Genomic DNA, 54,326 nt, shown 5'->3' with positions numbered 1-54,326 from the left:
AGAATTCTACACAACATTGTGTTGACTTCCAAATCAATTGTGACTGACTTTTCACTAACTTCTCCATCCAATTTACTATTTTGGGGATAAGTTACCAATCCACATCAGGCTCACATCCGACCAAAACTCACATAAAATTCAGCTCTGGCACTCCCTGGGGAGTGGGAACATATCTCCCCTGGTGATTGAATATTAAGTAAGTCTTATTTGTCAAGTTTTTGCATTCAATTACTGGCTCACCAATATTGCCCATGCCTAGATCTGTGGGATAGTAAGCAATAATGCAACCAACAATGAGTTGATGGTCAGGGAGCTCAAGAAGTTGAAGTGGCCTCACTTCAAAGGCAAGACACAATGGATCCAATGTTTTGCCAATATTATCAACTTGATAGCCCAGTCAATTCTCCGCCCGTTTGGAAATTGGAAGAAGAATAAATATTCTGGTACCAGTGTGGCCAAATCCAAAGCAGAAGGGGATTCTGAAGAGGAAAACCCTCCTGCGCAAATACAAGTGTCCATTCAACTTGCTTGTTTTCATACCACATGTTTGTGAGGCTGATTACATTTTCATTAGGCTTGCCCATGGGGAAAAAGGCAGTACCTCATCAGATGAAGAAGAGGAATACCCCTATGGAAAAGAAGAAACTCTGCAACTGCTAAATGAACATGATGAAACCCTCAGCAAGGCAGATATCAAAAATCTTAGTGATGAAGAAAAAAAACAATAGGTATACGAGTGAATCATGCAGGGAAACTTCAAGTTCCCCTCCAAACGTATAACAATTGCCGACCTCCATAAACGCTCCAAAAATCTTTCTTCAAAAAGTTCAGATTGAATCGTCTGATCAAGAGAAACGCAACAAACTTGTTGCCAAAAGTCTCAGCTGTAAACTCAGCCAACCAACCCTCCTCCTGTAGATTTTTTTGCTACCGTTCAATCCGTTGTCAGCCCCAAAACTCTGGAAATCGTTGCCGATCTATCTGGACAATTGTACCATCGGTAATTGACATTCAAGCAAAATTAGCTTTTCCTGGTCCATTTTTTTTAGGGAGTTGAAAAATTGACTCCCAAGAATTAATAAATTGACTCCCAAAAGTCGTTTACGTCGGGCGGACCGTCTCGGGACGTCCCCCCTGGGTATTCGGGACCTTGCGCGGCCCCAAAATCATCTTGGGAGTTGATTAATTAATTCCCCTCTCGAGAATGGGAGTCAATATATTAATTTAACAAAAAAACAACGAACATGCAAAAAAAAATTATTTCTTGCCACTGTTGTACCCAAAAACCCTACAAATTTTACAGCAATCTAAATAAACTCTTTAGAGAATACTGTGAGCTTCACGGCATTGGTACTCCTCAGGGAGACCCTGTGTAGCCGGGGGGCAGATTTGGCGGATTTCCTACTAAGGCAAACCCCCAAAACTTTATCTACAGTGCTCCAAATGGCCCTAAATTTTTTCTGCTATAAGAATACACTCTCTAGAAGACATTATAAGCTCCAATGAGGTATTACACATCAGGCACACCTTCTATCAACCGTGGTGCAGCGTAGCGCAGCGCAAACGCAGTATTTTTTAGTGTAGCGTTAGCGCAATCACACGCATCTGCGCTAAAGCTACGCGCACAGGTTTCAAAGCTATTTTAGCTTTCAGTGTAGTGTTAGCGCAGATACGCGCGATTGCGCTAATGCTACGCTAAAAAATAGTGTGTTTGCGCTGTGCTACACTGCACCACGGTTGATAGAAGGTGTGCCTAATGTGTAATACCTCATTGGAGCTTATAATGTCTTCTAGAGAGTTTATTCTTATAGCAGAAAAAATTTGGGGCCATTCGGAGCACCTTAGATAAGGTTTTGGGGGTTTGCCTTAGTAGGAAATCCGCCAAATCCGCCCCCCAGCTACACAGGGTCTCCCTGAGGAGGGCTAATGACGTGCAGATTAACATATGTTTTAAACAGTTTATTCTTATAGCAGAAAAAATCTGGGGCTGTTTGGAGCACCGTAGATAATGTTTCGGGGGTTTGCCTTAGTAGGAAATCCGCCAAATCCGCCCCCCGGCTACCAACAGTGGCAAGATATTTTTTTTTTTGTATATTCCGTCATTTTTCACTAAATTAATATATTGACTCCCATTCTCAAGAGGGGAATTAATTAATCAACTCCCAAGATGATTTTGGGGCCGCGCAAGGTCCCGAATACCCAGGGGGGACGTCCCGAGACGGTCCGCCCGACGTAAACGACTTTTGGGAGTCGATTTATTAATTCTTGGGAGTCAATTTTTCAACTCCCTTTTTTTATCTGATATATGTATCTTTTTTTTCAAAAAAGAAACTATTTAGATTCAAACTTAATCAGTCCCTCCCCCCCTCTCACACAAAACAGACTTTGAACAAAGCAGCAAATTTTGGCGTGGATTCGTGGGGACTGCTATCGCCCATGTAGCCGGTGTGGAATTGAGACCGTAATTTATTCTCAAGGGTATTTTGGACGTGTGTTTGTTTTTTTAGTCCCAAATACGAATTCATGTCGTTTTGAACAATTTTTGGAACGCGATCTTTTGTTGGTTGCAAGGGTAGTCTTTATGTTATTTTGGCTGCCCATCAGAGGAAAACCAGCCTGTATGTAACGTTTAGCAACAAAACATTTATGCGCATCTAAAGCAATACAGGGACAGGCTAAACCACATCCTGCAAGTATGTAACAAAAACTTGCCCTCAACTCTGTAGGGAGCAAGAGAGTCAGATCTGCAGCCATTGGGATTAGATTTCCCCGCAAAAATATGCGTTACAGGCTGATGATCTGGCTCTGTTGGGGGCTACAGCTGGCTACAGAACCAAAGGAGAGTCGCTATACAAACTCCACGCGTTGTGCAGACCCGGTTCACAACTTTGAAACCTTTTCACAACTGGAAATATTCTTTCCCAGTACATGTTTACTTAACTGGAAACCTTTCTTCAAACTGTAGAGACTGTAAAATGAAGATGTGTCTGGTGAGAGTCAAACTCACAACCTCAGCTATGCTGAGACACATACTAGCACCAGGAAAAAAAAGTAGTCAGTTGATGACAACTGACATAACACAGCTCTGGTTTCAGCTCCAAAGCTACTCCATCTGCTAGTTCAGGGCTGGCTGGCACACAGCTCAGTGCCCATTTTGGCACAGCTGAAGCCTCTAGCTTGCAATTTTCACAAGCTGCTCCTCAGCTTTGTCCCAGGCAAAGCTGCTGCTCAGCCTTGGCCCAGGCCCAGCTGCCCCTCAGTCTTGGCACAGGACAAGCCACTGCTCAGCCTTTGCCTGAGCAAGAACGGGTGTTGATAGACACACACCCGTCCCCCGGAGGCAAGCCCTCGCCCACGCCCTTTGAAAAGGGCGTGTGGGACCGCACACCCTTGATAAAGGGCGAAAGGGCATGCACACCCCTGTATGGGCGTACGAGGGCGTGCACGCCCCCACATGGGCGTTCACGGGCGTGCACCATGGCTCGTCGGGAGCTCCTCGGCGGGCAGATGCAAGTATACCTGCTCGCCGAGAGCCCCTCGGCGGGCAGTTACAGATACCACCTCGCCGAGAGCCTCTCGGAGAGCAGGTATACATGCACCTGCTCGCCGAGAGCCTTGCCTGCTCGCCGAGAAGGATAACTCTCGGCGAGCAGGTATACAAACACCTACCCGCCGAGCCTGCTCACCGAGAGCCCCTCGGCGGGCAGGTGCATGTATACCTGCTCGCGCAGAGAAATCCTCGGCGAGCAGGCATACAGATCCCACCTCGCCGAGAGCCTCTCGGCGAGCAGGTATACATACACCTGCCCACCGAGCCTGCTCACCGAGAGCCCCTCGGCGGGCAGGTGCATTTATACCTGCTCGCCGAGAGAAATCCTCGGCGAGCAGGCATACATATCCCACCTCGCCAAGAGCCTCTCGGCGAGCAGGTATACTTGCACCTGCCCGCGGAGAGGCTCTTGGTGAGCAGGCTCGGCGGGCAGGTGCATGTATACCTGCTCGCCGAGAGAAATCCTCGGCGAGCAGGCATACACCTCTCGGCGAGCAGGCATACACCTCTCGGCGAGCAGGCATACATATCCCCGCTCGCCGAGAGCCTTGCCTGCTCGCCGAGAAGGATAACTCTCGGCGAGCAGGTATACAAACACCTGCCCGCCGAGCCTGGTCGCCAAGAGCCCCTCGGCGGGCAGGTTCAAGTATACCTTCTCGCCAAGAGCCCCTCGGCGGGCAGGTTCAACTATACCTGCTCGCCGAGAGGCTCTTGGCGAGGTGGGATATGTATGCCTGCTCGCCGAGGATTTCTCTCGGCGAGCAGGTATAAATGCACCTGCCCGCCGAGGGGCTCTTGGTGAGCAGGCTTGGTGGGCAGGTATATGTATACCTGCTCGCCGAGAGGCTCTCGGCGAGGTGGGATCTGTATGCCTGCTCGCCGAGGATTTCTCTCGGCGAGCAGGTATAGATGCACCTGCCCGCCGAGGGGCTCTCCGTGAGCAGGCTCGGCGGGCAGGTGTTTGTATACCTGCTCGCCGAGAGTTATCCTTGTCGGCGAGCAGGGATACATACACCATACCCGCCGAGGGGCTCTCGGCGAGCAGGTATATGTACTTGCGCCTGCCCACCGAGGGGCTCTCGGCGAGCAGGCACGGTGCACGCTTGTGCACGCCTATGTGGGGGCGTGCACGCCCTTGATAAAGGGTGCGCGGTCCCACACGCCCTGTTCGAAGGGCGTGGTCGTGGGCGTGCCCCCGGAGGACAGGTGTGCATTTATCAATGCCCGTTCTTGCTCAGGCAAAGGCTGAGCAGTGGCTTGTCCTGTGCCAAGACTGGAGGCAGCTGTGCCTGGGACAAAGCTGAGGATCAGCTCATGAAAATTGCACTAGAGGCTGGATAGCCAGCTGGAGCAGGTGTCATGTCAGTTGTCATCTAGTGACTACTGATTTTTCCTGGTGTAGAGGGCTGCCTTTACCAACTAGGCTACAGACGCTTGTGGCTGCCAGCTGGGTGGTTGGTTGGTAGTGCTCATGGGTCGATCCAACAGCCCTCCATACTGTGGTGATACATCATGGTAGCAGACTAACAGACAACTCAACACAATTGATCTCACATCCAAAAATGTTTCACTTCGGCACCAAGAAGCTAAGCCACAATGTTCATAAAACAGACGAGGTCTCGTCCACAGACATTTCAAACTGACACCTAGCTCACTTCTACATTCACAGCGCCGGGGCGTGCTTTCTGTTCTCACTACACATAATAAATACTCATCCAACCAAGACCCCTCTCCAATCCATAGTTTCTCCTGTTCTTAACTGAGACAATAACATGATCTTCACCAAGATATCATTATTTTGCATTTTCCTCCACATGCTAGCACCAGGAAAAAAAAAATAGTCACTTGATGACAAGTGACATCATGCCAGCTCCAGCGGGCTACCCACCATCTACCCACCATCTACCCATCATCTACCCACCATCTACCCACCATCTAACCAGTTTATGAATTTCCACAGGAGATCCTCAGTTTTTGCTGGGCACCACTGATCCCCATTTCTGGTCAGCTGATACTCAGCTTTAGCTCCCAGCTTATGCTCAGCTTTGGTGCCCAGCTCATGCTCAGCTTTGTTGCCCAGATCAGAACCAGTCCTGGCCCAGCTTATTTTCAGCTTTATTCCAGTCATGGCTCAGCTTAGACTCAGATTAGGACTATCATTGGCCCAGCCAATGCTCAGCTTTGGACCAGTATTGGCTCAGCTGATTTTCAGCTTTGGATAAATCTCGGCCCAGCCAATGCTCAGATTCTGAGTCTGACCACTCCTGTAAAAGCTTATGCTCATCTGTGGACCAGCCTTGGCTCAGCTGATGCTCAGCTGTGGACCAACCTTGGCTAAGAAAATGCTCAGCTGTGGACCAGCCTTGGCTCAGCTGATGCTCAGCTGTGGACCAGCCTTGGCTCAGCTGATGCTCAGCTGTGGACCAGCCTTGGCTCAGCTGATGCTCAGCTGTGGACCAGCCTTGGCTCAGCTGATGCTCAGCTGTGGACCAGCCTTGGCTCAGCTGATGCTCAGCTGCGGACCAGCCTTGGCTCAGCTGATGCTCAGCTGTGGACCAGCCTTGGCTCAGCTGATGCTCAGCTGTGGACCAGCCTTGGCTCAGCTGATGCTCAGCTGTGGACCAGCCTTGGCTCAGCTGATGCTCAGCTGTGGACCAGCCTTGGCTCAGCAGATGCTCAGCTGGGGAACGGCCTTGGCTCAGGTGATATTAATCTTTTGAATAGTCTCAAAAATTCTGATACTCAGCTTTGGAACAGCCTTGGCTCAGCCAATGCTCAGCTTTGTACCAGCATTGGCTCAGCCGATGCTCAGCTTTTGAAATATTTTGGCCCAGCTGGTGTTAATCTTTGGAACAGTATTGTCCCAGCTGATCCTAAGCTCTGCACAAGCCTTTTCCAAGATGATGCTCAGCTTTGGACCATTGTTGGCTAAGCTGATGCTCAGATTTGGAATATTCTTGGTCCAGCTGACACTTGGATTTGTTTCAGGCTTGGAATATCCAATGCTCAGCTGTGGCCCAGGCTCAGCCAATGCTCAGCTTTGGCCCAGGCTCAGTCAATGCCTACTGCTCAGCTTATGATGAGCATCAGCTGTTCCTGGGAAAAAATTAGGATCAGCTGACTGTGCCACATTGAGTGCTCTGGTGCAGTCCTGCAAGCTCTACAAGTGCTGGTGGAGCAGACTTGGAGCAGCGCTGGAGTAGCTCTGGAGCAGAAACCAAAGCTGCATCATGTCACTTGCCATCAAGTGACTATTTTTTCTTTCCTGGTGTAGGGGCTGTTCAATGGTTACTATGCACTTGTATGGAGGACTTCAGTAAGATATTTGCTCACTTATCTTGCTAGATTGAGTTAAGCCAAATTTCAGTTCTCTATCTCATGAGAAATGTGTTTGACTGATTTGCATAATTTTGCCAAGTTTTGTGCAATTGCAAAGAAACTGAGATTCTCCTCAAATTCAAAAGCCAAATTCATCAATATCTGTCAGGAAAAAGGGTGTGCCACCTTGCACAACATTGAAAGGGATTTACGTACTCAATGGAATTCAACCAGTGCTCAACTCAAAAGTGTAATCAGATGTGAAGCTGCAGTGCAATTTAAGTATATTTTTCCCTTGGATTAATTAATCAAACAATGTTAATTGGCTAACCAAGCCATCTCTTTGCAAGTCTGGTATGGCAGCGCGATAAAAGATATGGTGTTGATTGCAAGTATTACGTGGACCAATCCAACTTTGCCTTGGCTTGCAATTTTCTCAATATACTCAATCTTTTCTACAGAATCACCTTGCAAATATTGGTTGCAGGTAGAGATGGCCCCTGTGAACCCGGGTACCTGCCAGCTTTTTTGCCAAAATTTTGACACCCGCACCCGCACACGCACCGCCTGGGGCAGTCAGAGCGGGTACCTGCAGGTACCCATTTAGGTACCGGCGGGTACCTGCCCCTCAAAATTGACCGGAAGGATTCCTTCCTATTGAAGAGGTTGCAAAACCTCTTTGACTGGAAGGGATCCTTCCGCTTGAAGAGGTTTTGTAACCTCTTTGACTGAAAGGACTTTGAAGAGGTTACAAAACCTCTTTGACTGGAAAGGCCTTCCAGTCAAAGAGGTTCTGTAACCCCTTTGACCGGAAGGATTCCTTCCAGTCGAAGAGGTTTTGCCTCCTTCCAGTCAAAGAGGTTACAAAACCTCTTCGACCGGAAGTATTCCTTCAAGTTCCGGTCAAAAGGATTACAGAACCCCTTCAACCGGAAGGAAGGCCTTCCCAGTCCTTCCGGTCGTTGTGGCAGCCGCCACCTGCCTAAACAAGAGCGGGTACCCGCTAGAATACCCGGGTAACCGCTTGATTTCTCCCAGAAATCCAGCATCCGCACCCAAACACGCACACGCTGGCGGGTACCCGCCAGCGGATAGCAGGTACCCGCGACGTGTTTTTCGGGGCCATCTCTAGTTGCAGGCTTGGCTTGATTGTTGAACATAGTCTTATTCATCAATCAAATCATCAAACATTTATCCAGAGCCATCACAAACATCAAATATCCTCCGGCATTGAGGAATGCTTGTTGAGTTGGCTTGAAGAAGATGAACAAATATTACAGCTTGACTGATTCCTCTCTGCTTTACAGGATTGCCATTTTTAGGGTTTTTCCCGTTCATTTTTTCTCGTCCTGATTACTGAATTTATGTTCAATCCCAGTGCTCCACCAATCCTTTAGGGAAAAGTACTTCAAGCTCACCAACTGGGAACCAGAGTGGATAGCTGAAGCTATCCAACTTGCACGCAACATGTGGGTCTTGCATTACAAGCCCCAAGTGATGCCTACCACTACTACACCAACTCCAAGCTCCAAGGTAAGTTATCTGATCCAACTTTTTTTTGTTTAAAAACTGAAAAATATGACCATGCATTTGACATCCCAGGACTTCAATGCTTGCTGGCCTGGAATCTGCTGCTGCTGCCCAAGACAGCAAAAACTTGTGTGACCCATTTGATATGTGGCTCAACAGAGCACTTATCCTTGAAAATGGCAATCCGGTTAATCCTTTGGAGTGGTGAATGAAACACAAGTGCTGGTGGAACAGACTTGGAGAAGCGCTGGAGCAGAAACCAAAGCTGCATCATGTCACTTGCCATCAAGTTACTATATTGTTTTCCTGGTGATGCACAGCCCCCTCAAGGGGCTCTTGGCAAGCAGGTACGTACACCTGCCCGCCAAGGGGCTCTCGGCGAGCAGGGATTTATATGCCTGCTCGCCAAGAGGTGTTTAACTGCTCGCCACGTACACCTGCTCGCCAAGGGGCTTTCGTGGAGTAGGCTCGGCAGGCAGATGTGAATCCTTGCAGGTATGATTGGGGTTTCAGTGGCCTGCGGAGCAAGCATGCCAAGCAACCCGCTTCACATATGGCTTGCAGGAGGGTTGTTGCTGACACTGTGGATGAAGAAGGAAGGCCAGTCAACCCCCACAAATGGTGGATACAATAGCTACGTGCTGGATCATGGGGGCCTTCTTCAGATGGCGCTTGATGTTTTGATCTGCCCTGGTACAAATTTTTTCTCTTCTTTTTGATTCAATTGTTGTACTAACAAACAACCCTGCTGGTAAAACAGCAAAAACCCTGGATGTGGAGCAAGCTTTCAGCTTCAGAAGGGATTACTTTTCCCTCCAAAAACACCGGCTCAGTGAGTCATTGGTCACTCATGGGATGGCGGTGGCTTTCTCCTAAACAAATGGCAAGACCCAAAAGGGCTCATTACATAAGTAAAAATTGAACAGGAAAAAAAGAGAAGGATACACTGCAAAAAAAACCGTGTCAACTGTGAGCAGTTGACATGTGGTAACTCTGAGAAAGCTTGTGGTGTTACACCAGCCTTACTCAAGGTTTGACTCAACCCAAGCTTCAATGCACAGTCACTGGGCACCTTGCACAGTGACTGTGCCAACAAAGGCACTTGTGCATCCAGGTGGAGTTACAATGGCAGCTTGACTCAAGTATCCTGCGTGTCAACTGCAAGCAGTTGACCAAGTTTTTTTTGCAGTGATAAGTAGTTGGTAGCCAATACATGGTTAGTTGTTTTTGCGTACTCTGAGCATGCCAGTCTGAAATGCAGTTTGTGCCTCCTGCCACCAAAAAAAGGGTGCACACTTGCGGGTACCCGCCTGCTATGGCCCTGAAGATTCTTGCATATTTCACTGTGAAAAAAAACTCAAGAAACTGCTGCCAGTTGACATGCAATATTACAAACGCGCATTTGTAATATTGCATGTCAACTGGCAGCAGTTTCTTGAGTTTTTTTCATGGTGTTTATCACAGGTACCTGCACCTGTTGAAAGGTAACTGGGTGTGAAGTGCCACCTTTAATCAGGGGTGACAGCCCATAAAATATAAAATTACAAAAGATATTGTTTGATTTCTATTTACTTGGAATAGTGAATTAAAGTGGTGGAAATCCTCATATTTGGTGGACCAGGCCCAAGAATGGCCGGGGAACTTGCCCCACAACAACAGAGGAGCTTCTCCTTTTCATTTTTGGGCCCAATCTAACTCATATGTGCCAATAAATATCAGTCTCTGCCAAACACCACGGACGTTTGCTCAGCACCTGTTTGCGAGTGCCTTTGCACAATTCATGCCGACATTTGGTCCGATTCTGGTTAGATACTGGTTCGAAGTTGGTTTGATTTTGGTCTGATCTTGGTTCAAAGAATGGTTAATGTCAGGTGCAATCTAACCGGATGCTAACTGGAATTATATGAGATGTATTGTGGAAGGTACATGTAGAACATACACCATTCCTATACTGAAACTAAGCCCAACCATGATCAGGTGGACTCAATTCACGATGTTGACCAAATATATGAATGTTTTGACCTGATTTTTTACCTCTGTGTATACCCATACCCTGTAGATTGCTCTGATGCATGTTTTTATTTTATTTTTGGTCAGCCTAAATGCACTCCAAAAAAATCCCAAAAGCACTCCAAAAATGAGTGTATGGAGTGTGCACTTCAACAATTGTTGGAGTACAGAGTGGAATACTCCAAGTCCGCTAGAGTGCAGAACCGGGGACTCAGTCTTTCAAGTGCACCATGAAGAACTCCAGTGGCCGGCAAATGTAATGAGTGCCCGTGAGTCTCACTCCATAAGATTGGAGTGCATATCCCCAGTCCATTCATGATATTTTTCCTCCCCAAAAGGGGAGTGCAGAGCTGGGAACTCCAGCCAGAGCTGGAGTACATATACTTGAACCCCAGTCAAGCAGGGTATACATACCACACACCCTGTCTGGCCATCCCGTGGGCTATGTACACACCCACTGGATGCCAGCTGACACCTCTTGATCACTGGTACACCAAGGGTGCAAAAATACATCTCAATTTGAGTGGATCCACATAATCCACATCTCCTCTTGATGACTGGTCCGTGCCAGTCATTGGGGGAAATACTCCTCTCAATGACCTTACACACCGGTCATTGAGAGGTGTGATTCCCCCAAATGACCGGTACAGACCACTCATTGATGGGACTCACCACCTCTCAATGATCGGTCTGTACCGGTCATTGAGGGGACTCACACCTCTTGATGACTGGTCTGTACCGGTCATCAAGAGGTGGAAGTGCCCTTGATGACCAGTCAGTGCCGGTCATTGAGAGGTGGAAGTCCCCTTGATGACCGGTCTGTTCCGGTCATCGAGAGGTGGAAGTCCCCTTGATGACCGGTCTGTTCCGGTCATTGAGAGGTGGAAGTCCCCTCAATGACTGGTCTGTGCCGTTCATTGAGAGGAATAATTCCCCCCAATGACCGGTCTGTACGGGTCATTGAGTGGAGTACATCTCCCCTCAATGACCGGTCTGTACCGGTCATCAAGAGGAATAACACCTCCCCTGACCGGTACAGACCGGTCATCAGGAGGAGGTGTTACTCCTCTCTCCCCTTGATGACCAATCTGTCCAGGTCATCGAGAGGAGTAAAACCTACCCTCAATGACCAGTCTGTGCCGGTCATTAAGGAGACTTCCACCTCTCGATGACCGGTACAGACCGGTCATCGAGAGGAGTAACACCTCCCCTCGATGACCGGCACTGACTGGTCATCAAGGGGACTTCCACCTCTTGATGACCGGTACAGACCGGTCATCAAGGGGAGGTGTGACTCCTGTGTGTCACACCAACGTACGCCCGTACGTTTGTGTGACAACGGGGATCACCGGGGGGCACTACGGCGCATCATGCCCCCTCAGAACACTCCAATCAATGGCCGACCACTGGGTGGAGTACACACTCTGCTTGATGAATGGCAATCAAGCGGAGTATGTATCCCACCCAATGACAGGCGATCAACTGGGGTGTGTACTCCACAAATGATGATCAGCCATTGAGTCCTCCGCAGGCCACTCGATGACCAGCCATTGAGTGGCATACTGGGGTTTAATGCCACTCAATGGCTATCAAGTGGAGTACATGTGTACCCCACTCAATGACCAAGTGCTCCCCCCTCAATGACCGGTACAGACTGGTCATTGAGATCAATTCAACTCAGAAGATTCAAAACCAAAAGAAGCCAAAAATTTAATTCAAAAATGAATTCAATCACTCTATTTTTAAAATAGAAAGAAGTATGAAGGGGAAAAAAATAGTAACACAACTTGGGAAGACAGAAATTCCCAAATTCCAGACCAATCAACAGTAGTTTAGAATCAAATATTTGGATCAATGTTGATTGTAAATCAGAATGTTACTTTTTTTATTTATTTGAAAAATCTTTCTTGAACCAGGGAGACAAAAATGGTGCAGTAAACCAGAAAAAATGTGAACAAAATGTGATCCTTCCAGAAAGACAGTTATTTTATAAACTTGGCATCTAATTCACTACACAACAACTTAAGGATTCCAAATTTACGCCTTCAGTATCTCAAAAATCATGAATTCTCATTCTGAATTGAATTGATCCACATTCTCCTTCAGAGAGCTCCATGTGCAGTGGAAGTTGGAATTCAGGGTGATTCAACATGCCCCAATTCACTCGTGCATGGCTTGCCCTTAAATCCCTACCAAAAAAAAGAAAATTTGGAAAATTTACTTCAGGGAGCCAGTTACAGAGCACAAATACAATTCACAACTATATTCCAAGGTGGCTACGCCACCAGTTTCCAAGGGTGTAATTTTCTACATTGTCATTTCAACAATCAGCCAGCCAATGGGACAGCCACTCCACCTCATATCCAAGGCTGATTTTTGCCAATAAATTAGAAGAGGAATCTCACATCCCAGATAATTTCAAATGGGTTGAATTGGGGATTGGAAATACACAAATTCACAACTTCTACATCATTCTCAAATAACTACTCTTTGGAACTTAACTATTGAAATTTTCAAATGGTCTGCTTCAATTTGAACATGGGCTCAGCCACTACCAGCCAGATAATAAAAGATACTATACACCAGGAAAAAAAATTAGTCACCTGATGGCAAGTGACATGACACAGCTTTGTTTTCAGCTCCAACACTACTCCAATGCTGCTCCTCTCCACCAGCACATCTACAGGACTAGGAGAAGGTTGAGCAAGGACTGGTACAAAGCTGAGCATCAGCTGCGCCAGGACTAGTACAAAGCTGAGGATCACCTGGGCAAGTACTGATCAAAAGTCTTTATTGCAATTCTGAGAGTGAGCTGCGTGAAAAAGTTGAGTATGAGCTGGGCAGAAAAGCTGAGTATGAGCTGGGTACCAAAGCTGAGTATCAGCTGGACAGAACTGAGGATCAGTTGGGCTCATCAAAAACTCAACAGGACCTCCTTGGTAAATTTTGGAAGGTGAGGAGATGGTTGGGAGATGGGGGTAGATAGTGGATAGATATGGATAGATGGTTAGTAGCTGGCTGGAGCTGGTGTAATGTCATGTTGAGTTGTCTGTTAGTCTGCTACCATGATGTATCACCACAGTATGGAGGGCTGTCGGATTGACCCATGAGCACTACCAACCAACCACCCAGCTGGCAGCCACAAGCGTCTGTAGCCTAGTTGGTAAAGGCAGCACTCTAGTATGTGTCTCAGCATAGCTGAGGTCGTGAGTTCGACTCTCACCAGACACATCTTCATTTTACAGTCTCTACAGGTTATGAGCCCAGAGCTACCTGAGCGCTACTTGCTTACAATAGAGACTTGATGAATTTGTGAATGCTTACTTGTAAGACCACACAAACCCCTATAAGCCTACATCTAGATCACGGGTTCAATCCCTACACTGATCATCTTTCCTGGGTCTCATTCCCACTCTCTCTTGGGGTCAATCCCCACTTCCCATCATGTAGCAAGGGGGGGTGTTGAGTTGTCTGTTAGTCTGCTACCATGATGTATCACCACAGTATGGAGGGCTATCGGATTGACCCATGAGCACTACCAACCAACCACCCAGCTGGCAGCCACAAGCGTCTGTAGCCTAGCTGGTAAAGGCAGCACTCTAGTATGTGTCTCAGCATAGCTGAGGTCGTGAGTTCGACTCTCACCAGACACATCTTCATTTTACAGTCTCTACATGTCACTTGTCATCAACTGACTATTTTATTTTCCTGGTGCTATCTTGAAACATCATCACCATTCAACAACCCCATTCCGCCAGACACAATCAAAGGAGAAATTGGAATTTGAAATCAACTTGCACGTAAACTCCCTCTTCTACCTAACATATAAATCAATCACAACCAGATTTTTGAGTCCTAGATCATAAATTATTTCCTCAAATCCAAGTGAACATCATGACGTATACAGTTCTTCTTCCTATAGGTTTGCAGAGACAAGTCATGCCCTATGTTGATTCAGACCTTGAAAATCTCACAAATGCTGAACTAGATCACTTCTGGCAGGTTGCTTTTTGAAACTGAATCACAGCTTGTTTCCTTGCATAGATTTTGGTGCCAAGTTTTCAGTCGCCTTATTATCATCCTTGAAACATTTTGCCCAATTAGATCTAAGCCTTGTGATATTTTTGCTATGATCTGTTCACGTAACAGCTGACCTTGAAGAATCAGGCATTCACCTTGCAAGAAAAAAATATCATGGGGATACCTTGTTAACCAAGGTGATCTTTTGTTCTTCTTGAATTCCCTTGAGTAATAAAGCATGCTGAATGTTTGCAACCTGATGGTAATCTTTTTGCTTGCACCTCTTTCATTTGTTCTTTCTACCAAGCTCCTGAAAAACCGTGCAATCTTCTGTGTTTTTTTGGAAAGGCTCCTTCACATGTTCAATTTCTCAAGGTTTGGATTTTGGCCAAAGAAAACTACAGTTGAGGCTCTTGAAATTCTTGCAGAGCTGATTGCTTGCAGGCCATTGACTCAATATTTCAAGCAGACCCAATATAGCATCTGCCGGTGGGAAAGTTCAGCCATAACCTCCACTGGACGGCATAGTCAAAAGAACGTTCTCCCAAGTGTCAAACAGGGCGGAAGCGGCGGCGGACAACGCGAGCGGAGTTCATGCGCTCGGCGGGCTGACTCGGTCTCAGGCTCCATTCAGTTCTATGCAGCTCCCCTGGCGTCGTCGGCTACGCTTGCCCCACCCTTGACCCCATTGATATAAGATCTGCGTCATCATTCTATATAAGGGTGGCATGCAGGGGGTTTGATGGCCGCTATGAGTCCTTGTGTTGACCACCGTCGGCGTTGCCAAGTCTGCAGTTGGATATCAGTTGGTTCCTCTTTCCCCCCAAACCTCTCCCTATCAATGTGAACCCAACATACCTGACCATTCCCTCAGACAGGGTGGCGGAGGCTTGTGGTTGTTCTTGAGAAACGGACTGTTTGCCACCGGGCCCAAGAGCGCAGGCAAGTCGCCCGCAAAGAGAGAAAAAAAGTAAATGGGAAGGAATTATCTGAAAAGATCGTTCATAGCTGGCAGTTATAAACCCGTACCGAGTGGATTCATTTGTTTGGCACAAGACTATTGAAATCAGCCTTCAAAACAATGGCCAAAGCGTTCAAGGCTTCCCAAAAACCACGAGCTAAGGTAGATGGAGTGGGCTTTAGAGTTCCAGCCGACCTCGGTGTTGGTCCGGCCACGTTGCCCGCCACAGGGGCCCCGTAACCCAAAGAAGTCATTGTGTCACCAACGCGTATGGTCTCTAAACCTCCACTGAATTGTCTCCCTCCGGCCGATCATCATAGATTGCTTTTTGCCACTTCCTCGACTTCAAACTCCCAGGCCCGGCCTGCTTGCCAAAGGGAGGTTTGCTAGCAGTCACCATTGCTATAGCTCTTGGGCAATCCTGGGCCACTTACCCAAAGAGCTCAAGGAGGCCCGGGAGCTAGGCATCAGTGCCTTGGGCCGTCTACTGGAACACCCCCCACACAATTTTTTGTGCGTAAGCTCATCAAGGTTGCTAAGACCAATGTGTACTGGCTGGTTTTTGCCTTGACATGAGCGCGCGGCTACGCATCTGTGGAGAACATCCTTAGTGTGTTTGGGGGCTGGGGGGCCATCATGCGGGTTGGTTGCTTTGTCCCTCACCATAACCCACATTGCCCCCCAGAGACACACCTCCATCCTCAGCGCCAGTGGCATGGCCCTTGAAGAGCAGATTCTGGAGGCCCAGGCCACACACACAGCTTTCTTTAATTTTCCTTTCTTCTCTCTAATTATTGCAATGAACATCTGTACTTGAGCTGTAGTATTAAACTTCCATTGTATCAATGTGTGGAGATGTTTCATGTTCAACAGGAAGACTCTTTTTCATATTTTTCTTCCTCTCATGTATATTCCTGCTCAGTTGTAATGGAAATCTCCCAGTTTGGCATGACTGATTCAACAAACCAAATCTGCAGTTTTTGTGCAAATTTGGATAAATGTTTCAAAAAAATTGAGCCCAGAGAGAACAGGGTCCTGCTTTACTGAAAACTTTCTTTTTGAAAATAAAAATCCAACCTGGTTTGAATAATGCAGTCTAAACCAAGGGAGAAAATTCAATGCTGATTGATTTTGATAGGCATATGTTTTGCCCCATATGAAATATTGTTGAAATACACTATTTCATTTCATGTCCTCTTCTAATCCATCACTGTGCATTGTTGAGTTGCTCATCCTTTGACAGCCATACATTTTTAAATCTGGGTTTATTTATTACTTCTTCTGCCATGAACATATATATGGATAATGGGGTGGAGAATGAGCTGAGTTTGCCCATGGAAATTTAAAAACCAACTATGGGCCCTTTTTCCACCAGTTAAGTTTTGATTATCTGGGGGCACAGCTTTGCTGATGTTGGAAGGCTGGTAGAGATTTACTTGTCAATAAAATCCGATTTTTCTTATGTAAAATCCCCCTTTTTTTGTATCCTGGTTTTTGTAGTGGGAAAACCCAACCTGTTTTTTTTTTTTTTTTGAACTTTTGTTGATGGGGAAACCCATGATGTTTTTTTTTTCTCATTTTGTATGATTGTAAGGGGGAACCCTTGATATTATTTTTTTTTGATTTTGGAAAAACTGTGTCTTTAATAAACTTGGATAACAGGGAAGTTTGAAGACATGCTTTGGGTGTCCATATTATTGGTCATTTAAAAATTTGTCAAATACCCCACCAGGGTGACAGTGGGCCTGTCACTTCTCCACCCTAATGCATGATTTATGTACAAACACAGCTCAAAATTTATTTATTTACTATATATATCAGCTTTTTTTGTACTTACAAGCAATACATGATCAGTTATCAACTAAAATGGTCCTTGAGTGTGACACATTAGTCTTTATCTCAAGTATTCTTTCTGCAAACACTTGCTAATGAATAATAATGTTTAAGATTTATCAGAATCTGTTTAATCTTGAAATTCTGAGTCTCCAGACTCTCCCGTCTCTGGTTGGTATGTAATCCTTCAATTCTCCCTCCTGATTCAGGCCTTCTTTATAAGGATCTCTTACAATCTGAAGCCAGAGTTAGTTTCTTAAGTTTGAAGAACTCAAGTCTCAAATCTATTTGTGGAAACATAATCTGCAATGTGCTGCTAGACCAAAACCCTTCAGCTTGCAGCGGCGAAGCCGCCTTGGCCTCTAGTGAAGATTTAATCCAAAAGAACTGTTAGAGAGGAATTTAATTTTAGATAAGACACACCAAAAAGTCACTGTTAAATATTTAATACATCCAAATGTTTCAAATTTACTACCAAATCTTTGTGTTCAGACTTGAATTTATTTTAGAAAACAGATCCATCAGGAATTTTGCTGAAGAGGTTTTTATCAGAATCCTCTTTTCCAAGATCATATATCAAGTTGATCTACATGCTTGATGTATTTCTTATGGAATTAGGGAACACACCCCTGTGCTGTGCTCCCAATCAGGAAATGATCACTGGCACCCCATACACCACCTTTACCAGGCTCAGCACCATCAGCGGGTAGGTATCCAAACACCAGATCTGTATCACCGGGGACCAACACCCTCAAATGAACCAACGCAACACAACTTTGTTTTAATTGCAAACCAAGTGCCACACAACAAACACAATGGAACCACATAAACAATTAACCAAAATCTATGCTCCACTGCATCAAGCAAGCCTTGAAATGCCATCCTTGATAATGTCCAAATTCACAACATTCACTGTCTCCTTAGTAGGGTTCCGCCAGGAAATTTAAAAGGTAAAAGAAATCATTGAATAATTAAAATTGCATGCAAGTGCTGAGAAAGCTCCCCTGGTATAAACCCATGATTAATCAAAATATATTATATAGTTTCAATAGAAGAAACCATTGTTTCTGCCAAGCAGTTGACAATTCATTGCAGTGTGGTTGTACATATGTTTTTAAAGAGTTAAAGTAATATATACGGTCAAGTTGCAGTTGGTATCAATATGATATCAGACCCTTTCCAACATGACTTCATAAACATTCAGCATAACTTCAGCAAAAATTCAGCACAAAATTACACATCACTTGGAGCCAAGTCCTTAAAGAGATCTTAAAGGGTTCCTAAAGAGAGGGGTGATGGCACTTGCACGCAAGTGCTGAGCAAACATCCGTGGTGAAAGTTGGAGGATCTGTGTATGTGATACACAGATCCTCCAATTTGGTGTATTGTATCTATGTAGTGACCCAAAGGGGAACCAGTTATTGCATCAGCTAATTGCCAATATAATCCTGGTACAAAATATCAGTCAAACAAATTGATACAAGTGGGACTCAAAGTGGAGGGCAAGCAACTTGCATGAATTTTGGCAAGTCCCTCTGCACACAAAACTATACACACTGAGTTTCCAATATTCACAGCAAGGCTTCATGTGAATAACATACATAGGCTACAGGCATGAATTTTGGCAACTCAATATGCATAGTTTTTTGTGCAGAGCAGATTGAAAAAATGAATGCACTCTGCTTGCCCTCAACCTTGACACCCAATACACACCCAACGGAGGACTTCCCACCAATCTGGAAACCCAGATTTTCCCAGATTTTGCAGGGAAATCTAGGCAGATTTCCCCAGATTTTGCAGGGAAATCTAGGCAGATTGAGCCCAGATTTCCCCACAAAATCTGCAAAAATCTGAGTTCCTGATGATTTCGCGGGGAAATCTGGGTGTGATTGTCCCAAATCCTAGGTCTGCCTAGATTTCCCTGCAAAATCTGGGAAAATTGAACTTATCTAAGTCCCTCAATCGGAGGCGTGGGAGCGCTGTTGCAAAGTGACCCTCCAAAGGAGGGACTTACACCCTACCTTGCAAAACAGTAGGCAGCAGAAATCCCATTTGGCTGGGGAAAATATTCAAAGTTTTCAACTCTTTATATCTTGACTCACCTATAGGTTATCAAAATTCCGAGTAGACAGTTTTGTCCGCCTACATCAGCACTTGCACCAGCCACCTTCCTGAGGTCAGATCACTCCAAAATTTCTCTTGAATCCCAAATGAAATAAAAAGTAGTTCATGAGTTTTGGGAGGGCATTGTTCAAAGCCATACTTTTGACGCCTGTCAAAACTTAGCAGCTCTTACATTTCTTTTAAAAAATCAAGTTCAAGTGTTACATACAAAAGAAAAATACCAGCAGAGAGCCATGCTTTTTGGCTACCTCTTGGAGCAGTTGACTTGGCCCCAGCTGTCCTTGCGTAGCTTCTACGTAGGGAAAAGCAAAAAAGGCTGAAAACAGAAATCTGCCGCCTACTGTTTTGCAAGGTAGGGTGTAAAGATTGAAATTGGTACCCGGGTACCGCCTGTTTTTTGGACTCAGATGAACACCAGGTACCACACCCGGCACGCCCGGCGGGTGCCAGCGGGTGTGGGCAGTACTTGAGGGGGGTACCAGCGGTACCCGGGAGTGTGCAGTGAAGCCAATGTGTCTCATCCCAGCCATCCTCATCCTCTTCTCTCCCCCTCTACCATGCCCCACCTCCCTTGCTACCGGCGGCTTCTCCGCCAGCTCGCAACCACCCGGCTTGCCAGAGGACAACCAGCGCTGCAGGGTGTGCCCGGCAGCAGTCCAGCCGGCGCTTGGCTTGGCTTGTAAGACTTGTGTCGCTTGCGGGTGGATCCCATGGTCAAGGAGTGGGCTGGTGAGCTGGTGATTGGAAGGGCCCGGAGGGCAGTGATTGGATATGAGTGAGCAAAGAAGGGGAAAATTCAAAACCCCCGGCTTGAGGCCCCCTAGCTCCCTGGGTATAAGGCGGGTACCCGCCGGTTTTGGAGACAAAACAGACACCGGACACCGCACCCGGCACCGCCCGGCGGGTGTCTGGCTGGTGCGAGTGGTACCCGCCCACAGGTGCCGGGTACCAAATGCCAATATCTTTAGTAGGGTGTAAGTCCCTCCTTCGGAGGGTTGCTTTGCAACAGCGCTCCCGCGCCTCCGATCAAGGGAATTAGCTAAGTTTATGGGAAAATCTGGGTAGCCAGATTGGCAAGAAGTCCTCAATAAGATCAATCTTTAGGTAGCCAGCAAGTCCCGCGAGGCTCGTTTGCTTAGCTAAAGAAAAAAGCCTCCCTTGTTGCTAGGTATTGGCTTAGTAAGCAGCGCATGTTTAGATAAAGACACCATCACCACCCTCGTGTCCATCAGGACCTGGACTGCTCTGTAGTAAACATAAAACACAGCACTCTACTTCATGTATGTACAACACACATATCTCATACATATTCCGGTTCATCAAAAGACCAATGGACAGGTCTTTCATGAAAGAATCTTCATCAATAGAACGGTCATTGAAAGACCGGTCATCAATAGGTGGTCTTTTGATTCTATGACCGTTCTATTGATGATCAATGGGTCTTTCAATGTGACTGTTCTATTGATGACCAACCCGTCAAAAGACCGGTCATCAATAGGGCGGTCTTTTGATCCTACAATTGTTCTATTGATGACCAACCGGTCAAAAGACTGGTAATTGACAGAGCAGTCTTTTGATTCTATGACCGTTCTATTGATGACCATCCGGTCTTTCAATGTGACCATTCTATTGATGATCAACTGGTCTTTTGATGTGACCGACCAACCGGCCATTGATAGAGCGATCATTTGATTCTACGCCCAATTCTATGACCGACTGGTCAAAAGACCGGCCATCAATAGAGCGGTCTTTTGATTCAATGAACTTTCTATCAATGACTGGTCTTCACAAGTCATCAAATGGGGCACAACCTCAAGGAGGTGTAGCTGGGATGATGACGAGATTGGTGCCGGAGGGATGTATGGGGTACATATGAAAAAGACATATGGCCCATGGGCGTGCGGGGGGCAGTCGGTAGACTTGTTAAAATTTCCATTACAGAGGCTCTGTAGCAATGGTTAAGGGCCTGTACCATAAGGCATGGAAATTGAAATTTCCAAAATTTATTTGCCTCAAAATTTCTTGGGACAAAAACTGAGCCTGGCCAAAGTGTAGGCTTGAGCCCAAATGTGAAGAATTTCAACATTTGAACCCTCTGCTAGTTTTCAATTTTTGTGTATAGGGCAAAAAAAGTTGAAATTTTTCAAAATTGAGGCCCATGGTACAGGCCCTAAATCTAGCAAGCCCTAAAGATTTACCAAACATTAAGGCCCCGTTTGGCACCGATATAATTATAGGTGATATAATCGCTGATTAATTCAATAAAAAATACAAAATTCAACATAAAGCCTCCAAATTTTTTTTGTAGGCAACCTACAGTGCTGGTCTCTTCAACTGTGAGCCCAGAATCAACTTATCCAGCCATCTTCAGCACCATAATACCATTATATCACTTCATATTGGTCAAAAGTGATATAATGGTATTATGGTGCTGAAGATGGCTGAATCAGTTGAATCTGATTTCAAAGTTGAAGAGGCCAGCACTTTAGGTTGCCTACAAAAAAAATTTGGAGGCTTTATGTTGAATTTTCTATTTTTTATTGAATTAATCAGCGATTGGAGGACTTCCCGTCATTTTTGAATAAATCTGGAATTTCAGATTTCGCAGGGAAATCTGGAATTTGGGACTCTGGATTGCTTTGGGGATCTTCGGGGACCTAGATTTCCCTGCGAAATCTGAAATCTGGCGGCTCAGATCTGACTTTCCAGATTGACGGGAAGTCCTCCATTGGAGGACTTCCCGTCAATCTGGAAGGCCTTCCAGAGTCAGATCTGGATCTCCAGATTCCAGAGTTCCAAATCTCGCCAGATCTCCTTTCCCGTCGCCCGCACCCCTCAGATTTATTCTACATCCCCATATATGTATGTATCCTGCCCGGGCCGCTGGTGCATCACCAGGGGCCAACCATATCACTTCGTCATAAGATCAACTCCGGCTTTTCGACTCCGGAGACAACTCAATCAACGTGTACTTGGATTTTTGATGGATAACTCCAAATCCGACCAAAACTCCCTCCTGATATATCATCAACAGAACCAACGATGTCTGATTTGGCGTCAATTCCAGCAGTTACGGGTTTGTGAAAACCGGGAAGCAGAGGAAGCCATTCTTCTCTACATGGCCTTGGGGTGCGGGGGTGGTCCAATGCGACGCTTAAGGACATACCTCACTCGTGGTGATCTAGCGGGGGACCCACTCGTGGACAGCGCGTGGGCGTGGATGTACCCCCGGCAAAACAACCGAGCTTTTATAACAAAAATGGGCCTTGACGTCAGGACCTTTTGCTAGATCCTGGGACCTTTCTCATTCCGCTGGACTGCAAAAACAATTCCAAGAGCGGACGTGAATCCAAACGGTTAGCCTCAGGTTGGGTGGTGTGTGCTCGATGCTGCTGGGTGCCTGGGATTGGTTTTGCATTGGTTGAGCTTGACAATGGCGGCGTACACCCTCCAGCAAATCTTCTCCTTAACCCCGGCTGTCTGCTCTCGTTATCTCTCGTGTGGTATTCAAATTTTGCTTGAGGTACTCAAGAGTCTCCAAAATGCACGGATCACCTGGCCATCAACCTTGGATACCATCCAGCCTTTTGCAGAAGCTATTGAGAAGAAATTTCCACTTCTCAAAGGCTGTTTTGGATTTGTTGATGGCTTGAACTTGCCGGTGCTAGTGTCTGATAATGATGAGTAAGTGAGAGTTTCTGCTTCAGGCCTCTATTGATCTGATTTCTTTTTTTTTTTTTTTGGACAAAGTGTTCAGAATGCATACTATTACTACAATGGGTGGACATGTTCACACTTTTGCAGTTGCATCCTAGCGTTTGCTCCAGATGGAACCATAATGTACGCTATCCCCAACGCACCCGGATTGTGGCATGATTCGGCTATCACAGGCCCTCTTTATGACGAGCTCCTCCGCAATACGCCAACAGGATTTCAGATCTTGAGTGATATGGTGTTCCCTCGCAAGTCCAAACGGCTCCAAAGCCGCATACTGGCTCCAGCAAAAAGAGGTGATTGCCTTCCTTCGACACCACAATTGTACGCACGACTCAAGCTTCTGAAAAAACAGGTGGTTTCAGCTCGCCAGGCCGCGGAGTGGGGAATGAATTCACTCCAAGGCTCATTTGCACGACTGAAGCTCCCTTTACCGGCATCTGATCATTGGTTCCGCGCTGATGTCCTTCAAGTAGTGTGCCGTTTGCACCAGCTCCGTTGTTGGATGGTTAAGCTCAATCAAACCCAGACGGTTTACAACTTGGTGTGGGACGAACTGCATGTAGTATCAAGGGAATTCCATAAAATGCTTTTTAAGATACTGAAAAACAATGTCACATTAGCCGTTGTACTACGGTGACTGGTTATGACTTCCAATATTTATATTTTTTCAAACTTTTTTTTGTTTGTTCATGTCTTTTTGATGCATCTGAAGATCTCACTTGAAAAAAGAATTGTGCTTGAGTCAAACAAATGAATCAGAAATTGATTATTCATATTTGCCTTGACATATTTGATCATTTTTGATCATACACTTTCATACATTGTGAGCACTTTCACAAGGACAAAATAAGACTTATTTACTCAAGAGCATCATGAGAACAAGATAGGACAAACAGAAAATTTTATCGCTTCAGGTATTTTATCAACCCTCTGAACTTCGTTTTCAAAGATTCAACCTTTAGTCGTAATGATCGTCGGTTCGAAGATGCGTACGAGTTATATATTGATTGGACCTTTGTCCACTCATTAGCTCCCAAGGGTAAGATTTGTTGGACCGCATCCACCAGCGCGATCTGATCGGCGTTGCTATAGCCCTGAGATCCGGGAGTGCGTTCACCAGTTCGCCTTTGGCCGCTTGGATTCGAGCCTCTTTGAATTTGGCAGACAGTGGTGGATGCTCTTAAATAGCAGTTTCAACGTTGCTAGTGGGCAGTATGTAGTATTTCATGCCGAGCAATGAAAAAGATAGTCCCCAACGTGATTTGAACACGTGACCTGCCGCTGTGCCAGCGAGCTGCAGGCGGCCGCTCTAAACCACTGAGCTATGGAGACTTCCTTGGTAGGTACATGGAATTAGTTAGTAAAAATCCAAAACATGACGTCATACATCCCATTCGCCAAACTCCGCTGCTCCGATGATTACGCTCTCATTCTGTTATTGACCATCGAAAGTTCCCAACGAGTTGGCTGTAGTCACCTCAAGCTTAAAACACTGGTGATTGCCAGACGTTCCATCTCCTTGGTCCAATCATGCAGCGACCGGGTGAACCTCTACAGTCAATCCCCAAAAGACGAAAACCGGTGTTGATCCCTCCACATAGTAAAGATCGCGTTGAATCGAGTGTCATCCTGAATCGTCCTTCGCAGACACATGCCACGGCTAAATTTTTGTCGCAAAGCTCTCAACGACCGGAATATGTAGTTCCGTTGGTTTCCTCCGGGACCTTCAACCCTCGTCAATTGCCGGGCAGTTTCACTAGTATTCGGGAGCTTACTGTATCTTGTATCAGCAAGATGAGCCCGACGCCACCACCGCAGCCTGAAGAAGCCGGCCGACTGCTGACGACAGATAGCTCTGGGGTAACCCAAAGTGAATGGATTTCTGATCCTGATGTCAAGGTCACACAAGAAAAAAATCCAGCTCACGCTATTTCTTTCAATTGAAGTTTTGATCATAAAACTCAACGAGCACCCCTGGAGCCTGGGTAGAAATCAGCAGGCCGATTTGACAATCGATAAACCAACGGTTTCAAACTGGCACTGTAAACTATATGCAGTCAGTAAACTGCCTTCGATCTCTAACAGTAACGAGTGAAGCTGTTGACCACATCATTCTGCGCGAAAACAAAGATCGAGTGTGATACTGGAGAAAGGATAGTCTGCCTTGAAGTCAGGACATTCCGTTGCGCGTTGATTTTTAATTTAAATTAGCTGATCTTTGAATATGACGTTTATACCCAGGATCTATCCACCAACGGGATTCGTTACAATCAACGATTGGTTCGTAAGAAAGCAGTGATCCTCAACAATGGTGATGAAGTCGAAATTGCTGGCCAAGGTTTGCAGTTCTTCTTGCTCTTTTTCTGAAATGCTTGATTCTCACGTGAAACTGTGAACTTCAGTTTTCTCTTACACTCATTCCTGTCCACCTGGTCAAGGACTCGCCAGCACTGTGAGCCGACCATTTCATTTCCTTCGCTGGTAGGAGTCGTTTTTGAGCAAGATTGATTACTTCTTCTGCCAACCTTGCTAAACCAGACCGTGGGCAAGTATCGCATAACGGAGCGTGTGCTAGGGTCAGGATTTTTTAGCGTAGTTCATCTGGCCATCGACGAAGAAACAGGCAGCCAGTTAGCCTGCAAAATTATTAGACGCCAGGTTGGTTATAGGCAATCAGCGAGGGAAGCTAAGAAATTCCAGCAGGTTGTTCAGCAAGAAGTTAAGCTAAACGCTAGCCTGGATCATGTGAGTTTAGGAACAAAACTCCGACTGTTGTCAAAAAATCGAAAGTCTGAAACTGATATCATGAAATATTAATGAACCAGCCAAATATCAACAAAATTCTCGGTCTTAAACAAGTTGAAGAGAACATGTAGGACTTCAACCTCAGATTTAGCCTGCTTCGTTTCATAGATCTAACAGGATTCACTGACCCCTCAAACTAAACAGTTATATTTTTCTAGAGCTAGTTACTGGAGGGGATCTATTCGGTTATGTCAACCGGAATAAGAGGCTTGAAGAAAACGAAGCAAAGTTCATCTCCTACCAACTGACTGTCGCGCTTGAGGTGAGCACGCAGAATGATTCCGTTTTGACAATATGGGACCATTTTACCTGATAAATTGCTTGTATTCTTGCCGATAGTATATGCACGACCAAAAGCAAATCTCACATAGAGGTATGTGAATTCAGTAGTCTGGTCAACTGGTAGATCGATGGTCTGTTCATTTGATACTTTCCTTTTAGATATCAAACCAGAAAATATTCTATTGGCCCATCATGGGCCTTATCCGAGGGTGCTACTCGCAGACTTTGGAGCCGCCCGTTTAGCAGATAAAGCATTTTGTAGCATGCAGGGAACAATGTCTTACGCAGCTCCGGTAAGTCGCCGCAAATTTGATACCAGCTCAATGCAAATCCGCCAAGCTAAACGATATCAATTTTTCTCTCTACCCCCTGAAGGAAGTCTTGACGGTATACACGCGACCCCAAGGTCTGCGAAGTGCCATATCATTTTTCAAGAAGTGTAGTCACTTATTTTGCGCTGCCAATGATTAAAATATAGGCTACGACGGAAAAAAGGCCGACGTGTGGTCCCTTGGGGTATGCGTCTACACAATGATATGGTGAGAGAGCCAATGACCTTAATAGGATTCCTTCGGAGTAAACTCATTGGTCAAATCAATGCTCCAGTGGTTTTCACCCGTTCGATAATGGTAAATTTGAGAGTGCGGAGACAGAAAGAAGGGACATTTGTAAAATCCTCAAGTATAACATCGAGCCTAGCGAAGTCCAGTTTGTGAAGAGTGTTCTCAAGCCGGCATTTACAGACGAGGCCGTTAAATGTATGTCGGGCGGGGGCTATAAAGAAGGTGAAAAATTGACCTGATCTTGAACCTCAAAAGCACTGTCGATTGATGATGATGACGAATTCTTTTTTTGTTCGGGCAGTTCGAGATTTATTGAGGCAGATGTTGGAATCCGATCCGCGTCGGAGGATTTCAGCGCACGACATTTTAATTCATCCATGGATTGTACAATCAAGAAGTGAAGTAGAGACCAGATACCGGAAGCATGTTCTTTGCCAGAAATAATGGTGGAGAAATAAGATTAACTGCCACTGATTAGAAAAGAACTAGAGCCCAAGGCGGCTACGCCGCTGCACTTTTAGGGGGAGAAGGCAGCTACAGTAACCCACAACCCAACCCCACCTCTTCTATGAGATGAACTGGATACCCCACCTGCAGATTTGCTGCAAGAAAGCTGGTTCAAAAAAGGAGCCTCAAAAGTGAATGGACCTATCTGACTTTCAAGCACATTTGTCAATTGCATTGTTCAAACATGTTTCTTCCATCTTATTATGCATTATATTTTTCTTGTTTGTTCCTTAATTCTATAAGGGACACAGTATATACTTTCTTCAGAGTGCCAAAATCATATTTATAGTTTCTTCTCCACACAAACCAAACACAGTTGTAATCTGAAATTCATACAATCCAAGTGTTGGCAAGAAAGGTGATCATTTAAATTCTGATTTCTATTATAACCAACTTTTTTTTGTCTGAGGCAGATTAAGATGCATGTGGAATCAGCTAGGAGAGAGACTCTGGACGCAGTTGAATGTCAGTGTGAGGCTTCCCGGAGCGGATACATCAGCCAATTCTTTTTATCAGAACAAAGTTAAAGTGATCATGCCTTGAGAGGCCAAAGTCAAAGGGAATCTACCACAGACGGAATGAGCGCCTGTTAGTGGTTCATCAAGAGCCCCAAAAGTCACAGGGCTTGACTGGGGCCAGCATCCAGCCGGGCGCGCCCTCTGCATCCTTAACAGTCCCATCGATGTGCGCGGGTGAGGCTGCTGAGAGAGCAAGTCAAGGCGGATGAGATTGAAAATCCGCTTGTCATGGACAAAGGGCCAGTAAGCATTCTTGATCTCTTCCTTGCCGGGACGACGCCAGAGCAGGCCGAGCTCGACGGCGCAGAGGAAGCAGTGTTGATGGATGAATGAAAGAGGGAAAGACTCGATGAGTTTCTCTTTCTGGATCTACAAACTCAGGCTGTAAATAGTAAAAACAATATGCTACAAAACAGGTAAAAACAATATAAAGCTATTCTAATTTAGACTGGTGAAAAAAAACTGAGAGCTAGAATACATGAATACTAACACCCCCCTAGCGAACTGTTTTTTAGAAGAGATACATATAGATATAAATTTAAGATATGAAGAGGTAGATAATTGTCTTCAATAATAACATGAAAGTCAGCAATGCTGATAGTGTTGAGTTCAAGATGAGATGAGGGTCATGATGTGATACAGGGTTGATGAAGAAAGTTTGAGTGGATGGATTCAGGAGACCGAGCCAAGTTGCTTCGGGAACAAAGGGATCCAATTTAGCATGTCAGGAATTGCGTCCACATAAATGATATCAATTTTCGGGCAAGATTGAGCTGAGCTGGGGAAAATCAGTTGAGACCGGGAGGCTTCTATAGAGACAAAGATGCTTCGGCGACTGCGAGAATGCTTCCGAAGTTCAGCGGCAACAAGGTTGCTGTACTGTTGATTTCATCAATCATTGATCACAGCTGATGTGGCAGCGAGGAGAATCCGTTCCAATGACCAACAAGCAGGTGCCGAGATCAGAGAAATGGTCCGACCACGAAAGAGAGGTAACTATGAAGCCAGTCAATTAAAAACTGCGTCTAATCCTATCCAATCAAGGGGAACCAGGAGTGCTTGACGAGTTCAAATGTGATCGACGAGCTTTCAGAGGCGGCAAGAAGACGCGCGGGTGATTCAGTAACGGCAATGAAGCAAATGTGAAAAGAAGTGGGCGGTTGGTGTGCTGTACCACGACTGGAGGATGATCCAGGCGAGCATGGGAAGTACCGGCAATATAGTGGTTGAATCCAACAACGAAAGGATTATAACGACGACCAGAGAGAGATTCCAACGATCGAGCCTGTACAGATTGGTGAGCGAGTGAGTGAATGTAATTGTTTGTAGGAGGCTCGGCCCAGACGATAAGACGGAAACCGGGGGTGATGTTCAAGAGCGATCCAAGAGATTGACATTGAATGCAGTAGAGTTGATGAGGGCATGGTCAGGGACCAAAGACAACGAGTTCTCGGACCAAACGGGTCAAGGTCAAGAGGAGATGACACAGTCCATTACAACAAAGAGGATCCACTTTGATGATGAAGAGTTCAATAATCGACTCCAATCCAACAACGACGAGTCCAATTCTCCGGCAACAAGTCCGATCCAAGACAACAATGAGTCCACATTTGGACGGCTAACAAGGGGTTTGAGAGGTCGAGAGATCGCGATGAAGATGATTTGATCGTACACCCCGTAGGAATTCAAGGCAGATCGTACACCCCGTAGGAATCCAAGGCAGATGATCAAGACGGGTGATACATATGATATACCGTCATTGCTGGATGTGGTGGGCTGCTTGTTGCTAGTCTGATGTGATTGCCTTCGTAATTCAAACGACCGAGGTGGAAAGAAGATATTGGTGGGTGTTCCGGAGACAATATAACGGTTGGATGTTCCGATAATGCCAGTAAGAAATTTGGTCGACTATGTAAGAGACCGTAATGAGAAATGGTGGATGTTCTGATAATGAGATTGGTACAGTAATCTAAATGCTAATGACACCATGAATGAGTCGAAGAGTAAACCAAATAGTATGTTAACCAACAAAGGACCATGAACTATGTAAGAGGGTCAACGAAGGACCATTACAATATGAAGATGAATGTATGAGGTTGACAAAGGACCATGAAATATCTAAGAAGGATGATATGCAGCCAACGAAGGGCCTTCAGCTAAAATGAAGAAGAACGATATCCGGCCAACAAAGGACCATTATTTAAAAGATAGCTTCTGTCGGAGAAGCGAGACTGTAAATCTGTTGATGGATGAATGAAAGAGGGAAAGACTCAATGAGTTTCTCTTTCTGGATCTACAAACTCAGGCTATAAATAGTAAAAACAATATGCTACAAAACAGGTAAAAACAATATAAAGCTATTCTAATTTAGACTGGTGAAAAAAAACTGAGAGCTAGAATACATGAATACTAACAAGCAGCGGTCAAGTGAAAGCCGGTCGGCGGAGCAGATGTGCAACAAGATCCGGGGGCGCACCAGTTGGGCCAGTGGGGGGCCGTTTGGGTTAAGGAGACAATGACAAGCGCGGTGAAGAAATCCCCGTCCAGTACTGTATGTTAACTTTAAACTCGCATTTTGAGTTAAAATTTATGCATATGGGTATGCATAAAAATGCATGACAATCAATCAGAACTCCGCTCCCAAAACCTTCTGACGATCAACATTCATCTCTCATCTCTCAACTCGCCGACAACTTTATTCTTCCCCTTTCCGTTTTACTCCTTCTTCCTCATCACACATCCAATCCAATTCTATTGCTCAACAATTATCATTAACTCCAAAAAATACTCAAAGACAATCTCCTTCGGACTTGTTCAAACAAATCGAAGATCAACTCAACCATCGACAACTCTAAGCTTAAGGAAGAGCTAGATCCAGTCTCCGGGCAGGTAGTTGATTCATAATTCTATTATAACCATATTTGTTCTTATGTATTGACATCATTCTTAACTATTATTTCAGGCTGGTTTGTTGTGATATTTCCTTGTGCTTCCGGTCATTGATCGTTGTCCTTGTTCAAGATTTTTAGATTTGTTCTGGTTCTTTCTTTTAGGTATTTCTTTTATGTTATTTTATCTTTACATTCATAAAACATATCTAACCATTGTTTCTTATATCTTTACAAGTGTATTACTTTTTATTGAGTTCTTTACTATACTGTTTCAATAAAGTAATTTGACCTACCATTTTTACACGATAGTCTGTGGATGCTAGCTCGGACCGGCGGGCAATGCCTCCAATTGAAGATCTTCAGGAGGTGTGTCTTATATTTTCAGTTGGTTTCTTCCCGTCTACTTCTTGTCTGAGTGTGAATGTGCATCTCTTCTATTTTCTCATCATTTGGGACTTTGTGGGTTGTGTGTAGTAGATAGCAGGAAGAAGCTGGTCAGATAACATATTATAGAAGGAGAATGTCAAGGATGTACATAGGAGATTCCAAGGGAATTGAACTGATGGTAAGAAAAAAGATAATGATGAAGGTGAGAGAAGACAAACCTGTATGATGCCTCTGACTGCAGAACTGATCATATGAGTGACGGGAGAAGTGATCTTGATCAAGAGGAGGCCGGTGATACAGACCAAGAAGCCAAAGAGGCCGGTGACAAGGGTGCCAAGAAAGAAGGTTCTGAAGCAATTGTAGCCTCTGGAGAAGAGGGCAAAGATTGTGGGCATCTCACCGACAAGGAAGATCAGGGGCAGGACAATGAGCGCCGTGAGGCTGTTACTGTAGTCATAAGTCTGGAGTAAAGAGGTTGCAGAGACGTGCATCCAGACTTGGCCGACAGGTTATGTTTCTCCTGGTTGAGCTGTTGCATAAACAGGCCTTAAATCTGCTTGGCCCTCTCCACATCACCAACACTGGGCCGCTACGCTACGCTACGCGTTAGCGTAGCGGCAAAAAGCGCCCATCTATTTTGCATAGCGTTAGCGCGCTGTTAGCGCCGCTACGCTGCGCTAATTTTCAGCGGCGCTAACAGCGCGCCAATTCTTCGTTAGCATTAGCGCGCCGCTACAGTCGCTATAGCGCGCGCTCTTTTGCGCCCTGCATGCATAGCGTTAGCGCAATTGCGCGCATCTGCGCTAACGCTACGCTATCAGCTAAAATAGCTACGCACCGCGTGCGCGTAGCGTTAGCGCATATGCGTGCAATTGCGCTAACGCTACGCTAAAAAATAGCGCATTCGCGCTGCGCTACGCTACGCTAACCGCTATGGTTAGCGTAGCGACCCAGTGTTGACATCACCCATTTGCTTAGCACCTTCCAAGAGAACCAAAAATGTGCGCATATTTGGCCTCAGGCCGTCATCATCAATCATTTGATCAGCACCCTTGAAGCACTGCAGTACCAATGCACTTTTCATATCTCACCTTGCGATCAAGTTGGGCGCGGATCAAATGGTTGTAAATTTCTACGGGAGGGGCGGTGACGGTAAAGTGGGAGCGTGGTGGTCAGTAACTACCATGAAACCAATTAGGGACCAATTATAAATGATTATTCAAATTTTATTGTAATATTTTCCAAACTGTTTCAAAACCAAAATCTGTCAAATTTATGCTGCCAATACAGGCCCAATTAAGTTTCAAAAATGTCTGGATAAAATTGTACAATCATAAGACCTGGAGCCACACAGACAGAAATTCAAATACCAAGACAACTCTGCCTGTTGAGGTCCCCCCCCCCCCCCCCGCGCAACCAACAAACCAGCACCACGTCCCTGCAAATGATACCACCACCCCTTGATCCCACGCAACTTCATATGTATGCCATCTGGCAATGGCAGCAACTCCAGCAAGTACCCAAATATATCTATGTCCGCGCCTGCCGGACCGCCTTCAAGAGGCCCATTCGCTGGGAGCCATGGAAAGACAACGGGATACCAGCAGTCAGGTTTGTTGAATACTTCCAAATGTCTTTAGGAGATTTCAATTGGCTTTGCAACGAACTGCGGGGTGAATTGCAACAAGACCCCCTTGGCCGAGGGGAACCACTCACTGTCAAAGCGCAAGTGGCTGTTGGGCTCTATCGGCTGGGTCATGGGGCTACATATGTCAATGTTGCGCATGTCTTCAACATAGGCAAGGAGAACGCGGACAAAGCATCAGGGAGATTTGTCAAGGCAGTTCTCCGGGTACTCAGCAATCGGTCTGTAAGGTGTGTATTCTTACCTCCCACTACCTACCACATGTCATATTGCACAATCCAACTGTTTTTCTTCCTCTTAATAGCTGGCCTGCTACTTGGACATGCCTGAAGATTGTGATTTGATCAAAGAATCATTTGAAAGACATCACGGCATCCCCGACCTTGTGGGCGCAATTGACGGAACCCATGTGCCGCTGGCTGTACCCCCCCCATGACAAATGGAAAGGCTACATAAACCGCAAGAGCTGGGCATCCATTGTTTTCCAGTGCGTGGTTGATGGTGACGGTAACTTTTGCAATGTGAGTCACCATGCTTTCCCTCTCATGAGCCTCACCCCCACTAAACTTCACGCGGTTTGTTTTATAGGTAAGTGGCGGAGGACCCGGCTCCATGCATGATACTCAAGTTTTCAGCCGCTCCTTGCTGGGACAAAACCTCCTAGGGTTCGCACCACCAATGATCCCGCCGCGGGCCATGCTAGTCGGGGACGCAGGCTATCCTGAGAACGTCGCAATCCTGGTGCCGTATCCATCCGTGGCAACACCGGAAAACCATTGCTTTAATTACATCCAATCGGCCACTCGGATCGTTGTGGAGCGGGCATTTGGGCAGTTGAAGAACCGCTTCCGGATCCTCCTGACTGCTCAGGCTGCACGGCCAATACGCGCGCGGGACAACTCATTTGTGTGTATGATACTACATAACCTGCTCAATCGCCGGGGAGCCCTTTACCTCCAGGACTGGGATGATCGAACAGCACTCGAGCAAATGTATGGCCAGAGGATCCCTTGTAACCTCAGGCACGTGGCAGACGAAGCTCGGGCACCTGGGGACTTGTGGACTCGACGTGACCAGATCAGAGATCATCTATGCACTCGGCTCTGATCGTACATTGCTTTTGGGACTCGGAATCCCCAGCTTGGCTCGCCTATGTCTCATTTTTAAAGACCTGGAGCCAAGGCTCAAGTTTGTTATACTGGTTTCATGCATACATGCTATGGCAATGGGGCATGAATCTTTGTGAAATTTATAACATCGGTGAAATACAACAACTATCACACTAATTGCGCACCAGCTTGGGCAGCTCGGCGGCATAAAGCAATGCCCCCCTGGCATAAAGCGCGTTGAGGGACTCCTGTCCGTGCTAGGCGGCGGCAGTCGTGTGAGGGGAGATTTGCTGTTTAGGCTGCCCTTGTGGCTGGGTGGTCCGTAGGAATGAGCGCTGGAAAATGGGGGGGGGGGGGGGGGGGGGGATCTGGGATAGCTGTGGGTGTGTGGTGGTTTTGAGAGGTTCGCCGGGGGGTTTGGATCCTCGGCGGCGGTTGTTTTGTTGATGAGGGGATGAGGAGTGATCTTAAAAAAAGAAAGGGAAGGGGATGTGAGACTCTCGATGAAAGATGATCGGCGGGCGGAGCCCGAAAGTTGAAACTCTGAAGATATGATCTATAAACTCTTGATGGTCCGTATTCCGGGGATCAGAATGCCATAGCCACCCATCATCCAAGTTCGAGCTGAACTTGGACTCAGGGTGACATGTCACATACATTTCATCACATCCTCCGCGCGCTACGCGCGCACACACACACAACAAACAAGAGAAGCAGGAAAGAAGGAAACACAACACAATAAAACAAGGAAACACAGTGATCTGAGGCAGAAAGAAAAGAACCAAAGAAGAAGAAAAAACAAAAGGAAAAGAGGAAAGAGCAGACAGACAAAAACAAAAGAAGAGAAAGAAAAACAAACCAGAGAATAAACCCACAGCAGATGCTGTGTTAGGACCAAGAAAAGTGAAGGGGACTGGGAAGGAGAGAAAAAGGTGAGATGGAAGGATGGAAAAGGAAGGAGGAAAGGAGTATGGAAGAGAGAGGTGAAAGATGAGGAGAGATGGGGAGAGGGTGAATTCTTGAGGGTCTTGAGGATCTTGACGTTTCTTGAGACTTGAGGAATGAAATTAAAAGCTGGACTCTTGATGACAATCCTGGCGGCGGCGATGCTTCTGACTAGCTGGCCACGGGAGGGGTCACCACAGCGTGCGGCGCCGAGTGACAATCCTATGTCACGTAGTGAGTTCTCATTGGCCTGTAGGAAGAATGGCCAATCGACGATGTGATTCTCCCGTAATATGATACGGGTGTGATGGTCGTGGGCACAGATCCTACATTGTGCCAGGAACCCCTCGAGGGTGAGGCCCCTTGTGGGTGGGACGCCGAGCCGTCGGCGAGGGTCATTCTCTTCGGCTCGGACGCCGTTCATGTAATATTTGGTGCGGTGTGCGCGTCGAGGGGCAGGGCGGATTGGGCGAGGTCTCACAGATTGAGGACGGGCTGGAGGCCGAGGTGGGCCCGCTCCGTGGTGTCTTCGGGCTCGAGCCACCAGCCAAGCGCTTGGAGGTCGGGGTGCTATTGCGGCCGCAGGGGCGCCGGGTGCCTCTCCCCCAGAGCTGTCTTGATCTGCAACGTCTGCCGCGGGAAGGAGTCCATTAGGCCGTGGCCCTTAGAAGAGGATGATGTTCCACAATCAGCCGTGATTTCCTTGCGGGCCGGAAAAAAGGGAAAGACTCGCGGGCATGTGCTCACCAGCATCTTGTAACGTGGTAGACCGCCCGTCTGTCGATTCGGCTTTGCCTGGTGCCTCTTGTGGGCCAAGCTCAACGTGCGCAACTTCTTGCAGTCTGTGGTTTGTGAGATCGAGGGGCGGATGATTGTCGAGGGGCCAAGGCTCTTCGCCGCCGTAGGGATCCTCCTTGCGAGCTACTACCTGCCCATGTAGCGTCCGGTTACCACGGGAGTCCTCTGACGTGTCGGAGTCCAGGACCAGACCCCGAGTCGGCCAGTCAGCCGGGGGTTCTTGCCAGGCACCTAATCTGTTGCGGTTGTCAGGTCCGGAGGCGGGGCGGGGTCGTACTAATCAAGGCACTGCAAAAAAAACTGTGTCAACTGTGAGCAGTTGACATGTGGTAACTCTGAGGAAGCTTGTGGTGTTACACCAGCCTTACCCAAGGTTTGACTCAACCAAAGCTTCAATGCACAGTCACTGTGCACCTTGCACAGTGACTGTGCCAACAAAGGCACTTGTGCATCCAGGTGGAGTTACAATGGTAGCTTGGCTTGAGTATCCTGCATGTCAACTGCAAGCAGTTGACCAAGTTTTTTTTGCAGTGGAGGGTTAACCTAGATGTGAAATCAGGCATAACTCGGTAAGACAAAGGAGGTAGTGAGCATCCCCGGCCACTCCTAACTGGGTCTGGGCCCCAAGTTGGCCATGACCGCTAGCATGGCCGATTGAAAAGCCTGTCAAGATTGCTCCTGGATGGCATCAGCCGCAGCGTGCCGCTGTGCTTCCTACACCGGCTCCAGTCTGGCCTCTTCACGTGCACTACTACCGTTGCTTTTGCCACGCCACTTATACACAACCACTGCCTCCGCTCTTGCAAAGGATCCCCAACTATCACTCACCTTTACTCCACCCACTCACTCGCACGCTCCTCCCGTTGATTTCGCCACACCAGTTATACACAACCCACACCGGCCGTCCTGAAACCGCTCTTCTTTGTCTTGCTCCATACCTCCTCAAAACATTCCACCCCGGTTTACACCCTAACTACCGTCGCTTTCGCTACGCCACTTATACACAACCACCCCCTCCGCTCTTGCAAAGGATCCCGGACTATCACTCACCTTCACTCCACATACTGATGCGCTCCTACCGTCAATTCCGCCACGCCACTTATACACAACCCACGATGTTGCTCCTGAACCCGCTCTTTGACCATCATTCTCATACGGCCCACATTTCAATTTTTGGCCCGTCCACATATATGTTCACTTCTATCAATTTGCCTTGTTTTCAAATATGCAAGGAGTTCACTCCGGTATGTTTCAGTCACGCATTCAGTAACCACGGCCCGCTACTCAAGCTTACCGTGGTTGTTCTTTTTTCATTAATCATCTCCAGCAACCTGGCTCCACAACCCCAAATACCACTTGCAGGCTCTGCTCAACCACCCATGTCGCTCAAGCCGCGTACCGTTCCCCATTTTGGATGAATTTGTTGCCTGGCAATTCAATTGAACTCAAGTCAATTGACACACCAGACCCCAACGGGTGTGACAGCCTCCCTGTCAGACACTGAGACACTAACTCCATGTGTCTACAATGTATGGTACATGTCTTATAACCTAATGGTTAAAGACTGCTTTAATAATTGACTCATGTACATGAAGTCAAGAGTTCAATTCCCTGTCATTACTTTAAGTATGTACCTTTTATTCATATGTACTATTATTATGTACTTACTACATATTTCACATTCTTTTGAATATGTAATTAACCTTATTTCACACTGATTACATATTTGTACATACAGAGAGAGATAATCTTATCTCTCTGTGTATTTATCCTGATTAAGCTTAATGTATGTACAAATTGGGAGATTACATACCCATTTATGTAAATCCCCTTCTGAATTCTGTGATTACTCCTCCTTGGAGTTAAGGATCCCTCAGGACCTTGACTCGAAGGAGGGAGCTGATCCCTGCAATATAAAAAGGGAGGTCTCTCACCTGTAGAGATTCTCCCACCCAGATTATTGCCATACAAACCCATGTACCTTACTGAAAATACAGTGAGTGGGGTTTTATATAATCTACACTAACCTTTTTCTTCCCTTACAGCTTCCCTTCTCCTCGTGTATCTTCCCCCTAGGTACAGGTGTAGTTATCACACCTGTAACCTAGAAGATAAGTGATCTCATCCTTATAACGCAACGGCGCTTGGCTTGATTTTCGCCGCGTCCCCTTACATACGTAAGGGTGCCAGTCCCTCCGCCTCTCGGCGTCGAGTTGGACTTTCTTCCACTTGTTACTCTCAGTAACTGTAGTGTGACCTCTTCTCCGCTTGCCGCTACCTCTCCGCCGCGGCTTGTGAGATAAAAACCCATCAGAGTTACGTCACATAAGAGATGAACTCTGACACTCCCCAAAGAATGTCTCAATAAAATTTCTATTTCTGGTTTTCCCAAGCATATCATTACTCTGAAGGTTGGAATGCCCGTTGTGGTCACGCAAAACATGAACATCAACAGTGGGATTCGCAATGGGGCTCAGATGCTAATCTTGGCATTTTCTCACGTTTATGTCCAAGGCCAGCTCATGACAGGTCTGTTCCAAGGACGGTCAATCATACTACAGCAGTTTTGTAAAAGGATGTCGCTGGCTCCCAAAATCCAAAAACCAAAAACCAGAGCCTGCAGGTTGTGCATGCGCTTGCATATGAACTGTGGGGCTGCAGATATCGGACGCTATTTGCAATCCTGAAAATCCAGCCCCGGCCGGCTCACATACGCAAATGAGCCATTGACTCTGGCGGGGTACTGGCTTTGCTTTCTGCCAGATACCCCCCCCCTTCCCCCCAACCGCTGCCACCAACCGACCAAATATTCATTCTTGACCACTTCCCGCCACCAAATCAAATCCAAAAATCTCAAATCCCAATCCACCCAAACCTCAATATGTCTAGCTCAAACAATTTTGCCCAGTACTTTGATGCGCCCGCGCCAATCACCATGCCCCATTGGTACCCCCCCCCCCCCCATCTGAAGCCAAAGGTATTTCAGGATTTCCTAACCCAGCCGACCGGGGCCATCATCCGAGCTTCGCCGGCCACCACAACTTGGACACCGGCCACCGTATTTCGGGCCCTGCTGGTGCCGCTACTGGGGGTGCTCCGTTAGTCGCCGGCCACCATGATTATCACACCGCCAGTGCAACTGCTCCGGGGCGCCATGTCTCAAACGGCCCAGCCTACATCAATTATGGTACCGTCAGCCCATCCGGTCAGCTGCCCACCAACACCGGCCACGTAGATTTTGGCTATGCCAGTGGTCACCCGACCGGCTACCCAGACGGACTTGTTTGCAGCTACCCAGCCGGCCATGCTGATTTTGCCGCCACCACCCCTGGCGCCAAACAGGCCCTTGTTGCTTTGGGTGCTTTGCCCACCGGCCTTGGAGGCCACCTTGCCATTGCACCGCCACCCCGAGCTACCCCGTCCCTGGTTTTGGAGTTGGCACCCCAGCGCAATTGGGATTGGAGTCCCATTACAAACCCGAGGATCAATTCTACGATCCAGCCGATGAAGAGGAAAAACGGGTGATCACACCCATTCACATAGCGTACCTGGTCTATATGGAGAAGAAGTTTTCTGACCCGCAGGTGCCCTCAAAATTCATCAGGACAACCACTCTGGTTGACTGGTGTGTATAGTCGTCGACCGGGAGGGATTCCTCCCGGTCGACTGGTATGTCTAGTTGTCAACCGGGAGGGATTTCTCCCGGTCAACTGCTCAATACATATGCCTGTTGACTGGGAAGGACTCATCCCAGTCGACAACTAGAAATACCTGTCGACTGGGAGGGATTCCTCCCGGTTGACTGGTGTGTATAGTCATTGACCGGGAGGGATTCCTCCCGGTTGACTGGTATGTCTAGTTGTCAACCGGGAGGGATTTCTCCCGGTCAACTGCTCAATACATATGCCTGTTGACCGGGAAGGACTCAACCCGGTGAACTACTTTATGTTGCTGTTGACCGGGAGATAGAACGGCTTTATGGCTGCCGACCACCGCAGCTCCCATACCCTAGGGAGAGCGGATACCCGCCGGAATACACGGGTACCCACTGGATTCTGCCGGAATCTCAGACATCCGCATCCGCTGGCGGGTACCCGAGGGCCTCCAGCGGGTACCCGCCAGCGGATAGCGGATACCCGCAACGGGTTTCATGCGCCCATCTCTATTTGGTGGTACCAATGTATCTGTCCAGTGACTGTACACCAACATTTTGGTGTACCCACATGTGCACCCCAATATTACTGGGGTGCACTTCTGGAGTACCCCAATTTATTGGTGTGCAGACCTGCTTACCCCAAAAAAATTGGGGTGCAGGTGTTGTAAGCCCCATCCCTGGAGTCTTACAAGAACCTTTCACAAGACCACATCAGCTTGTGACACTTCCTGCCCACTTAGTTCAAGTCCGTTTTCCCCTTCCTAGCCGCTAGAGATCCTGTTCCCCACATCTCTCCGGCTAGGTAAGCCTTCTCCCTTTCCCTTCTTCTCCTTCAGTTCCCTGGTTGTACATACTGAGAGATCCTGTTCCCCACATCTCTCCGGCTAGCCTTTCTTTCCCTCACATGCAAAGAAGCACACCCGTGAACTAGAATTTAGAGATGGCACTTGGGTACCCGTTTGCGGGTACCCGGCACCCGCCAGCAGGTACCCGGAACACCCGCTCAGCACCCGCCGGCGGGTGCCGGGTGCGGGTGCGGGTGTTCAGTTTTTGGGCAGGAAAAAAACGGGTACCCATCCGGGTACCCGCCCATCTTTGCCAGATGGATTGGAGGGATCTCTCCACTTGAAGAGGTGGGAGGTGTACATACCACCTCAAGCGGAGCGATCCCTCCGTCCAGAGGTGTGTACACCTCCTCAACCGGAGGGACTCCTTGACCGGAGGAGTCCCTCCGGTCGAAAAGCTTGTGCACCTCTTTGGCTGGAGGGATCCCTCCGGTCAAGGAGGTACTATACCCCCGGGACTCCGGGAGGAATCCCCGGGTCAGCGAGTATATTGATGACCGGGAGGATTCCCTCCCGGTCATTGATATAATCAATGGCTGGGAGGACTTCCTCCCGGTCATTGATAAATAATCAATGGCTGGGAGGACTCCCTCCTGGTCATCAATATAATTAATGGCTGGGAGGACTTCCTCCCGGTCATTGATATAATTGATGGCTGGGGGGACTCCCTCCCGGTCATCAATATAATCGATGGCTGGGAGGACTTCCTCCCGGTCATTGATATAATTGATGGCTGGGAGGACTTCCTCCTGGTCATCAATATACTCGCTGCGATGACCGGGAGGAAGTCCTCCCTCCCAGTCATCAATATAATTGATGGCTGGGAGGACTCCCTCCCAGTCATCGATATAATCGATGTCTCGATGGCTGGGAGGACTCCCTCCCAGTCATCGATATAATCGATGGATCAATGGCTGGGAGGACTCCCTCTTGGCCATCGCGATGAGCTTGCTGACTGTGGTAATCCCTCCCGGTCAGCGAGTGTATGTATTGCTGACCGGGAGGGATTTCTCACCGGAAGTGAGTATATCAGAGCGGGTACCCGCCCCTGCACCCGGCACCCGCCAGCAGGTACCCGGTATACCCGCCGAGCACACGGCGGCGGGTGCGGGGTGCGGGTGCGGGTGTTGAGATTTTGCAAAATTTCAGGCGGGTACCCGCACCCGCGGTGGGTACCCGGGTGCAAGAGGCCATCTCTACTAGAATTGCTCTCAGAGGCCTTCTGGCTCTGGTCTTCGCGCCCCTCTTCAACGACCAGTGAAGGACTCATCTCGAGTCCTTACAGGTGTTAAAACCCCCAGACTGCTTCAATTTTTGGGGTGAGATTTAATGTACACCAAATGAAATGGTGTACAGAAGTAGCACACCCCATTAAGGAGAGTTACTCCACCCTGTTGTTGCAAGCCCGCGTGACTGCACAAGTAGGCGCAGTCACTGCGGCCACAACCCTAAATGCAACGTCAGGTGACACTGCAGGCCGCAACAACACCTATTTTCCCGTAGTGTTATTGGTCAAGGATTGCCTCTCTGAGGTTGGTGATGTTTGAAGTTGTGGGTTCAACCCTCACTCTGAACAACTTTTAATCTGGCTTCCTGGCAGCATACTGAGTTTATGTGGTTGTTTAGTGTCAACTTGAGCAAACATCTTGCTCATATTGATAAAAACAACCACAAATCAGGGCCTTTACCAGAAAGTTACACCAAAGTTACCCAAATCTGGGAAAAAATGTAATGTAACTGGTTTTGTTCAAAATAACCAGGGAACGTAACTAGATAAAATGGAGCCCATTTTCTGCAGGAGATATCGTAACTCCAAATTAAATATCTGTAACTAGCAGATAACGTAACTGTAAAGGTTATGTTACCCTCAGAGTTATCCATTTGGAGAACGTATCTGCCCACCGCTGTTACTACCCTTGATGACATGTACTGACTGGTCATTGTGAGGAGTTGTCACTCCCTTCCATGACCACCAGTACTGTTTATCAAGGGGAGTTGTCACTCCTTCTGACAGCCGGTAACGCTGGTCATCAAGTGGAGTTGACTTCCATTGATGGCCAGCCAGTACCAGCCATTTAGGGGAGTTACAACTCCTCCTGGTGACTAGCAAAGTGGGACATTGAGCAGGTATTTAACTCCCTTCAATGACCAGCTGGGCCTGTACCAGTCATTAAGGGGATTTGTAACTCCCTCAAATGCCCAGAACTCCTGTGATAATACTTCTTAAAACTAGGAAGAAAGGGAAGAAAACATAATTGGAAACAAGGCTGACCTAGTGTTGGCAGAGAGATTAAATTCTCTGCCAAGCTAGATTGAGGAGGGGACAAATCTGCCAAAGTACGCAGTGGATGATGAATGAGGAAAATGTAATGTGAAACCTTTGTGGAGCCCACAGTATGTGCGGGCTTTACAAGCCAACACAAATTTTACCAGCAACATGCATTCAGTGGAGTAGTGAATTCTGAATGGCATGATACTCCAAAGTGAGGGTGGAAAACCCTGGGTTTCACTTGCAAGTAGTTGCTCACATGGTGAAATAAATTTGACACTCCTACCTTGTAAAGGGTGTACAATGGAGAGAAACTGGGAAGTAAATTCTGGATAGGCTTGGGAGGGATTATCAGTTAAACAGAAAAACACACCATGTGATGCAGGTGGACAGCCAAAACTTTGCCCCAATCCCCACATGAGATTAGACTGGGAGTATGATCCATTCAACATTGCATCCAGCCTGCAGTTTGTAATGAGTTCAGCATCAGCATAGCCATTACTTGCTCCTGGGAGCACCACCAACATTCAATTGACATCCAACCCAGAGCCTGACAAAATTACGGTCTGGCACTCTCTAGAGAGTGCCACACTTTCCCCCCTGGTGGCTTATTAGAAATACAACCTTCAGTTTGTTGATTAACAAACCCTTCCATATTCATGAAGATTTGCCAGGATAAAAAAGATTTCCCAAGGTGTTCATGAGTAGGGAAAGCACCACAATAACCCCTTCCCTACCCATGAAGATTTGTGAGTGTACCAAAGATTGTCTTTGGGGTTTAAGATGATCAAGATGGATTCAAGGGAGCAAGGCCTAAGCCTGGGGAACCTTCTAGTTCCAAAGCGGGCTAGATTGCAAACAAGAAACTAGTTGGGCAAGATTAGAGCTCTCTGGCTAAGTAAAACTATGATGAGATGAAGAGAAGGAAAAGGAGAAACCAAGGAAGTGCTTGCCTAGTTGGGAGAGATTAGATCTCTGCCTGACTAGGGAAGAGCGGGGTCAAGTCTAAGTAATCATGTTCGCAGGGGTCTAGGGTTAGGTAATCCCATAACCCCTCGTGTGAAGACCGAATGTCAAGGGGGGCTTCACAATACATATCAAGTTTACAATATTATTCAAAACTTCTGCTTCTCACAAAGCTCCATTTCCAGCTTATCGATATCATTGCCGGTGATTTTTTCGGATGCAATTTTTTTGAAAGTCTGGTAGATCCTCATATGCAAATCAATTTCATGGTCCCAGGCGGCTTTAGTAAGATCAAAGACTTCATTGGTTGAAATTAACTCTTTCCATGCACGATCTTCTGAAAATCCGCGAACTAAGGTTTTCTCGTATGCATCGGCTGATTGCAGCAGTTTGTTCCAAAAGAAATTGGCTTCCGACCACGCATATGGTACAAATCGCCCGTGGTATTTGAGCTGGGTCAAGACGAAATAAGTGTGACCTGTCGCAATCGCCATCCACACATTGAGCTTTCTGGTTGCTTTCATGAATTCAAAGCTTCTTTTGTATTGTAACGTGCTCGGATCCATGCGGTCATTCAATCCGAGTTGTTCGGTAAACTTGGCCCCGTACTTCTTTTGGGCATAGTCTAAGATGTCAAATGAAAACCTGAGGAATTGCAATATCCACTGTTCCGGATATTTCGGGCTGATAACTGGTCTAATCAAGAAATTCTTCAAGTTCATCAGATCGTCTTTGACTTCTAGGAATCCACTCGCCAACTCTTCATCATACTGGCTTTGGGTGAGTTGACCTTGAAGCTCTTTGGAGACAATTTTTTCCATCTTTTTTAGGAAGTTCAGATGCCATTGTGCTTGGATTGGGAATTTATTGGGATCCATTCCGTCATAAGCGAGTGTCCACTCATAGCAAGATTCAAGAACAAATTTGAGACGGTAAAACCCAACAAAATCTTGTTCTCTCCTTCCGAGCCCTAATGATTACAAGAAAGTTTGGGATGGCATTAATAATAATATACACTTGATAATGCTAGGAGGAGCTCACTCCAAGGAATTTCGTAGTAGTCACAAACCGCTCACCATTGAAAATTTCCGCAACAGATGAAAGCAGTGGATGGTTTTGGAGGAACTCGACTTCTTCTAAATTGCCTGGAAACTTGCTCCAGTACCTGACATCCAAAACAAACCTCCCGTGAGATTCCATAGCAAGCCATTTTAAGAATACGGGGTTCCTCAAGGAACCCTGAAAACTTTCTTCTGACTCGGCTGGGATAAGGTGGTATTTGTATAAATAGCTTAAGGTATTCAAGATGCAGCTGTTCCAAACGGCCCTAGCATAAAAGTTCGTGTCGTGCATGGTTGCGGTGGTGTCGAGGAATGAGACTAGCTTTCGAATCCATTGCTTGTACTCTTCCAATTCCAATGAAGGTTTTGGAATCAAGCCGAGTGGTTCTCCGCTGACAGTTTGCGAGGTGGAAGTCCCTAATGTCTGACGACCATATACAGTCTCAAGAAGCTCGAAAAAACGTTCAATTCCCATAGATTTTCTTTCCTGGTTTTCGAGTCCATCTCGGCAACACGTGATGGTATGGCTTCGTCGGTCATATGTCTAGTCCATGCGACGTTGTCCATCAACCCCAACCAATCCATCTGCCTTTTTTCCAAATTAACTATGTACCCAAGAAATCATCTTTATCAGTGACCATAACTCCGCATACTGATGTCCAAGAAGACAGGTTTCACTAACTCTGATCGTGCTGAGTTCTCAATCCCAGTTCTGAAGACGTATGATTTTGGTTTAACGATAGGACAAGATGCGCTAGTATGGTACATAAACCGTTTTTTTAGGCTCACCGATTTCCTGTGCGACAGCAACAAGATGTTGGTACGCCGAGCTTCCACTGGTCGCTTCAATCTGCTTGCTGGACTGATCAGTCTTGCCGGCCTCCTTGACGGCCAGAGGATCGTCTAATTGATCCGCGATGGCTCTCAGTCTCTTCGTGTTACATATATTTGGACGGGTTGGAAGCCATGAAGGTGTGGTGAATACGCTTACCATTTTTGCCTCGGCTCATGTGAGAACCGGCCCGCTTAGAAGAGTTTTCGACGTCACTTGAGGTGAGTGCTAGGTCCATGGGCTCGTCCAAAGCTATGAAGGTAAGAGGGAATCAGTATCGCATTTTCTTCGTTATAAATTGACTTGAAATGAGGAAAAGCAAATGGAAGCATGATCTTTACCTTCGATACCGCGTTCAACCTCCTTCCCCTGGCTTGTAACTTCCTTGTTCAGTGGAGCACAGCAAATTTCCGCTAGTAATAGGACGACCAATGTCAGGGCCAATGCTCTCAAATAAGCCATCACCGAGTGTCTTGGCTGAGAATAGTCAAAAAAACATTCATGAGGAGTTGGTCAGCAGCACAAACCAGTAATGCCGGGCAAACCAAGCTCGGAGGAAAACCTCTTACTATAACTTGTATCTTCTTGAATATTTTCAACCGGGATTCTCCCTAACGGTGTCGTTTTGATTCTCCCCAACGGTGTCGTTTTAGATGAAAACTGGTGGGCCAGCTATGGAAAAACCACCTGTGAACAGCCTATAAGATGGTATGTTGAAGCCCCAGACTCGCGCACAGGAGAGGCTTCACAGAGCCTTTCTGGGGGGCCTTTTTTGCTCCGTGGATTCCATGGATTCCACGGAATCTGGGTCGCCTGCGCCTCCCAAAGTCCACCCAACTCAAAGTACACGAACTATCTGATCGGTCAACTTGGTCCGAGCCTCTTGTCGGACCGAGCTTGTCCGACAAGCTTGCAGCCCAGGCCGAGAAAAGTGTACAACTCTTGATCGGATAAACTCAGGCAATGCAGTGAGGTCCCCCACCGCCACTTTTTGTTTTCATTTTTTCATTCTTTCTCACTCCCCCCCTCAGCAGTATCAAGTTCCATGGGCCAAAGGTTTTGTTTTGGCCGATCAACCGTACACTTGTTTCTCCTCGCTTTTGAATGCGGTATACTCACACCTTGGCTGCAATCACATTTTTTTTCTTTTGTCGTTTGGCGCAATAGTTTTACTGTTGCACATGTGAGAAAATAAAAGAAACAATCATCTTGATCATGATTGGAAAGGAGGGAAATGAATTCGCGCAGCACAGCGAGGCCAAAATTATACAAAAGTAAAGAACAACACACAGATGCCAAGGAGAAAAATGAAACAACAAACTATATGAGGTTTTTCCTCTGCTTAATCAGCTTGGTGACTGTTGTTAGTTGCCAGATTCTCGTTAGCAATGTTCAGGAGATTTAACATGTCACCTGCGCTGATTTCTTCGCCATCTACATTGCTACCAGCGTCCTCTTCACCTTCGTCAATTCCCGCAAGTATAGCTTCTGAATTGTCTTCGCTTTCGTCATTGTCTGTAGCATGAAACCTTGGCGGTGGAAGGGAATTCACCAGTGAGAACCAAGGATGATTGAGTGGGGTCGGCCCATAAATAGTTTTCCAGAGTTCAACGACATCTCCAGCCCAGGATCGCATCAAGGCTTCATGTTCTGAGAGCTCTTCATCAAGGATTGATTTCACCAGGGCCAGTTTGTCTTCCTCTTCGCACTCGCCTAGATCAATGGAGGTGATTGGTAGATCATCATGTATCCTTGTGTTTCTTTCGGATCCCATACTTTCGTCTGAATCAGCCTGGCTCTCGAGAGCATTTGATAATAAACGATCTAGCATTCCACGCATAAGACCTGAGCCTGTGATCTCTCCAGGCATTTTTCCTAAGCATATGACCTGACTCACCAACATCATCCAATTTTGCCTGGATGGAAGCATGAAGCTTGACAGCCCACGAAATCACACATTTGAACTCTTTTCCAACAAGAACCTTTTCTTCATCACTCCTGTCTATTGCTAGGACTGCCTGAATCCCCGCTCGTACATCTGCATTTTTTGCCCACGGCGCTTGCGAATGAAACAAGTATACATCTTGCCAGAAGGAACTTTCTAGCGAAAGATTGGTGAATGTATGATAAGTGAGGGGCTGGTTTTCTGGAAGGTTGAGCTGCTCGGGTGCAAAACGTGTCAGATAGTCGCTCCGATACCCGTTGAATTTGTTCACGGCAGCTGTGATTGGACCTTTGCGACGTTCAATTGCGGCTAGAATTCTTGTGCTGAGAGTGGTTCCAATGTGCGTTCCCCGATACAGTGGCTGTCGCTCAGCATGCAACTCCACCGCGTGGGAATAGAGTTTTGATTTGGAATGCCATACAAGAAGTCGTGCATTCTGCTCCTCAGCTGTTGTTAACAGCAAATTAAGTCTTGATGGTCATTTTTTTTTTTAAAAAAAAAGGATGCTTACGATTTGTCCCGACCAAAGCAGCAGGAAAGGATGCAAAATCCACCTCCACTGAGCTCTGCAGCTCTTGAGCCTCGGATATTTCAAGAATAGTTTCCATTATTGAGTCATATGTACCCGGGTTTTCTCGGTGAGCTGCCAGTTGGTTGATGCGCCTCCTGAGATGGATAAGTGGTTTGAGCAAGCCTGAAGTCAATACTGGCTTACTATAGGGAGCATATTTACCTTAATGTTTCCAAAGTGGCATGCCGGTCTAAATAAACTGCCAAGCGCTCACGTTCTTCGGTCTCAACATCTGTGTGGTTCTGCTGAAAGTTCCGCTGATCTTGCCACTGGGATTCAAAAAATTCACGGTTGTAGGTCGATTGATCCAGAGAAAATGGGTTTTGAACTCTGGTCAACTCGTTCAGCCGGGCACTTGCTGCGTCACCCTTCTCACATGCCATCTTGTATTTGTGCTTAATCCACACAACTAGATATCAAGAAATTAGTTGAGCTTGAAATTCATAACAAACTTTATTAACAAGTGAATCATGCATCACACATACCCACCTAGAGAAATAATTCCTTTCTTGTTGTGGAACTCAACTTTGAGTTGCAATGAACCAAGTCGATGATTTCTGGTTGCATGTCTCAAAGCACTGACAAGCGGAGACAAAACAGACCAAAGCCGTTCAAGCCCTTCACCATCTGAGAGGCCCCACCCGTCGTTGAAACGAGGGCTAAATTCCAACTGACACTTCCAGTTGTGCACATATGAGTGAAACACTGATGTGCCAAAATGTAGCCGATCTGCTTCCTCCGCAAACATGTGACGCTAGAATGACATGAATAAGTTGCATGGTTTCAATCAGGAGCAGAAGTGAAATAATGCTCACCAAGCCAATGAACTTTTTCATTGTACAACCAATATCGTACAGGACCCGCACTTCTCTCTCTGAATCAACATCCTGCAGGATCTGATTCATAATCGCCAATGGGTACTTCCGTTTCTCCCCCCCACCAGTAATGTTGGCAAGATAAATAGCCGCGTCATGCCTACAGCAGCTCCCCATCAACCCAGTGTCGTCGCAGGCCTTCCAGGTTGATGTACTTCTCTTGTCGTCAGCAGCTTTATGTGCATCTGCACATCGATCGGCCTAGTAAGGGTAATTTACAAAATTGAACAGGCAATGAGCAAGGTTAAAATCTATTACAAATCAAAAGGAAGAACTCACTTTGTTGCGAACTCGGTGCAAGTTTTCCTGCGCCAGAATCTTATTGTTCATCTCTTGAATGGCGTCCGGGTGGATAAATTTGCTGGGGGTGATGAGGTCCAAGTAGTTCTTGCTAGCGGCGAAGTGATGTCGATGTTGGAAATTTCCATCAAGACAGATGATTAATGGTTGAGAAGCGGCTCGGGCCGTCGGACCAAAGCAGGCAGGACAGGATTCTTTAGCCAAGATCTCCTGCCCAGATAAATTCATAACGTCTTTGAATATGTTGTTAGATCGATTTGAAAGCGCTCGGTAAATATCCACAGCAGCTGTGAAAGATCTTCGAAGGTCGCGTCTCTGTTGTACCATCACAATATTAGTAATATATTACAATAAATCTACATTTTTAGTGGAATTATGAGATCATTTACCTTTCCCGAGCTGGTCAGGAGAGGATTGGACCGCTCCTCTAGCCAAGCTTGCATGGTATTCATGAAAGGCAAGTTACCCACGGTGCACCACTGCCATAAGTGGCTATGAAAGCCGAGTAAGTTGAAGGAGAATGCTGTTTGAGGGGCAACCGGCGAACAGCCTAGATAACCATGCGCAAGAAGATGGAGGAGGTCAGGTATGCATTTACAGAATCGCATCCGTCTTCGCTTCTGAACTGTCAGCATAAATCATGCCAATTGTTAGCTGGCTGTTGCTTGAGCAGACCGCACACCAATGATAAATAAACATAGATTGAAATACAAACTGTTCAGATCTATCAGGTCCACAATACGATAATGGCAGCTTGCTTCTTCGCAGTCACAGAAGATTTTGGACCTATCGTTCCCCCAGTCAGATGTTGTCCAATTCGCCGTCTCCGACTTGAGAAATAAATATGCGCCATGGAGCGCTGGCATCACCTCAGCCCAGTTCTTTTCTTGTCTTTCTTGTGCGGCTTGTTGATTCACCTGAGTGTGGTACCTACGCGCATGACCCAGAAGATCAATGGTGACATCGCCGCTTAAATGGTCATGGTCTAAGGGGTCGCGGTCGTGATTGCCGGTATCGAAATGTTCTGCCTGTAAGGAGTTTTCGGTGTCCACAAGGTTATCTGCATCTTCTTCGGCACAATTGAGGTCGTCTTGCAGTCCCTGGTGTGCGGAAATTAACCCAGGGTTGAAGGTTCGTTGAGGTCCTTGTCCACTAGCGAATCGCTCAAGCCGTTCATATTCACGAATCCTATCTTCAAAAGAGGCAATCCTTGGCTGGTATGAAGTCCTTCGCTCGCGAAAAATTCTTGACATTTCCACTGTCTACCAGATTTTTCTTTTGGGCTTTGAGAGATGGGCATACACGAATCAGTTTTGAAAGAAAAGTGCATGAAGAAGTGATTGATATCACAGAAAACTTACACCAGGTAGTGAAAATCGAACAAGTTGTATGCTTTTCGGAGAGATCAGTTTGATTGCGCATACCAGAGAAACTTCAGACTTGGCCGCATAAATATGTACATATTTACATAAATACATGACAAGAGTGGAACTTGTTTTTTCCGCATACAACATTAGACTTGGCCAGCCATTTGGCATACATACAAATTACCATGGATCATAACCCCTAGTCAATACCAACATCAATCATCTTATTTATGATTCAGCAATCAACCCATGAGCAAATAATGAAAGGTTCAAGTTTTTCAATTGATGTGAATTGATCAGAACTGAATCACTGTTTTTCCCATTTCATGTGCGGAATTTGTGCAATATATCACCTCAAACTTTTCCAGAGTGGGTGAATGCTGGAAACCTCAGCTAGTATTTTGCTTCCAAAGAATAGATTATTTGATCATGAAGGTTATGAATAAATAATTCAAGCTTTGGAATCAAGTAAATTGGGTGAGTATAAAGAAACAACATGCAGCTTCTATGTGTGCAATCCAAAAGAAAAGTCAAAATTTACATATTCCAGTGACTATGTGTTGTTTCTCTTACACTCACTCAATCTAATTGTTTCCTAAGCATGTATTATTTATTCATAAACTCATGATCAAATAATCTATGCTTTGGAAGCAAGTACATTGATTTATTCTAAGAGAAGGACACATAGTTTCTATCACTCTGGAATTCATGTGTTTCTTGTGTGTGAAATTTAAAATTGAAATTTCACACACATTCCACCAGATGCTTATAATCATTCAAGTTACTAGCTTCCAATCATGTGTTATCTATTTATAGTCTTCATGAAAAAATAGTACATGATCTGGAAGCATTGAAATTGAATTAGTACCAAATACAAAACACATGTTCACTGGACTATGTGTGTTTTTATATTGCACATATATTTGGATGACCACACTGTGCACATTGGAATTTGGTGAGTTGAATAACAACATAAAACCTCATATGAGATCCCCATGAAATTTTTCCTCCATTCACCAATCACATTGGTTAGTGAAGTTCAAATTTTAGCCAAAAACTACTTGTTTTTTAAAATCAAGTGATAGAAAGCTATGTTCTTTTAATTTTCAATAGAATTGTATCTCATAGCAAGCAAGCCCCTTAAAATCCACATCCAGAAAATTTATCCAATAATACTAACATACACAACCCATCACTCTTCATACCTAGTAAATCAATATCAAACAAGTGATCACATGTAAATATGGATAACTGAAAATAATTTCAGTGTCTAAATTTGCCACCACAACATATCTGCCTTCCGTGGCCCCAGAGCATATGCCACATGCAATTTTCATGCCATTTCAAGAAATGAGTTCAACAATAGTTTTTTTTTTCCTTTCTCACATGGTAAAAAATTCACCTCATTAGTTTGATTCAAATCATCACTCCAGGAAGAATTGAGAACATAAAAATACTAGATGCCATGAAGCTTTCAATTTTTCAATAGTTGAAGCCAAGCTACCACATAAAATCAATTCCATTATCTGCACTAATTTTATGTGCACAGGGCTCAAAAAAGCACCCACTACACTGCACCATGCACTTATTAGCACTTTTGGCCTCTTTTGCCACAAAAAGCATTGTAGCATAGCAGAAAGAAGTGTAGAAGCAGGCTAAAACTAACCCAAAAAGGGTGACTGTTGGTGCCACTTTTCTAAAAAAGTGGCAATGTAGCTTTGTGTAGGAAGTGTAGCAACCAGCTCTACTTCAAAACCTTCAAATCCCCAAAAGGAATCATTCTAGATTTTAAATATATATGAAAAGAATGAATTCAAACTCAATAATTCTCTCCAGGAATTCTTTATCATTTGATTTGTGGTCAATGAGTTATCCTATCCGGTGGATGTCATATTTAGAGACAAAACTGCATCCCTCCACACATCCCACATTTTTTATTGGTTGTGTTAAATCCAGTATTGTGTAAAGCCAGTATCCATTTTGTAAGAATTTCAAGATGAGCCCATGTTTATGTCATTGTGACATGAAACCAAACATACAAATCCGGTGAGTGAAAGTGAAAATCACAGTCTTGCAAATGTCAGGGGCCAGTGCTACTCTCACCTGGAATTTGTGTTGTACTACAGCAACACATGTCAATATTCTTGGCCAGATCCCTCTATTTGACTTTTAGAATTCTAGGGAACAACACAGCTTTGCCGCGGCCCAAGTAGCATAATACCAAAAAACCCCAATAGCCGCAGCCAGAGTAGCATAACACTGAAAAACCCCATAAAAGCACCAATTTGGCCCATTTTGAAACATATAACTCAGAAATCTCTGACCAATGTTCTCCTGTTGTCTCTCTACATCTACTTGTACCACAAAATAATTGAAAAGTGTTGATTTAGATAACTTTTGCATACTTCTCCAGTGAGAAAACACAAGAAAAGAACTGCAGAAATGAGAAAAGAAATGGACAAGATGGAAGAAATCTGCATGATAAGAGTAAATAAGTTCTGAAATCAAAGTAGAGAAGAACTAGTATTCATTGTAAGCCAACAAGCAATCAAACAAGAGCTTGCAAGCCTTGAACCTCACTCAAATCTGCTTCGGCTTGACTTGAATCTTGGATAAGTGAAATCTGTTGGAAATGCAATGCCTTAAGAATGGCATTGATTTGATCCTTTGAGTATTTGCCGGTATCTTGGTCAAGCAGAGTTGTTTCAAGATCCACCATCCCTATGTCCGAAGGGTTGATCGCCTCTGGTTGAATTCTGAGGATGAGATTCAATTCCCGTAAGACCCCACGAGCCTTAGCAGGCCATCCACGCGATCGCTTTCCTTGAGTTGCTTTCACTGCATCAGAGGCAAGTGTCAGTTAGACAAAAAAGGCACATAAAAGTTCCTACTTACGCAGCAAGCACCGCAACTTCTCCCTCATGTCGGCTTTCCTCTGGGCTGCATTGCCAGCTTCCCAAGGCTCAACTGCACGCTGAGGCAATTTCTTGATGGGTCGGGCTGCTGGATTTAGCTCGGCATCCACCATCATTCCGGTGACCCAAATATGGAACTTCTTCCAGCAATCGTGTTTGGCCTTAAGTATGTCCATGTACATCTCACCGAGGGGAGTTCCTCCATGTAGGAAGACCGAGCCCGCTGCATCGCTTGAGACAATCAAGACAAAACCTTCCACCTGGTGATCCGCTCTCAGATGGTTAAACTGGAAAGTAACAATACAGGTCTATCAACCTCTGATTAAAAAGATGAAATTATAAAACATACCTTTTTTGTTACACCATTGATCCACTTCTTACATACTGATAGAGCCTCGGCGCCGCTTCTACTAGCCTGTTGTACTTTCACAGCCGGTGCTACCATTCTGTTGTTCTCCGCTCGAGCTTGAAGAAATTCCGTGTCAATCTCCCCAGCTGCGTCGCGATCCTCTTCCTCTATGTCTTCAGGATTGTCAGCCTCCGCAAGACCAATGGCTTGCCGCAGTTTGTTGAGAAACTCAACGTCATTATACTTGAGCTGCTCGGCCTCGGTTAGTCCTCGCCACTTTTCTCCGACTTGCTGCATCCGTTCCCCAGGGGGGAATTCCTCTTTGGGATTGATAAAAACAAAAAAATGAGCTGAAATGACATCTTTGTAGATAGTCAGAAGTATCCTTACTTCTGGCAAAAAGTTGGAGCGCTTCATGAGCGTATCGACAATAGTTGTTGAACCTGTTTGGCCCTTTCATCTTGTTGAATCCACCAACCCACTTGAACAGGATCTCCGATCGTACCTCGTGCGTAATTGCCAACTCGTGTATCTTCTTCTGGTACTCAAGGGTCAAGTGCTTGAGTTCGTCTTTGATGCAGTTGGTAAGCCGTTTAACTTTACCAGTGGCATAGGCGACTTCTCGGACAGTAGCCGAATTTCCATTGCTTAAGCGAACATCCAATTCAGCACGAGCTTGGGCTTGAGGTCCAAGTGCCGCCGAATGGATGGTCGCAGGTGCTTCATTGGCCGCCGCGGCTGGTTCAGATGGAGGTGGGTTGCTGGAGGATGTGGACGGTTGAGTTTCTCCAGAGATCTCGGCTTGGCTTCTGTTCTTCTTGGTGAAGTTCACCCTCCGTTTGCCTCGTGTACTCGTAGTCGCC

The 54,326-nt window shown here is 46.2% G+C and overlaps 3 protein-coding genes across 3 annotated transcripts; 1 reads left to right on the top strand and 2 right to left on the bottom strand.

Annotated features, from left to right (window-relative positions):
• Positions 1-24,593: 24,593 nt before the first annotated feature.
• Positions 24,594-27,114, top strand: PtA15_17A256 (uncharacterized protein; the record flags this gene model as incomplete). The annotated part of the gene is made up of 14 exons (XM_053164353.1): positions 24,594-24,933; positions 25,010-25,119; positions 25,194-25,232; positions 25,305-25,401; positions 25,466-25,515; positions 25,602-25,808; positions 25,889-25,935; positions 26,013-26,130; positions 26,208-26,241; positions 26,310-26,443; positions 26,490-26,556; positions 26,629-26,689; positions 26,757-26,908; positions 26,969-27,114. 14 exons carry the CDS (start codon positions 24,594-24,596, stop codon positions 27,112-27,114), a joined length of 1,602 nt encoding a protein of 533 aa, XP_053028329.1.
• A 16,283-nt stretch (positions 27,115-43,397) lies between these two features.
• On the bottom strand, positions 43,398-44,601 carry PtA15_17A255 (uncharacterized protein; the record flags this gene model as incomplete). Its single annotated transcript, XM_053164352.1, has 2 exons — positions 43,398-44,218; positions 44,325-44,601. 2 exons carry the CDS (start codon positions 44,599-44,601, stop codon positions 43,398-43,400), a joined length of 1,098 nt encoding a protein of 365 aa, XP_053028328.1.
• Positions 44,602-44,726: 125 nt separating this feature from the next.
• PtA15_17A254 (uncharacterized protein) lies at positions 44,727-45,603 on the bottom strand (the record flags this gene model as incomplete). Its single annotated transcript, XM_053164351.1, has 5 exons — positions 44,727-44,914; positions 44,992-45,021; positions 45,099-45,212; positions 45,301-45,393; positions 45,483-45,603. 5 exons carry the CDS (start codon positions 45,601-45,603, stop codon positions 44,727-44,729), a joined length of 546 nt encoding a protein of 181 aa, XP_053028327.1.
• Positions 45,604-54,326: the final 8,723 nt, after the last annotated feature.

This window comes from Puccinia triticina, chromosome 17A, assembly GCF_026914185.1.
Source record: "Puccinia triticina chromosome 17A, complete sequence".
NCBI classification, from domain to species: Eukaryota; Fungi; Basidiomycota; class Pucciniomycetes; order Pucciniales; family Pucciniaceae; genus Puccinia; species Puccinia triticina.
Note: the sequence above shows the minus strand (reverse complement) of the source record. Positions and strands in the feature narration are given on the sequence as shown.